The following is a 72,089-nucleotide window of genomic DNA, read 5'->3' as shown; positions in this document are numbered from 1 at the left end:
GTGCTATTTGGCGGCCAATAATTGGTTCAAAATAATGAAATTTTTTTGCTCTATATCTTGGTCAGATTTAGTAGATTAGATATGGAACTTCTTTTTTTAAAAATATTAATATACATAGAATAATTAGGTTAAGAGCAATATCGGATTGTTTAATGGTTTGATTAGGATTTCGAAATTTTTTTAATTGACTCAAACAAAATAAAATATAATTTTTTTCTTTAATTAAGGAACTTGAATATTAATAATTAATAAATTTGCATTAGCTATGAGGCTAATTTTAGAGTGGACAGCCAATATATGCTTTAATTGCAATTTGTATAATAATAAATCTTTAATCCTTCTGTGTTTGCTTACATCATTTTTCCCTAAAGAAGGCACCGATTTGCTTTTCAGATCAAAATTTATACGTAAGGTTAACTAAACTCTTAGAAAAAATAAATGGATTGAAATATTCTATTTTATCGAAAATATTCCAAATGCATATTCATTTTCTGCCTTTGAATTGCAGGTCATAAATATATAGCCTTTTGAATAACGATTACAGTTGGGTTCAAAAACGCATTAATGCAAAACCACATTTACATTTTCAGGAAAGGGTACTAATTAAATATTTCCCATGTTAAGCAACAAAGAGGGGGACTTATTTTAAGAGATAAAAGGGGTCTGATTTAAATTGTAGAAACTCCTTTTATCGCTTTTATTTACTTAATGGAGGAGACGGGAAATCTGAATGTCATTGATACGCCATTTCATCGTGAAATCATGGAAAACATTCAAATTCGTGAATTTATAATCCGGAATGCATATTATAATGGGACGTGAGGGGCTGAAAGCCACATTTCTATTTTTACATTTGAAATAATAGTGATATTCGTAGCAGTTAACAACCAGTTAAAAATCACAGTTCTCATGATAATAAAATGCTCTCAATAGACGGCGACGTGAATACGAATATGCTAAAATAATGGAAGGATGAAAAAGAATTCATGAATATTCTATTCGTCTAGGGCGTTACTGATGAAAAGAACAATTTTCTGACTAATTTAAGAATTTGCAGACGGCAATTAATTTTTTTGCATCAGAAATTAATTTTTTTTTGATGTCATTGGAGGCAAATGCCGAATATTTATAATCTCGACGTCTGTTGGGAAAATATACGAAAGTTTTTGATGAATAATTGACGACAAAGTAAAGTGTTTAACATTAGGAATATGGAAAATCGAAAGAATTAATATCAAAATATAAAACATTGTACATGCATAGTTTCAAATGAGTTTTCTGTACAACTGTTTTTATTGTTATCCATTCTTTTCTTTTTCATTTGAAAAATAAATATTTTAAAAAAATAGTATTGGAAACTGTTTGAGGATTATTATTTTATATACTAGATTCAACACCTTTACTTTAACATTACAGATTAATAGAAGATACATTAACAAAATTTATAAGAAAATATAAGTAGATTATTTTTTTTATCCTTTTCCCCCTATGTTTTAGTAAAAAAGTAAAGAAAGCCAAAGAAAGCACAAGGAAAAAAAAATGCATGTTTAATATTGATCTTGCGCCTTACCATCATTTTGTCAAACGTGTCACGCCACTCAGGATGATGAAGGCCCTGACAAATTGGAATTTCAATAAATTTTTTAATTGTTGTTCATTTAGATACTGGATGCAATTATAAATTTCAACTATTTAATTATGCGTCATATTTTATTTAAATTCATTTCTTTGTACGTAAAATTCAATCAATAATCTTTTTCAATTAAATATTTTGTGTTATTTAGTCTTAATGAAATCCAGAAAATAAAGATTTTTCCATATTGTTCACAAAACGAATGATCAAATCAGGATGATGTTTTAGAATACTCATTATGTAATTATTACCTGTATTACTCATAAATCTATTTTTTTACCACAGCCATTTTTAATAATGTAAACGTTTCTTATGGTTTTAAATTTATTATATTGACTGGGAAAACAAAATCACTGAATTGAGCTATACATACTGTAATATTCTTTATTTATCCTTGGAGAAATCCAGGAGCCTTCTAGTCTCCAAAGACTTTTTGTAATAAAATTGTTTTCCCAAGGATATAAAAAATGGTTTCTGATCTTCTAAAAGTATAGCTCAGTATATGAAACAGTATTAAGGTGTTCTTCTAAGGTCTTCTCAGATTAATTCGTATATTTACGAGCTCTTTTTACATACCTTGAACATACTTGCCGAAAAAAGAAGCAATTTTTTTAATTAATTATTACTGAAAGTTACAGAAATAATAAAAAAAGAGAAGTATAATTATTTTTCTTAGTAAATTTTGATGGTGGAATATATATATATCTTTCCATCACAAAGTTAACCTAAATCAGAAAAAAAAATAATTACAGATATAGTTGATATTAAATGTAATAGAATGAGAATTTTGTTTATCGGTTTTTACATTAAGTGCTCTTAATTTCAAAACTCGTGAACTTTCTTTACAATTTACATATTTTCCAGCTATAATTGAAAAGCTGCATTTAAGATTTCTTTCTTCTGTAAATACCTAAATCTCTGTTATACACACTTGGCCAATAAAATAAACTTATTAGTATTGTCTATTCCTTATTTATAATCTCTTAATGTAGCCATTCAGTGATATCATTTATAATATGAGTGTACTCAGTGTAGCCATTTATCATCTGTGGCCTTTATTTTCATTTTTTAACATTAAAGTTACAGTGGTGCAAAGTTACTTCCTTTGGTGAAAATTAAATCCGGATTACGGAATCTTATTTAATCAATGATTCTCAATAAATAATTTGAATTTTACAAATTCCACTTTCCTATGAAAAAACCCCTGACAGGCCTTAATAAATAAAATTACACTTCAATAGTGTAATTTTTTCTACAATTTTAACTTTAAAAAAGTAGTCAATGCGCTTGAATAATAACTAATATTGCCAGTAAAATAAAAATAAACGAAATAAGAAAAAAAAAAAAAGACGAATTATAATGAAAAGCTTGAATAAAATTCTTAGCAGTTTTTCTCAAACTTTTTATATTGCATTGTAGTGTGTTGAAGATAATTAATTTTAGATAATAATGATTTATTGATTCTTGAAGGTTTGAAATTTTATAAATTCATTACAATGAAATGCACTACAGTTTTTAATTATTTTAATAATTTAATATTTGAATGAACATTGCCATTCCTTGAAACTGACAATTAAAATTCTTTTTTATGTGTTTCTTCTCTATATTTAAAGCAAATTTATATCTTCGTAACTATCATTTCGCATAACTTTTACAAAAATAGACGAAAGAATTCCGATTTTAACATGCTCTTTCGTTCATAAAGAATTCGATAGTTTTCTAGCTAACTTCAAGTACCAAGCCATGTTTCTATCTCCCAAATTTCCTATTGGATATTCCTTTCATTGCTATATTTATTTATTCCAATGCTCTTTCAGAATTCAATCCAGTTTGCATTTGATTTATTGAATTTTAAAGAGCCAGATGGTTACATTCTAATGCAATAATGGAAGGTGAATCGATAATCCTCCATTCTCGTTCTTTATAATAATCAAAAACGAGTAATTGTAAGCGTATCATTGCAAAACATACATTTTGATCATGAATATTCCGATTTCCATATATATTCTCATTTCCATAAGTTAATAATTCAATAAATCTCTCTATAATTTAGAAATTTTTTTTCAAATTTTATTTCTTTAGACAATAAAGACAAACAAAATAGAAGTTCTGTGAATCTGTTACTTTATTTATGCAAATATCCGTGCAAAAACCACAAAAAATAAACTTTATGCATGTGAGATGTTTTGTTAATTTATTTTTGCTAAATATTACTTATAGATATATTATAAATAATTATGAGCTATTTTTTTCTGTTTTTATAATATCGAGTTTAATTTAATAATTCAAAAGTTTCGTTAAAATGCCAATACAGTAATTTTTTTATGTTTGACGACTACTACAGTTTTGAACTTATAGTTTGAAATGAAATACAAATTTAAGAACATCAAATTTGAGGTCAAAATCTAGATATTGTTATACTCAAAGCAAATATTTATTGAAAAGATGGCTTGTTTTCTGTTAATCTTTCTTTTACCTAAAAGTATCTGGAGGACATGAATATATTTCCCCAAAATATTAGTTTAGATACCAACTAAATTTTGTTTTCAATGAAGAAATAGTTTGTTTGAATAGAATAAATATTATTAGTATAATATTTACCTTTAAATATAAATATTACTGTTTTATTTTATAAATATCATTATCCTTATAAATATTATTGGTTTCTGTTTGCTCACGCTGTATAAATATTGTAAAATCCTTTCTTGACATTCGAATTAAGGGAATGTAAAATTTCATTTTTTAGGAAACGAAATTTATTCATCAGCTTTTATTCATTTACAGAGTATTTCTAAATTTTTTCTCAGATTTAAAACAGAGAAACAAGTACATTCTGCAATAGAATGTGGTGTGCATAACACTATAAAGTTTATTGCCATTGAATTAATTGAAAGAATGAAAGAACACGACACATTAATTAAAATGTACATAATTGATTTAATTGGTCTTGATTGATAGATGAATAATTGATTTAATGGATTACAAATTTAAAATCACGCAAAAGTATAGCTGCATGAATAATATTACTAATCTATTAGAACCTATAACATGATTGTAATTAGACTGTAATATCAGCAAGAAACCTCAAGGGATTTAACGAAGTATTCAAATAATTTTTCATCTGAAAAAAAAATACTTCACACGTTAGAATGAATGCATCTGGTGTTATTGCAAATTTGCATGCAACCAAATCTTTGTTATACCATTTAACTGATGCATATTTTTCTATAACATAATTTGCTGAGAAACAACCCATGTTCTACTACAAAAATCAATTGGTTTTTGTATTCCTGGTATACCCTTAAAACTCGTTTCATGATTGTCGATGAACCCTATGTATTTGGTAATCGTTCTTGGAATATTTCTTGGGAACAAAGAATTATACACTGGGATTTTATATAGACCTGCATTCAAATTAGATAAGATTTCAGAAATTAAAGTTCATATTTATGAGGTACAATTGGGTGACAAAATAATACGAGCACGCATGAAAAACTTACTTTGTTCTCAAGTTTTCGACCTAGTGGTTATGAAAGTTAAGGCATCAGTCATAAGTATTGCATGCGATTGCCATACTCTCTGATGATTGTTGGAATGTGGTGCCCAATTATTTGAGGCACGACAGGAGTACTGTATCAGCCGTTATGACAGCGTACACGAAATGCGATAATGTGACACCTGCGAAGCTCAACTGTGGACGAAAAGAAAGTTCACTGAGCGTTGACTTACATAGTGGCCCGAAAGAAAAAGCAATCTTTATCCCAAATAAAGTATGAAAATAAATAATCATCTCAGGAACAAATTTCAACAAAAACTGTCCCAAAAGAAATTTTCTACTTCAAACGTTTATGAAAGAGTTGCAATTCGCAAACCATTGGTAACATTGTTTCATACTTTCCAGCGCTGCTAAGGGCTTAAAACACATAGAAATTGGACTTCACTTCATGGCGATAAGTCACCTGGTTTGATGAATCAATCTTCACCCTATTTTAGATAACTGGCCGCGTTTATGCATGGAGAACGCTCACAGAAGCATTTTATCCTGCTTCGTTCTGACTGTGAAGCATGAAGGTGGTTCCTTGATGTATGGCGTGTGATATCTTGGTTTGATGTTGGGCTTGTTAATCTGTATATGGGAAGGTTGCAACTGCTCCCATGTTGATATTCTGGGAAATCAGATGCATCCTTTTCTACACAATTCAATTTTTTTTACATTCATGCCCTCTTTATCGACAATGAACGCCAATGCTCCCATTCAACTGCCAAAATTGTCCAAAAATGGTTTGAAGAGCAGGAAAAGGAAGTAAAACATCTTGCTTGACCCCCTCAGCCTCCTAGCTTGAATATATCGAACATTTGTGTTGATATTTGGAGTTAAATTTAGTGCTCGATTTTCTCTATCATCTACGTTTTTGGAATTGGGAACTGATCTCCAGTAGTAAAGGCTTCATATTCCGTTAAAAGCTGTTTATGACTTATATGCTTCCATATTATGTCACATGCAATCTGTAAATAAAACAAAGGATATTCCAACCTCCTATTAATAAAGATTTTCTCTTAATCTCATGGGTGTTTGTATCATTGTCGCACATCTGCAGTTGCATATACAGCTATCTTTGTCAAAAAAGTTTTTCCAGGACCAAAGCCACAAATCGAAGACATTTTATTAAAACTTTTCATTTTACTAAAATTCGAAAAAAGTTTAAAGCCTCTAAACGTTCTTTTTCCGTAATGTTTTAAAATTCATCTAAATAATATATAGTTTTGCCTATACAAACTGACAATCTTGTTCCAAAATTCAAAATAATAAGAAGAAATTCGTAGTTAGCATTAACTACCATATTTCTCTTTGAATCAAAATGAGTTCTGAGGCAATATTTAAACATTTAAATCTGAAATGGCGAAAAAAAGGAAAATTGAAAGTGCTTAAAGAAAGGAAACCTCTTTATTCACATTTTTTTTATGTCTTTTAACTGAAACCCCTATTTATATAACAAGTCCGAGCCATTGGAACGGGACAAGCCCACCAGGTAACCGACTGAAGGATTTTACAAAAGAAAAATATATTTATTTTTTATTTAATACGATTATACACGCATTTGAATATTATCACAAAAGTTTTGGACATTTCACCTAAACCAATTCAAGACAAGTTGAATAATTTGAATATTCCACCACGATTGAGAATAATTTTAATTAAAAATTTCTTGGGGGGGGAAATGCAGCATTATTAAGAACGATTTACCTCCTTAAACATTTTATCTAGCAAATTCGTATTAGATAAAAAGTCTAAATTACGATTTTATTAAAGAATTTCTCAAAATGTATATTTAAAAAATTATATATTGCAGCAATTTACAATTTAAACTATATTTATTAAGTTCACGAAGAAATGTTTAAAAAAAATTGCTTAGTTATAGTCCTTTTCTATAACTGAAAAATACACTTAAAAATTCGTTCATTTTTTTACACGTATTAATTACAATTATTTTGTTCATTTCAAAATTTTTGCAATATAGTAAATTGCAAAATCAAAATTTTTTTTTTAATTGCATGGAATTTTTTTATACCCCACACAACAAGTTTGCACCAATTGCCGCTTTTGCTCGGAATTATACTGTTTTATAATAAATATTTCTTAAACTAGAAATTAAAGAAAACGGAAGAAGGGGGGGGGGAGAAATGTTTTTGGTATAAATAATAATTTTTTCAATCGTGCACTTCATAATTTTATATTTCCGAGTTAGTAATTATGGTAATTTTATTTAAAATGCGAATAATTTGTACCCTTCTATATTTACGGTGAAATATACTTACTCAGGATTTCTTTTAATGACTAATAAATGTAATAGCCATTGCATTTATTATGCATTAAAAAAATAGGGGGCATTAAAAAAATGTAACTTTTTTTAATGCCCCCTCTAATACTGTCTGCAAGAATACTTTTGATTTATACCTGCTGTTAATTTAAATCTTTCTTTTAAATAATTTTAATTTATTGATAAATAATATAAATTTATTAACATTGTCCCACTCTCTGAAGCAAGCAATAATGTCCTCCAGATTTTTAATTTTTTAAAACATACATAAATTTCTAAAGTATTCAAATCCATGACCATAAATTGGAGTAATTAAGAAATTTTATTCTTTTACCTTTTGACCGCGAGATAGTTCGGCACTAAAAGAGTTTTAATAATCAAAAATGTATTTTTATTAAACTAGTGGAAGTAAAATAAGGCCTGCGATCAAAAACAAATATTTTTAACAAAACTTTTGCTCAAGATTTGCTTAGCAATCAATATTTCATTTAACGCGGCGTCTCATCCATTGTTTTTGACATTAATTTACCAGATGTTTTTAACGATATAGAAATTCTTCAGAAAACATTTATATATGGCTGTCAGAAAGGGGATAACGATTTCAAGTTATTGTAAAAATTCTCATTAAACTTTAAAGACTTAATAAACTTTTCTGATAGGATGTCAAAATCAAATCCGACGAGCAAAAAGCGAGTCACTCGTTAAGATTTATTATCTTAATAATATATCTAAGCTAACTTAATTTTATGACAAAGGGATTAGCATCTTTTCAGAAAATCTTTTATGAGAAAAGAAGAAAAGGACGTATTGCATTCAAGATAATAAAAAAGAATGAAGGTTAGAAAAAGATAAACACTTATTTAAATGACAAATATATCATTCATAAAAAGTGGGACTTAATTTTGAGTTGAGCATGATCCTTTTAACATTAAACTTGCATTCGTATAGACGTTAAATCTCCACTGATAATAAAGAAAAATGTATGTGTATATATGTGCATTGGCTCTCTACAGATAAGACAGACAGATGGAGTGACAGACAGATATACAGATTTGATTTAGAATTGCCAAATTTGGTATCTATATTGCTTATAAGGTGATAATAAGCAGTTTTTTTCATAATTTTAGCTATTCTTAATTTGAAAAATTGAGTGAAGTTATAACGTTTTTTGCGATAATCTCAAAAATATTGTTGAATATAAATGATTTCGACACTGCTTTAAAATTTTTAAAAAAGTCATTTCAATTTATGTGTAATGCGAATTTTGTTTGGCAATTCTCTAAAATATTTTTTTTCATAATTTTCAACAATAGATTTCCTTACAGCAATGAAATTCAAACTCTTTTTACTGTTTATCAAATATTTAATAGCGCGGTGCTCTTTCACTGTTAAGAATTCTAAGGAATTCTTCTGCTTATTCGTACACTTTGCGTGCCGGCGTACTGGCATAGGAGTAGCGCGTCTTTCCGGTAATCCGAGCGTCCCGGGTTTGAGGCCGGGTTTGGGCAAGGTTGTTCTTTCTTTATTCTATGTGTGAATGTGCCCTACTGTAAAAAGGGGTTGTGCAAGCGAATGAGTGATACGTGAGTAGCGAAGTCGTACTTTTGGCCCTAGTTGGCTCTGCTAGAAAAACAAGAGACGTTCCCCTACCGGCATAAAATCGCTGTCTTCGTAACAGCGGGCTTGTCCATGGCAAGTGCCATAAGAAACAACAACAACAACACTTTACATGAGGAATAAGAAAGTGAAGTTATATTACCGTGAAAGACAATGTGCATTCTAAGATAGATTACTCAGATACTTTAATATTGAAGGGAATTATGATGCCATGCGACTGGGTTCCATTCAGAATGCTCATGTACGCAATGAACAGAATATTTGTAAGGATATTTTAATAATATGACTTTTATGTCTGTGAGAATTTGTTTCGTAAAAATACTTTACTGGATGGGGGAATCATGAACGTTTATGTTCTAAGTTATATTCAGTTTATGTAATGTCCTGATAATTTTATGATTCTATCTCGATTGATTCATCACCCTTAATGCTCAGGAAAATGCTCAGTTATATGGACTGTAAATTTATTAACTCTCATTTAAACTCATGGTCGATACTTTCATTAGCAGTCACCGTACAGATAGATAACCAGCCTCCAGTAAAATATAAAGGATCGGAACAACAAACATACACACACAATAAACAATTACAATATTAAGCAATAAACAATAAATATTACAATATAAACAATTACAATATTAAGCAGTAAACAATAAATATTACAATATAAACAATTACAATATTAAGCAATAAACAATAAATATTACAATATAAACAATTACAATAAACAATCCAAAACCCCATTTTCGTTATTACTAAGAAGGATTAAAGAAAACAGTCATTCTGTGATGGAAAGTCACATAGTATCTTGCAAGATAAACAGATATGGGCAAGATAGATAGATACATAAGTTCAGAAATTTAATAAATACTGCCATTACAAAAAGGCTAAAATAAATGAAGGTTGCTTTTTTTTTTTTTTTTTTTTTACAAAAGCGCAAAAAGATGCAATTAAGTATCAATTTTTGTGGTATTTGTAAGTATTTTGTTCTATAAATGATTCAGAAATATGTTATTTCACTTATTTGTATAAACTCATTATTCATCTAGAAAATTTTATCAGTTTTATTATTCGAATTTATAGCAAAATATTGGTCTAACTATTGATGTTTTTACACAATAAAACGTATTTTTATTGACGTTGTTTCTATGTCTAAATCGAGTTTCCCTTGTCTTTTCCTATTCACCTCTTGAATATTGTTTCAGTATATGAATTGCATAATGCAAAATTATTTTATAATGAACTAAAAATGTACCAAATTTCCATAAATAATAGGCATTTTTTGTATAATTATCATTTCCAGGAATTTAGTGATTTGCAGTTAGTTTCCAATTTATTAAATGTGAAATATATTAAGATAAACTGTAATTATACTTAAATGTTATGATTTAAAATTTTTAATTTTAAAACCAGTTGTTTATTTAATAATCAAAAGTATCATTGAATATTTATAAAAAAATCTTTTGAGGTATACTTCCTATGGAAATTAACGTTACATTACATTTAATTAATAAGCACAGGGTATGATGGTGAGAGTTCAAAGTACAAATGCAAATACACCCGATACCCCCCCCCCCCCAATTTCTGAATGCAAGAAAGAAGTGCTTGTTAATGTTTATAGATAATGAAAAGAAACAACTTATAATTTCCGATTCAAATCGTGAATTGCAGCTGAGTAGTACAGAGAAGAATTCCTAAATGCTTCAAGACCTGCAGTCCAAAAATATGAATATCTGCAGTTCAATTCGCAGTTTTCAAATGCATTTATCTAAAATTCTTATTCACAGTAATCCGCTAAGATACAGTGGATAAAAAAAGTATTGGCAATTGCTTATAAATGATCATATTTGCTAACAAAGTATGTTTACAAATTTTATTTTAACATAGCGATTACAGAAGTAGGAAAGACAAACAAATATAACGAAATTTTCATTTAAATATTTTTTTAGTCAAAATCTACGAGAAAATCCAAAATTTACATGATAAAAAAAGTATTGGCAAAATTATGAAATTGTCAAAATTATGAGCGAAAACAAAATCAGTATATGTTTAGTACTTTGTATGCATACCTTCTGCATCTATAACAGCTTGTAATCTATTTCTCATAGAGGAAACTAAGGTCTTTGTTGTACTGTTGGGAATTTTGTGCCATTTTTGCAAGAGTAAACATTTGAGGTCGTCTTTACTTGAAATTTTATGTTTCCTGATTTCTAGATCCAGCAGGTGCCATAAATTTTCAATTGAATTGATGTCAGGCGATTGAGGTGGGGTTTTTAACTGGCGAGGAGCATTGCAGAGTAGCCATTCACGGGTGAGATTCGCTGCATGCTTGGGGTCATTGTCTTGTTGAAAAACGAATGATGTTCCCAAGCCAAGATTTTGGGCACTGATTTTTAAGTTATGGCGCAAAATGTCAATGCATGTACGTGCTGTCATAATACCATCAATAAAATACAAGTTGCCAACTCCATTAGCTGCCATACAGCCCCAAACTAAGACGCTGCCTCCACCATGTTTTACAGTAGCAGTTAAATGTTGCTCTTCCAATTCAGTATTTGGCCTCCTCCACACATATCGTCGTCCATCACTGCCGAAAATGTTAAACTTTGATTCGTCGGAAAAAATAACTGTGTTCCAAAACTCTTCGGATAAATCAACGTAGGATTTTGCGAAATCTAACCTCTTTCTCCTATTTATTTGCGAGATGAATGGTTTATTTCTAGCTGCCCTTCCATAATAACGTCCCTTGTGTAAAACATTCCGTACAGTCTGTACGCTGAAAGTCTTTTGCGAAGTGAAAGCAACATCTCTAGCTATCCAGGGTGCACTTATTTTAGGGTTATTCTTAACCTTGTTAATAATGGCACGTTTTTCTCTTGTAGAAAATATTCGATGTCGTCCACTTCTAGTCTTTTTTTCCATTGATCCTGTTTCCTTGAACTTTTTTACAACACTTCTGACAGTAAATAAACTTCTATTCAACTGCACTACTATAGCACGATAAGTTAAACCTTCATTTCTGAGCCTAATTATTATGTTTTTAACACTAACGTCGAACTCCTTCGATTTCGAAGTCATTTTGCTGCAGTAATCGCAAAATAATGCATAGACACTTTTGGAGTAGTTTTGCAGACTTTATACCGGTAGAGTTTCTTATCAGGCGAAACACGTGACTTCAATTTAACAAAATTTGCATAGCAGTTAAAACTTTGCCAATATTTTTTTGACATGCAAATTTTCGATTTTGGAAGAAAAAATCGTAGAAAATGCATATTAAAAAAAGTTTTACTATTTTTATATACCTAAGATGTCTTGTATTTAATTACTACAGCTAAAATTGCATAACATTTTATTTATTTGTCAATATGAATAAATTAAGGCAATTGCCAATACTTTTTATACCCACTGTATGTGCTCCTTTTACTAAATATTCGATGACACGCATCTGGCCTCTCAGGCCCGGATAAATCTTTACTTTCACATATATGTAATACAGAGAAAATATAGTAATCGTTAAAAAATTTCGAACTCGAGAACTTGACGAATTCCACGCTTCAAACCTCTTTGAGTTCGAAAAACACATTTTTAGAAAATGTCAGTCTGTCTCTCCAAAAATAATTCAAAAACGCTTTGACCTAAATGGATGAAATTTGGTATACAATCTTTATACAAAATTTGTAGATTTGTATCACATTTTGAGCAAAAATCTATTATCTTTGAAGTTTTTTATTATTATCTTTAATAAATTTTAATACTATTATTTCATTTTATTCCATTTCTGATATTGTAATATTTAAATATTACAAGAAATATTTCTTATAAACATAGAGTAATTCAAGCATTCGAAATATATGGTATATATTCTCTCTTTTTAGACTTTTATATTTTTCTACAAGGAAATATTTTATCACATACCACAAGAAACTAATAAAACGGTCTGGTGGTTCTAACAAGATTGAATTTGTAATAAAATATGTGTTTCTATCAATTTGATGCTGACGGTGTTCGAAAGTTTATGAATGGATCAGAAGCTCGATTTTGAATGGGCGATGGAAAGAAAACCACATTTTATCATAGAAATATTTTCAATTAATATGTGTAGATTAAGCATCTTGGTATTTTTCATAAATGATAAAAGTTATAAATTAATTTTTTTAATCGAAAAAGTAATAAATTCGATTTACTAACAGGATAAGCATTTCATTTTTTAAAGCTAGATTTTCATTTTATATGCAATGATAAATGTGTTACATTTTCATGATAATATTTAGCTGACTGCTGTTGCGACTTATGGTGCTTTACAAGCCCGCTGACAGTAATCTGTCAGCGATTTAAGCCGAGTGAGCGTCCCTTGTTTTTTCAGTAGCTCCAACTGGGGCCACGAGTACGATTAAGCTACTTCATGCGTCACATTCGTTTGCACAACTCCTTTATACAGGTGGGCACACTCACACATCTCGCTGATAGAACACAGAAGAAGAACAAAAAGGAAAGAAACTTCATAGTATTTAGAGAGCGCAGCTGCAGCTACTTCTAAAACACAGATGAACTGATACAAAGGTATTAAAATCAAGTTACTAGGAAATTCAAATAAACCAAATAAAAAAGAATCCGGATTCTTTTTTATTTGGTTTATTTGATTTTCCTATTAACTTGATTTTAATACTTTTGTATATATATATATATATATATATATATATATATATATATATATATATATATATATATATATATATATATATATATATATATATATATATATATATATATATATATATATATATATATATATATATATATATATATATATATATATATATATATATATATATATATATATATATATATATATATAAGAAGCTTCTTGAATATATATTTTTATTTTAGCATGCATAAATTATTTTATAATTTATTTTTTTATACTGTGCAAAATTCTAAGCCAAGATCTTTAAAGTTGAAGATTAATTTATTTCATGAAGATTGACATCCAAAAGAAGATGCTACTTTAAACAAAAATGAATATGCATGCAATATTATTTCAAAAAATATTTTTTTCAAGATATAATTTTGTGAATATAACCAATGTAACAGTTACTTTTTTTAAATATTACATTTAATGTGTCCTTAAAAAAGTTTTTGAAAGAAATTCTTATTTTCTTATTTAAAAAAAAATGCAAACAAAATTTCCTAGTTGAAGAATTTTTATCTGTTTTGATTTTATTGATAGTACTTAAGCAGACATCTATTTTAAATTGGAAATGATTTTATTTATTTTTATATGATTAATTTATTTCAGTTTAGAGCAAATGTTTTTGGTCGGACATTTAGATACTTTAACAAAATTGTACCTTTCAAATTCGTCAAAAGTCCATTAAAATGGAATAAAGGCTCTTTAATATTTTTACGAAAAGAAAATGATCGAACTTTTCACATAACAGCACCCAATAATTCTTTCAATCACCAGAAGTGACCACTGAAAGGAAATAACAATACACCTATACATTGCATAAATTTATTTCAGAAATAAAAATTCAACATAAGTTCCACGATATTACATGGCACAAGAAGAAAAATTACAGCATATGATAGCTGAATGCAATGTGTCAGATTGAACCTACCTGCGGCCTTTCGAATGGCATCTTTTGAATCCTGTCGATGTGGCAATGGAGGAGAGGAAGTTTTAAATTTGAAATATTTTGAAATCGCATCAAATATGATCTTAAGACCCTCGATTCATTGACCAATATTCGCCTTAATACGGGGGAATGAAAGGTTATTTTGCATGGAAGATACTACATGTGGCACATCTTTTTCTTGCGAAATGGCTCAGGCAAAACAGTGTAAAGCCCCGCTCCGACGAAATTTTTGCGACATAATTGCCGATGAAACAGATTAATCAACTTCGTTTGATCTAAAAACTATAACAAGTTTCAGAATCCAATCGAAAATCTACTTGAATCCAGACATTTAACGTATTAATTGTGAAATTCAATATTCATTTCTATTAAATGAGGTTATTTTAAACTATTTAAATTATTCCTAGCCTTATATTCTATAAAAATGATGAGAAATTCATAGATATCTTAAATATTTTGTGGACTCTAATTTGAAACATTACGACAACACACTTCGAAAACAGATGAAAATAATCTTATTACATAGTCACGAAAGCAATACAATGTGGGGGTTAAATGAATCTTCATTTTTTATAAGGATGTAAATTTAAATCAGGTAAAATTTTGCTTCAGAAAATTTTATCGGTGACCTCTTATACTAATTGCATTATTTAATCATCACAATATTTGATGCTTCTAAGTTGACGTTTTTAATGAAGTTTCCAACTACAAGTTTCAGATTATTTCAATATATAAAGTCAGGCTGTTATATGAATTTTTATAATATGAAAACCATTGAAGTCTTCTAATCAGCTAATTAGTAAACAGTAATCTAATCTTAAAAGTATTCCTAAAGATCATTATTATTTTTATTATCGAATACCATAGTTATCATCAATTATGAAAAAGAAATTTTTAAAATATTTTTCTGAAACTTATTTATGTTTCTTCCCCGTTTTTAAGCACATTAAAGTATGGATTCATGAAAGCGAAAGCGATAATTTATATTATTTTGTAGTATAAAAAAAAGCAAAGATTTCATAATTCAAAATAATTAAGCAAATATTTATTGTATAATTTTTCAATCAGTGGAATTATACTTGAAAAGCACATAATAAAACACGTTGAATCTTGTGTATTTATTATGTACCACTCAAATGTGTTACAAACGAGGAATAAAATTTTGTATCAGTTTTGAAAATCGACCTCAATTAAATTTCCGCATCTTTTATAATTCTTGAATTCCTTAATTTCCAAAACTTTTTCTAAAAACTCTTGTTAAAAATAAAAAATCTAGTTTTTATAAATAAAATTTAACGTTGCATCGAGTTTCAAGAATAAAAACGAATCTAGAAAAGAATCTATTTGATAAAATCGTTCCGATAAATGTTAAATAATGTAATAAGCACTTAAGTACAACGTTAAAAAACTATACAATTTTTTTTTTAGTCATAAAAATATAAATACGAATTTTTTGCTGGAAAATCTTTGCCTACTCGAGGGGAATCGAATAACTACGTGCTAAACTTTTTTCTGTTTTGATCAAAGCTAACACTTCTGTCCATTTACTGATGGTTGTTTCTGCTTCGCCGTTTCTGAGAAGTATTCCTAGTTTTCACTCCATTGAAGCTATCCGAGGGGAATCCAGTTTGTTTAAGACATCCGGCAATCGAGTTTCAGGTTTGAAGTGGTCTCCCTGACTGCATACGACAAAGTCTTGACGAAAAAGCGAACAAGTTAAAAAAAAAAATAAACAAGAAGAAAATAAATGTTTATTTCACTTTTCTTTTTGTTTAACTGTGAAGAAATTTTGCGAAACTGAGTGCTGATACATTTGATATATTTTTGTTATTGTTAACATTGATGACTTATAAGAGTTACTTTAACAGATCACTTAATTTTGCTTAAAATTAAATAACGAATTAATTTATAGTTACTTAAAAATGAATTGGTCAAAACAACATTCGTTAAGTTTTTATAGAAGAAAAAAATACAGTTTTTTTTAAAACTAGCATTCAAGATTTAAAATTATTCTTTTTTCTTTTACTTAAATTAAATTATAGAAAAAGAATTATAATTAAAAATACATTTAGATGAAATTGATACAGAAACTTAGATGTCTTGCAAATAGGTATCTCGGTAATTTTTGTTCTTTAATTGAATAATGTTTACATAGATAGCACTATCTAATGTCATATTAAATATTCGCTAAAAAGTTAAAATTAATTGTTTTACAAATTTTCAGGAATAAAAATTTGATTTAAATATTTTTAAATGAATATTTTTTAAAAGCATATAATTTTGAAATTCTTAACAAACAGAAAAAAAAAATTTTTTTGAGAAAATACATTAGTCAATGCGTTCATAATGTTATTCTATTGATTATCTGAAAAATTTAACTTGACAGGCTATTGTACATAATTAATAAATTACTTATACGATAAAAAATAATTTTGAATTTTTTTGAAATGCAATGCTGTCAATTTTGTGAAAAAATTTGCACTATCAGATTTTGCCTACGACAAAAATTAATGAAAACCCCCATAAGCCCAAGAAATAATAATAATAAAAAAAATTAGGAAAATGTGTAATAATGATTTAAATGGTACAAATCATTAACATATGTTTACATAAATCGGGTGCACATTAAATATACAAAAAACTGATTTGAAATAAACTGATTCAAACTAAAAAACGGACTGATTTGTACTTCTCCAAGATTAATAAGAGAATAAAATCTAAGTACAGAAAAAGATTGCGCTAGGGAAGATTGAACATCCTCCAGTTTTAAGGGCAATATTAAAACTAAAGATATGCATTCTTTGAAAATGATTTTGAAGTGCCTGAAATGTTTTTGAAAATAATAACAAAACAATAGATTCAAGCGATAAATTTCCTTGAAAGAATAACAATAACAATATGTGCCGAACAATACACATTACATTTTTACTACCTAATATGATTTGATTTTATTTGCCATGAAGTATCTCACGAGAAAATTTTCAAGCCATTAAATTCTGCCTAAATTTCCTTTAGTGTAAATTGAAGAAGAGCTTCAGTTAGGAAAAGGAAAAAAGCACTATTTAGGAAGCAATTGAGCAAAAAAAGTCCAGTTAAGTGACTTCAGATTATTTCTTCATTTAAATTTATTACACATTTTTTTTGTAAAAGATTTGGAAGAATTTCGGTATTTTTAAAAGCGAACTGAAACAAACATTAAAAAAAGAACCTATTTGGTCCAATGATTGTGCAAAGAATTTAAGAGCAATTTAACTCAGCAATATCCATTGCTTTCCGAAGATACGACTTTTATATTTCTCTTAATAGTTACATTTAAAGCACAAATATGTTCCAAGACCTTCTTCAATGTTTATAAATCGTAGTTTTTATAATCGTAGAATCATGCTAAGAATAACTAGTTTTAAGCTGCAGAATAATTGAAAGATCATCTTCGGAAATAAAATCCAAAATATTATTTTAAAAATTTTGGAATATTTCTATGCACAAAATACCCTATAAGTATAAAAACCTCAAAAATAATAAAAGATTATTGATAAAGCAAGTATGCATCAAAATGCCAAGTTGGAGCACTGAAGGTTTCTTCTAATTGCTCGTTTGGAATATCTTCTGAAATTTTTTATTACCTTAAAAATATTAATTAATTATTTATTCTTATGAGTCTTTTACTGTAGATATTTATGTGATTATTTATGTGAAAGTAAAAGTAAATGTAATGGATTTAATTACAATTATTTTGAAATAAAGTAAAATAACAAATATTTTCTAAAATGTACAAAGTATGAGAATTTGAGCGTGCACGATTGCTTTTTACTACTTCTGATTTACAAAAAATACTGATAGACAAATAATACTGAAATCTACTTGAGTTACAATTTATAATTTCAGAATGTCATTAAAAATAAAATATTTTTATAAACACCATTTCTATTTCACTAAAAAGTGTATAATCTCAATCTTGAAATATATGGCGGTCTTAATTTTTTGTCTTCTTTTAAATTTTCCAATATTAGTCAGGAAACGTGACCAGAAAATTCTTTGACTTAAAATATATTATTAAAACCCATCAAAGAGTTCTTCAACATTAAATTTTCTTTTATTATTATAATTAAACTTACCATCCTTCGCCGCTTTACCATTGAAAACCCAATAATTTATTTTGAAAAAAAAATGGAGCATAATTTTATCCTAAAATAGTTGCGATCTAAGTAAATTTTCAAAACTCTTCTTTAAATTATTTTTTAAACTTATCAATTGCAGTCAATTTTTATTTTTATATGCTTTCTTTTGATTGAATTATTAGTTAAAGTATAAGGATAGTAATTATGATGTAATGTTTTTATATTGAATAAAATATATTTTAATTTTCATAATTTATCTTCTCATAGTCATAACTATCATGAATAATTATTTAAATTTAATTTAGAACTTTGAATGCAATATTATCATTTAATAACTTAAAAAAGAAATATAAAATGCAACAAAATTAAGGAATTTGAACTTATAGGTTGTCGTAAGGATTTTGAAATTTAAAATGGCAACCAAATTCTGGGTGGATAATTTAATTTTAGGCCCCAAATGATTTTATTTATTGTTTTTAATTGACATAAACTATTTTTAGAATCCAGAAAATATAAATTACTATCTGCCACGAAGGTGAGCATGCATTATGATCCTATAAATCAAAGTAAAATGATAGTAAAGACATTTAACCATCAAAGAAGAGGTACCAGAAAAAAAGGAATAAATTTCCCCAATGCAGATTGTGCTTTAGATGCTTCAAAATAGCGATGATCATCAGTAGAAAATATTTTTTTCTGTCGCTTGTAATAATCGTAAAAGAAGACAAGAACTCATTAATATTGTAAAGTTAGAACTTTACTAGAGATCTTTTGTATAGTGAAGATATGAAATAAAAGATCCTCTTGAGTCATTGCAGAATGGATGTTAAATGTTAGGATAATTGAGAAATTATTGGAAAAGCACAAAAATGTCAGAGAATGCATACGAAAAGATTTGGATTTTATATAAAAAGAAATGCTGTTTCTTTCAATTATTTTTGTTTTATGTCAAAACTTAATAAAAAATTCAATGAAAATATCAATTTTGAGCAGTTTTAGGACGATAGTATTAGCGAGAATGATTCAAATATTTTATTTATTGAGGATATCTTTAAAAGCATACTTTGTTCTGCATTTATTGTTTAAAAAAATAAACAAAACTACAACTTTCAAACATTATTTTTAAATTCATATTCTAAAATGATGGGAATATACCATGTTACTAGTTTTGTTTATGTCCGCTTAGGAATACTGTTGGATCAACTCTGGCCATTTTTAAATCCGGTCGATAGAACATTTAACTATTACAATAGACGAAGCATCAAATTTCCGGAAGTTTGAAATAATTTTTCACTAAGGGAAACCTGCAAAACTTTGACAGTGTGGATAGTTTATAAAATTACATCTTTTAGTGCAGATCATAATCTATTCTGATCTTTTAAGGGCTAGAAAAATTGAAAAAAAAAGGATCTTGGAGAAATTTAGGAAACATCAAAAATGTATAACTGAATAACGGCCAAGTACTTTATCACAGAGTTTCCATGATTTTTTCAAGTGTATATATTTTAATGTTCAAACTTTTTATATTCTTCAGAAATTGATGATTTTATTGAAATGCAAAGTTCGCATCTTTAAAATAAAATATTGCAATAATTTAACTTGCTTTTAGTCTGATAGGCTTTTTACATACCATAAAGACATCGTATTGGATGATTTCTGAATAGCAACGTAAGGTTACTTGTTTATGCAATAGCAGACATTAAACATAGCAATATTATTTGCTTATGCAATCTCAGGCATTAAATATCAAGTTCTTCGTGGAGAATAAAAGGATTTATCGATAAGAATAATTTTTCTAAACGCACCCATTGGATGTACTAAACTTGCATGATTCCTTTTGTGTTTGTTTCAACAATCTAATGTGCAATATTATTGCTTATTTAAAAATTTATAACAAAATATGGTATTAACAAAAAGCGATGACTAAAGGAAATAGAGTTTTTCCTATTTGTAAAGGTAATATGGCAGAAAACATCTCGTCGTGATTAAGCTACCTAAATGAAATTCTCTTATACGTTTGAGGAATGCTATTTAGGATACGTATTTTGGTACATGTATATTTTTCATTGCTTTACTTTTTCCCGTCAAAATACAATATTAAGAAATGCATTAAAATGCATTAAAGAAATTCATTTACTCTCGTATGTTTAATTAAATATACGAAAAATAGAATCTGCTATATAATTGCAGAAATGTTATATCTCCAAGGCTTTGTTTTTTACATGTGTGTAAAAGAAACTGAATAAGGTTCTGGTTTATCATTCAAAATGAAAGATATTATTTTATGAATAAATATTTGTAATCCGGGGGTTGGCAAAAAAAAGTTTAAAGCCATTTTTATAAATATTTACCAAAATAGTATTTTCGGGCCACAAGTTGCCAACGTGAATTACAAGTATGAAATATACATTTTTGAAAATTGAGCTTAAAATAGGTTTTCTTTTAAACTATTTTTTTTTACTTTGTGTAAAGGTTCTGTAAAGAAATATACTAATTTAAACCATTTACTATCAATAATTTAATAGCAATAATCATAATTATAAAAAATAACTACTAAAGTATAAAAGAAGTCGCTCTAAACTTTCTTATACAAAAATTAGTAGTTATCATTTGTAAAACAGCATGAAAGAAATTTAAATATTTTATAATAATATATTTATATTGTATAAATAATAAAATTAAAAAAAGTGTACTGCATAGATCAATGAAAACAGTATAGTTTCGTATGATGTAGAGTTATAGTAAAAAAAATCACCAACTTTTGCATTTTATTTGAGTTTTTAAAACATTTCTAAAGAAAAAATGTACTCATTGGAAGAATTATTAATTATTTTTGAAGAATTATTTTATTATAAAGATTTATTATTATTTTTATTATTAAGAATTAGAAGAATATTTATTAAAAATTATCGGAATTATCATCATCATTATTTATTATTATTTAATTTAGTTAATATTTATAGTTAATATTTAGTTAATATTAACCTTCGAATAGCAACTGAGATATTTTCAATAGCAGCTTCAAGAAATGTAAGAACTCAAATACAGTCAGAATCCACGGTTCAATTAATTTTGTTATATATAAATCTTTTTTATTTTTTGTCTTATTGAAAACTGATTTGTGATATCATAATATCATCTGAAAGCATTTCTTTTATTCTACTATACAATAGTAACTAGAACCATAACTAGAAGAAGTTACGAAATAGTAAAAATACATTTTCTGCAAACAAAGAAAAATGGAGGAGCATATACTTACGTAAAAAAAAATCAGTAAACATTTCTTAGGGTTTGCATAGAACCATTGCAAAAACATAGAACTTCTAAAAGTAAATCTATATAGTTTGAGCGAGAGTTTCTTAAAAACAAATTTAAAAGAAATTTGGCATCACATTCTATGCATATTTCTGAATAGCAATTTCTTCTGAGATGGTCGAGCCGATATTTTCCGTCTTCATAAACTTGTCATCTAAATAACTACTTTAAAAACTCGCTTTCAGTGGTAAGTTTTAGATTTCTTTCTAGGTTTCTAAATTTTCTTCAAAGATGAAAGAAAAATAATGAAAATTCTAAATGCAATGCTGACATGACAGCTTTCATATTTATATAAAGTTTAAAAAATAATTTATAAGAGAAAAAATGTGCCTTTAAAGAATGTTTTTTTTTCCACATTTGAGGTATATTTTTCAATTGCCGGCAGAATTCTTTGCTGTTTTCTTTTCCGTTATGCTCAAAAAATTTTAACTTTAATGTTTGTTTGTTTCTTATAGCACTTGCCACTGACAAGCCCGCTGTTACGAAGACTGCGATTTAAGCCTGAGGGGGAACGTCTCTTATTTTTTATAGCAGCGCCAACTAGGGCCAAGAGTACGACTTTGCCACTCAAGCATCACTCATTCGCTTGCACAACCCCTTTTTACAGGAGGGCACATTCACACATCTCACAGATAGAACAACAGAAGAACAACCATGCCCAAACCGGGACTCGAACCCGGGACGCCCAGATCACGGGGAAGACGCGCTACCCCTATGCTAGGACGCCGGCAACTTTAATGTATTTTGTTTATCTAAAACTATGCATTTATTTGAAAACAATTCACAAAGCTTCACAAACTTTTACAGAGCTACCAAGACATTTTTGTGATATTTTTACTACTAAGAAATCTTGGTTTAGGATTATATTGTTTACGTTCATTTTGAATTTCATTTTTATGTTTATTAATCAGTTCAGTGTAAATGCATCGAAATTTTCGTAACTTTAAAATGAGTGCAAGTAAACACAATATTAACAATAGCTTTTAAGTATATATATTTACGATTTACTTTTTTGAATTGGTATTTTTCTTTATTTTTTCTTTCTTAGGCAGATTCTTTTGTCAATAGATTAGACAAATAAATTTTAGTTTAATTAAAAAATGAATTTGAATTAAACAGGTCAACAATGGTCACTTGCTACCCAATATTCTCTTTTCTACAGCTTTCCATTTTCGAGAGGTATTAGAAAATAAATCCTTAAAATCTGGAATGATTTCTCCAATTTCATTTGCAAATTTATTTCTTTTCTTTACAAGTTTATCTAATTAATCAGAATTCTCTATGCTTATTGTAAAATTAAATTAATTTCTTCATTTGTTGTGGTGAGATATTGTTCATCAAAATTGATTGGAAAGACTAAATGAACAGTATTAATATGGTAATCTAATTGACAGGAGATGATGGTATCAAGTATTTTTTAAACGTATGGAAACTTAAAAGATACTTCGTATCTGTTTAACTGATGATTCACTTTGAAATCAGATTCAGGGATATGTTCAGTACTATTGTACTTAGTGTTCTGTATCTGGATACATAAAGGGCATATTTCAATGTCACCCATTTCCCTGTACCATTTTTAGTTAACAATAAGAAAAACTAATATTAAACGAAATAGATTGTGGGATGGGATCCAAAGAGGGAAAATGATATGGCAGTTTACTCATTAGAGATTTTATTGATCGATTTTTGACAACAACTGCATTGCTATTTGTCTTTTTATTTTCACTTACAAAATTTAGTAATTCATTTTTAAATTTTGGCGAAGCCCTCCTACCTTGAGCTCTAAAACACTTGCTTGGTTTTGTGTATGTCTGTCAGACAGCTGAACTAGACTGAGGATAATTAGTATGCCATATTTGGATCAAATTTTTAGATTTCCATCAAATTTTAGATAAACTCTAAGAAAAGAAAGTCTGTTTGTTTGTGTGTATGTCAAAGCAACTGCTAAAACACGTGACAAACTAGATGGATAAAATTTTCTTGAACAGTTTTATAATAAGATTAATAGATCTGTGTTAGATTTTAGATCAAAACCGTCAAGACATTAATTGTGTAATTCTTTATATTTGCATGTATATGAATGTTATAACTCAAAAGTATTAATGACTTAGATAAACGAAATTTGTTATCTGGTCTTTTAATCTCAATTAAAAATTTGCAATGAATTTTGATTTTTGTTCTGATATAAGGGATGCAATATGAGTATTCTGTTTTTTATTTTTTTATTCCATATATTGCGAAGAATAAAATGCGAAATATTGCGTTGAGGAAAGGACCGGTGGAAAGGTAAAAAGAGTGAGGAGCATTTCCGGTAACGTGTTTCACTGCCTACTTCTCGCATTATGTTCAGGTATGCAGCTTCCTATTAGGAGAATGACATGATGGTGCTATATTACCTATACTACGTCTGACATGTGGTAATTATTATATCCTAACAGCAAATTCAAGAGTTTCCGAAATGTTTATTTTAATGTATGCTGTTATTTACCATACAAATATCTTATGTACTGCTTAGTTTTAATCAATCGTGTACATTGCATTTGTTTATTCTTGCTATATCATTGAAAAAAAATGAGAACGCCCATAACCAAATTTAAATTTATGGGAATTACGATCAACCTATATTTTTTAGTTAGTGAAAATCTCTATTAATGACTTGAAAAATTTTAGGCCAGTATGGTTCATGATATTTAAATTAAAATATTTTACTTTTTAATATCCTGTTTTGTGATGTATAAGAAATAGAGATTGTATATTTCACCACTTATCATTTTTAATAGTTTTGTTAAGTAACTAAATTTACACCAGTCTAACTATAGTAAACAACTTTTTTAAAAGTTGTTTACTATTAATTTGGTTATGGACGTTCTCATTTTTTTCAATGATATAGCAAGAATAAACAAATGCAATGTACACGATTGATTAAAACTAAGCAGTACATAAGATATTTGTATGGTAAATAACAGCATACATTAAAATAAACATTTCGGAAACTCTTGAATTTGCTGTTAGGATATAATAATTACCACATGTCAGACGTAGTATAGGTAATATAGCACCATCATGTCATTCTCCTAATAGGAAGCTGCATACCTGAACATAATGCGAGAAGTAGGCAGTGAGACACGTTACCGGAAATGCTCCTCACTCTTTTCTGAAATAGTAGATATAAGGGAGATTAGAAATCACATATTGAATAACCAACCACTATCCGATCCTCCCTAAGGAGCATGGAGAAATCTAAATGACTGGACTACCACGACAGCAGCACTAGTGGGAACTATAGTCGAGTCCTATGGATTATCACCGGCCAAGGTACAACCCTTCCCTTGGGAAGTACGTCCCGTCATTGAACGGAGATAGCAAATCCTTCGCTTTTTCTGTTCCCCATCAGGGTAGCGAGAATCAACCACTATACCGGAGCTTCGCATCCTCATTTTTGAGGTGCCCCAAGTGGGAAAAGAGAGAGATAAAAAAAACTAGTTAACAAGTAAGGAGTTCTTTTTTAATCACGTTTTGAAGTAAAAATTTCTTCTAAAAACAAGAGTCACTTTCTTCTTGGAAAATATAGGAGCAATTTTAAATTTTCTTCTCCCAATTAATTTAAATATTCTAAATCACGCAATATATATGAGCATTTAATTCATATTTTTCCGTATTGACCTTTATATAAAATGGAATTGAGATTCAACCAAAGGTAATTTAAAATGATACAAAGCACTTAAATGGTTTCCAGATTTATTCTCACTGACTTTAAATTAAAAAAAATTCCATAACAGTCTTTTCCAATAAGACTGAAAGTTTCTATTAAATAATTATTTTAATTCTATTAAAGGCGATCATTGTGATGAAAGCTATTGTCACTAAATACTTTTGCAAGAGAATTCATTGAATATACATAAGTTAATTGAAAACTAATTCTTGTTCACGGGAAGATTCATAAATTGAAATTGTTTTCTTTAAATGATGTCTGACTTCTTACAATACTGTCAATAGAGTAATGAAGTTAAATAATAAATATTTTGACTTTTGGGAATACCTAATTCCTGAGTCTCTATAAACTTATTACCATAATGAACCTATTCGATTACCAAGCTTCTTTTAGTGAATAGTTTAATGAGAAAAACATACGATTCTTAAGATAGTATAATCTGGCTTAAATGCTCAAAAAATATGTTTACATTACCGTCTAGTGTTAATTTCAAGAAAGAAAAGAATAATGTTTACACTAGCTTATCTAAATTGATTCTCCCGCTGGATCGATTATTTATATCTTAACTGATAGAATAACTTACTTTTTAAACTTGTTTTAAAATAATTACTTCTGTAATTAGTAAGCAAACATTACATATTTGGGCCAAAAAGATTATCAATTAGCAAAGATTTAAAAAATGTCTATGAATGGGTCACTTAATAAATAAATTATTGAAAATTTCAATTCTATTTCTCTTGATTGAAACTAAAAATTATTTTCTGTGAAAAGTGAAGAAAAATTTTAAATAAATTATAAATTTTATTATTTTAGTATTATTAATATTATTTTATCACAACTTAGATATCTCTTTTCTTTAAAATGAAACTGAATTTCCATTCATATATAATAACATGCAATTAAAACTAGATTTTTGAAAAATGAATATGCCTATTCTGGTTACTTAATAACTAAATTAATGAAAATTTCAATTCTATTTCTCCTGATTGAAATTAAAAATTATTTTCTGTGAAAAGTGATGGAAAATTTTAAATAAATTATAAATTTTGTTATTTTAGTATTATTAATATTATTTTATCACAACTTAGATATCTCTTTTCTTTAAAATAAAACTGAATTTCAATTCATATTTAATAACATTCAAGGAAAACTAGATTTTTGAAAAATGAATATGCCTATTTTGGTCATTGGCTCAATTTTTTTATTTGTTTGGGGACATTCTTGCAATTTTAGTGAATCCCCATCTTCAGAAAAACGTTTTGATTTCGGAAACGACATTTCTTTATTACGAATTTAATGCTATAACTTATCATTGTTTTCTAAGCTAATATAATATGTTATTGATTATTGTCATATTTAAAACATTCAGAAATGTACACACATGTTCATCTATGACATTCAGTGTTATTTCAATTACTTACCTAATCTACATTTTGCTCATATTAAATTTCTAAATAATCAACTCTCATGTCAAAAGCACATAAAAAACGCTACAAATCGCACTGTCCATATTATATAATATCTAATTGTACGCTGCGTTATGCGGTGCGGTCACGTGTGTTATGCAGCAATGTTAATTTTAGTGTATTTGGGTCGTTAAAAATATGTTTTAATCTCTCTGAAAACATATTTCTTTATTGTGTGTTAAATGTTATACTGCATCATTGGAAACAGGTTGTTATTGATCGGAGTTATATCTATACCATTCAAAATTATCCCTCACTGTTATTTTTCTTATACCGCTTCAATTTTTCGTTGGAAATTGCGGCATTCAACATTATCTGCGAGCATGCAATATTTTTATTGGATTGAAATTCCTAACAAATCTTCACCTTTAAATGATTCAAATACTATTCAGAAATTTTTGTTTTCTTCCACATATTTATTTAGGATTTTATGTTTAGAGAATAAGGAAAACTATTGATATGATTTCTTTTGAATATAAGAAAATAGTTTCTTACGTTGGAAATTGAAACAGAAAAAAAAAACAACAACAACAACATTTTTATCTTTTTTGAGTAAAGAATATTTTAGGCACATTTCTTTATTTTGGGTGTGACATTGCCAAATCATTAGAGCCGAGAAGGCATAAGAGCATATTTATTTGATTTTCGTGAAAAACTTCTTTCAAGGAATACTATCTTGTGGAAGAGAATTTATTAATGCTCAGAGGACAATTGTTTGGCACGTACTATCTCTATATTTTAGCATATTTTGTTATTTCTCTGTCGCATAACTTATTGATAAAATAAACGCTACTTAATTATTTTTTCTAAATAAGGTTTGGGAATCGGAAATGAATATTTGACCGAAATAAATTAAATAATTTAAAGAATTAAAAAAAATGAATACAATATTTAAGTCATTAGATTTTTTAAAAATACAACTGTTAATCAATTTCTTATTTTTAATTTTTGGAAACTTGTTTTGGAGATATAGCTGATTACTTACTACAAAGTATTCATTTATCTTTATAACATTTTATTTTGAAAAAAAATGATTAATATAGGAAAAATAATTTATTAATATATTTGATTATAATTAGTTAATTATTTTTTTCGTTACTAGTAGAACAATTAAAAACAATTTGTCCATTAAATAGATTATTTATTCACAGCAATTGAAAATTGCCTAATGAATAGATTTATTTAGTACATTTAAAATCGATTGATAATATATTGAACAGCATAATTAGTTATTGCATTTATAAACTAATTGAACCTTAATTACTACTTTTGTTTCTATATTTTTATGAGAGGTGAAATTGCGTCTCAAGGAACATGAGTTATTTTAATATTACTCAAAATACAAAATTTAGCATACAATAAGAGTTAACAGTATACGAAGGAATTAAATTGAAATTTTACTTTTCATAAATTTGTACTTATAAAAGGAAGTGTTTCTTAAGTGTGTGCGTCTGTGTTCTACAAGCCAAGCCATAAGACTAAGAAATTTCAAATTCTGCTAATATATATTTTAGAAAGTTAGAATGCAAGCCATTAAAATATTTTTTAAACTTTCAATACCATTTTAAGGATTGAAAAATAAAGCGAATTTTCGATGTTTTCCTCGGAAAAATCCGAAAATATTTTATCATAAAGTTGAAATTAAAAATAATCCTTTTAATAATATTAATTTATTTGCTGTGCCATTTTTCGGAACTTTGACAATTTTTCCAAAAAAAAAAAAAAAAAAAAATATTTTCATTGTTTAATGAAATTCGAACTGTTTTAATCGATTTATCAAATATTTTTCTTCTGAAAATTAAGGAAGAAAAAGTTTGCTAATTAAGTCAAGATGAATGACAATTCATATTGATGAAAATTCAGAAGTGAATGGGAATTCAAAAGGTGAATGAATGAGAATTAACTTCTCATTCATTAATAAGAATTCAGAAAGGGAAATTACATTTCTGGTAAATACAATGTGCATTCTGATAAAGATTAGCCAGACAAATTTTTAATATCAGAGTGTGTTATGACATCATAGGACTTGACATCATTACGGAAATTCTTTCTTTGTTGAGTAAATCATGACCATTGTGTTATACACAAAAGGTTTAATTTAAATTGAACACACCCAATATTTCCATGATCTTGCTAGTTGACAAACGTGCCTAGTTATTTTAATATATAATTGTCTACAAAATTTCTTTGAAGCCTTTCAGTAATAATTCAAAGAGACTCCTAAGAAAAAAAGAAACAAGAACCAATGCACATAAATGGACAATAAAAGTTTAAAGAAGTGCTAATAGCATACTCTAGATTCAGCTCCAAGCTTTTAAAATGATTATTTCTTGATTGTTTTGGCCTGAAAAGTAGAATAAAATTCTTTGTGGGATGTAAAAGGTGTGTAATCTATCTTTTACGAGCATTGTTTTTTACTTTTATTATCTTGGGTGATGTGAAGAAATCAAGTTTCTTTTCAATCTCAGCGAGTGCCAAAAGCTGTAAACTATAGAAGAACACAAGAATGGTGTTAAAATACATTTTTAATGCTTTTCTCCTGTCGTGATGTTTTTCCGTTTGATTTTACCCTAGAAAATTTTAGTTCATTTGCCAGCAAGATTCAATCAAATAACAAAAAATTTATAATAAAGAAAATATATAAAAAATTAGAAGTTTAAAATATTTTTCTGAAAAAATAATTAAAACAAAGATGTAAATTTATTTATTTAGCATTTTTATTAACCATTAATTTGAGCGAATCAACTAATTGTTGAAGGCGGCAAGTGATAGATGGGAAATTGGAATGATATTTCCAAAGTAAGATTAAATAAATTTGTTTAAAATAAGCCAAATTAAAATTACTATATAGATTTATTAAGTAATTTTTTTATGCTTAATAAGATATCTTATCTATAAATAATAATATAAGTATGAGAAAACCTTATACTTTTTCTTTCGATAAAAAGATGTATCCTTTAGTTAATATACTATTCTTCACAAAAGATATGCAATGTATTTATGTATAAATATATGTAATTATTCTGTCATCAAACTAGTAAATTAATGCAATTATTTCCATTTGAAATTTAAAAATAAAAGTTGGATAATAATAACAAAGCGCGTGTATAGTATATTATCACATTTAACCTTTGAAATGTCTTATAACACAACTATTGTAATGCTAGATGGTTATTATGAAAGTAATGACGGAAATCTATTTGATCAATAAAAAAAATTAGAAAGATATTTAGTAAGGGATTGAATTGCATAAATTAGCTTCTCTGAATGCAGAATTCAGAGGTAATCTTTCAAAATGGCTTAAAAAACTTTGAAAACTACTACTTAATTTTATTTTTCAAGATTTACAGGGGATCTAAATTATAAATAAAAGTTTTACATCTAATTATTCGTTTTAAAAAAATTGTACGTTTTACTTTTTTGATTTGCAACTTTAAGGGAAGAGAACTAAATCTCAAATGATGCATTCTTTGAAAGCGAATTTCATGTGCAATTTAATTTCCTTAAAAGAATGAAAACAACAACAACAACAAAGAATGCACATGAAGTTTGTAACTGGTCTTACTTGATTTCAATTGCTTAGAAGTATCGTATAGAAACGGTCTTAAATTATTAGATTCAGTCTAATTTAGCGATATTGTAAAATAAGAAATAACCAGAAACAATGTAAAAAGATAGAAACTAATTAAAATGTAATTGAGTAAAAGAAATCCAATTGAAAATGACTCAAATGAGCACAGATTATTTCTTTTTATTTAAGACTACTCTGTATCACATTTTCTTTTCATTTCAATGCGACTTCAGAAAATTTTAATTGTTTTGAAAAAAATCGAAAAAAAAGAAAGCAAGCATTCCTAAAAATTCTCTAGTCTTAAATAATTTAACATTGGTTTAACCTTACAATGCAGAAATTGGAAAGAAAAATTCACAATTCTTTCCTTTCTTTTTAAATACTGACCTTTAATTGACCTTTCTAATACTTATTAAGTTTTCCTTAACATTATTTTTACATGAAATTAATCACAAAATGCTGCTAATGGTAACTAATTTGAACCCACTCTCTTTGAAGTCTCAATTTACACATTTTCTCCTAGGTAACTGTCAAGTATCAGTTTGAGATGCAGTGTGGTGGCGCCGATTAATCAATTGCGACCTGTTCGGGTGTGAATGCCTTTATCATTCTAAATTACATGAAAAGTAAATCGTACCTTCCGAGGTAAACTTTAACGGCAACGTACTTTACTATTGTATTATTTTACTATTGTGTATTATCTCCACACTTTTTGATGATATTGTACATGTTAAAAAATATTAAACTCTAAAATATAACGATCAATATTTTATATTATCCTTTATTGCTTCCTGATCTTAAATTCTATTTTCTTTTGTGAATCTCAATTTGAGGCTGTTAAGTTCATGCCTTACTGGAGGGATTTTTGTTTCGATTGCACGTTCCAAAAAGTTAATTGTTGCTTTGAAAGAATTCAATCATTGTCATCATCAAAGTAAATTTTCCACTTTAAAAAACTAATCTTAGAAATAACTTGTGAATCTAAAAATACTTTTATGCACAAACAAACTTATTTTAAGCATGATGACATAGAAAAACTGTATTTTAAGCATGATGACATAGAAATATGTAGATATTACGATGGATGCAGTGAAAGTGCAGTGCAATGCGAAGAGAAAAATAGAAGTTTTTTTATAGTTGTATAAAATTTCTTCGGATGTATGTATTATTATTTTTTTTATTTTGTGCATCTGATGAAACTGCACTGATTTGTTTGAAATAGATGAAACAGTAAAATGTTAATATTTTTCTAAAAAGTTAAGCTTTGAGGACTTTTATATGCACAGAAAAACGCATAAAAAAGGATTTGCCTATATGGCAAGCCATATTGAAGTAAATATCGATAAATAACGGTGATTTGGTATTCTTTGTCTATTCAAAATCTATAACAGGAATTTGATTTTGAAATGGGATTCGATTTAATAGTTTTGTGAGTTACTAGCGTCAATAATTTAAAATAGCTACAGTCAGAGGTAAAATGTATCATTATGCAAAAAAAAAAAAAAAAAAAAAAAGGGTATATAATAAAAATATTTTCAAATTGTGTCTGAAGTCATTATACGCCAATAAGAATTATTCACTGAAACTTAGCACTCATCTTTTATGTTATTATAATAAAAAGGAATTAATGCAGTTTTGAGAGGAATAATTGAAACATTCTTTATAGGGAAATTAACAGAATACAATTGGTATTCATAACTCTCCTTGAAGGTTACAATGCTGATATCACGTATACTGTATGCTCAGTTACAGGTATAGCGAAATTAGACAAATATATAGCATTTCCTTTATGTGCCATTGTGATAAGTTATTCATGTTATTATGAATAATTTATCACAATGGCAATAAATTATTAATGATGAAGTATTAAATATATTTTACATCAGCGCATTATCTGAAAAATATAATGTTTATTAAATTGTTTATATTTAATATAAAAAAGGAAGTTAACTTTTCTGTATCATCATATTCATGTATTTAAAGAACAGATAATTATTCTATTTTAAACAAGAAAAATTATTAAAGTATCCACGCAATAAATGTAATACGAAGCATAGTGAATGCGGTAGAGAATGTGTACAATGTTTAAATAAAAATGCTTTCTTCCGTGCATAAAATTCATGCTTATTCAGAAATTTTGAATTTTGAATAAACAAGAAGTCGTGTCACAGAATCTGTAGCTTCCCAAAGGTCGGACAATAGAGCCAATTCATGGACCATAGGTAGATTGTGGAGTTCCTCTAGGATGTTACATTATATATAGATAAGAAGCTATAATAACATCGTTCAATGAGGTGAGATTTATTTCCTGTATTCTCGACCTAAAGGAAAAACTTTGGCAGAAAAAATAAGATTCGACAGTTTCGATTACCGTTGCCTAACCTCAAAGTTCTATTTCCTCCGTTCTCTTGTTTTTCAAAGTTTGAAATAACAACCCCTCCCCATATGATACCTGCAATAACCAAGTAGAGACTATTCACTTTATTGTTGGTTTCCATAAAATGCAATATATATATATATATATATATATATATATATATATATATATATATATATATATAGAGAGAGAGAGAGAGAGAGAGAGAGAGAGAGAGAGGGAGGATAAATTTACTGAAAATAAAGCTATAGAAACATATCCATGTTAATTTTGTTTCTCTTGAATTTGAATTTGATTGCGTAATAAGTATGAATTTTATCGAAGAATAAATATTGTATGAATGCCTTTCTTATATTAAACATTTTAATTGTTTACATTTTTAACTTTCAACAGCGAATAAATGTTGTATCTGCTCCTTTTTCATATTAAGATTTCTATTTGTTTACATTTTCTTCTATTTAATAGCATCCTCGCTCTTTAGCTATGTTCATATCATTGAAATTCAAAATGTGAAATGGCAAGGTATGATTAGGTTGCAGAAAACCGTGCAGCAAGAGTTTCGGATTAATACTTCATCTTTCACATATGTTAAAATATGAATAAGAATAGTCCAAAATATACGATTATACAATAAAATTGTTAAATGGTAATAAATCATTAAATCTGTATATTTAACAGAGATAAATTTCTTTATTTGATGGTTGATTAATGCTTTTTTGGTATATTTGAAAGCAAAATATTGAATTTGGATTCATTACAGAATTTTTTTAAATTGAAAAAAATTATTATTTTCTTTAATATAGAATTCTAAATATTGCGATAATTTAGAGATATAGTTAATATATAGTATTTTGAAACAAACAAGATTAACATTTTGATAATGTTTTTTTCAATCATATTATTGTTAGGAACCAATATCTTTTTCTAGACATAAATATATTGTTTAATAAATGCTTTTTATGCTTTACAATTCGTAGCACATAACATTTTATAAAATTTCTTAGAACCCTCATTTAAAAAAGAATTTGGTGTTAACTGGTTGTTTGGATATGGAGATTAATATAAATTTTATTGCTCTATCAACAAATATTTTTAATAGATAGTAATATTGCATTTAATTAAAAAGTATGTTTCTAAAACAATGAATTCATATTTTTTCGAGAATTAAATCATTGTTTCAGAAAAGCAATCTATAAAAAACCCATAGGAGATTCAGATATAACAACTTATTCAAGACTTTAATTTATCCTTTCTATCTATTCCAAGGTAGAAACTGATTGATACCAGAAAAAATCCTTCCCTTCTGCTTTCCTCAAATCGCTTTTATTTAATAGAAAAAAAGTTTTCAAATTACACGAACTTCGTCAAACCTCTATCCGAATCACATGAATAGAATTTTCAATGTTGTTTCCAAAATCTGAGTTTGAATTGAAAATTTTATTATGAAAATACTCGTTTTCTATTTTTATTTAATTTATTTGTTTTGCTGATGAGATGACGTTTTTGTGAAATGAAAATCTTAATAAATGCGAAAAGAAGAATTCCATTTTATTATTTTAATTATATTAAGATTTCTTTTTAATTTTCTTACACGACTTAAAGTTTTAGGTAAATTTAAATCTTATTTTAAGTCACAGAATTTTAGCTCTAATTAAATAAAGCAATTTTTCATTTTCTTGGATTTAACATTTTTTTCTTACAAGCACATCTTAGTTGTTTAAAAAAGGGCTTTATGCTTAATTTTTTTATGATTTGAATAAATAATGAGTTAAGTAAACGGCGAGTAAAGTTTGCTCAGAAATTAAAAAGAAAACTGATGTTTCTGAAACAGGAAGTAATATTCAGACTTAGGATCTAATGAATTCATAATTTAAGAAATATTTATTCGTCCACGCCTGAATTCCACAGAAAAGTTTTAATCTTTTATTTCTTTCTACGAATTAAGTGTACATTCTTTTATTTATTTTCTTTCCAAATTCCACTAAGTATACATAGATAAAAAAATAAATGACAGCATAAAAAATCTTAACTGCTAAATTTTGAAGAAGTTTTCCTTATTTAACGGAAAAAATTCCGTTTAGGAATTATAGTTAACTCTTAGCACCTTAAAAATGAAAGAACCTTAAAAATGAAAGTGATTAGATGGATAAAATTTAATGTTTAATTATTTAAGTGCAAATGAAAAAGATTATTGAAATGCATCAAGTTAGATGATTAGATTTTAAAAAATTCTTTCGATTATAATCTCAATCATAAAATATCATCTCGATTATAAAATAATATCAAAATTAAAGCTCTGTATTTAATTTTTTCTAGATTACGCTATTCAGTAAAAACTATGCAGCTATTTGCTATATTCCAGTAGTCAGTCTTTATATTTATCTGTCTTTGTCTAAACAAATACATTAATTTTAAAAATGTGAAAAGCAAGGTAGATGAACATTAGTTTATAATTTAAGTACATAAAATACCAAAATTATCCGATTTGTATTTGGATCAAAACGGAGAATAGTATGATATTTAAATATGCATTCGATTCTCTTCATAGTATTTCAAAGCAGTATTATGAATATTCATGAAAGAGTATTTCAGGAAAACAATTCCAGTCCACCACCCCCTTCTTGAATTGGACAGCGCTGCTTAAGCACATTCTAGCAAAAACGCAACAAGCTCATTATAGCCCACTTTATTGGGAGAAAGTTAGTATGTTTAGGAAGAAGAAAAGTATTCGTGAATTTCATCATCATTCTAATCGGAATTTTTTATTTCCCAAGGAATAAATGCTATGCTTGTAAAAAATGCATATTGTGTTTTGAAACAAGAAATAGAATAACCTATCCATTAGAGATTGCAATATCGGACCAAACGTTCAATACCGGTATTCGGTATTTTTTAATTCTTAATACCGGGATACCGGTTTTAATACCAGTAGTAGAAATTTTAGAAAAAGAAAGAAAACACAGGTGTTTCTTTGTTTATTTACCAGTTTTATTAGAGAGTGAAAATATCACAAAAAATAATTTGTAACTTATAAATTATAACAGTATGTAAAAAAAATCACAAAAATGTAAAGGAACATCTTATTTTATTTAAGTCCAAAAATCCCAAAATAGCCCTAGTGTTGCTTCAAACGGGACGTTAATATAACTAAACTAAACTAAACTTAAGTCCAAAAAAGTGTAAATATTACTATTCAGTCTGTGGTACTATTACAAATTTTTGAAATGTGATCTTAAAAAAACATAATGCATCAATGATGATGATGTCGTGTCCGCTATACCATGGAAAGGGGGTGCAATAGCTTTTGAGGGTAAAGACCCCTGAGCACTCGAGGGTAGAAGTCTGACTTCTAGTTCATATGAAGATGACACTCACACATTCGCTTACACAACCCCTTTTTACATGGAGACACATTCAGACACCTCACAGATAGAACACAGATGAAGAACAGCCATGCCCGATCCGGGATTCAAACCCGGGACACCCAGATCACGGGTAGATAATGCGTCAATTGTATTGTCATTAAGCCTGGAACGTAATTTTGCATAAAAATTACCAGCTGTCTAAAACGCTCTTTCGGCATCTACGCTAGTTGGTGTTTTAGTTTGGTGTACTAGTTTGTCTTCTGTGCGATTTTTCAATGTAATATATAAATCTTTAGATAGTGATGTGTGCTGTTCTTTCAGTGACTGCAACATGAAATTTATTGTTGTATTAGCTGTTAATAAATTATAATCTGTCCGACATAATGCCTCAACAGCCAGTTTTATTGGAAGTAGAGCTGATACAGTTCTGGATATTAGTCGAATTTTCTATCTGAAAATTAATTTGCAGGTTTAAGTCGATTATTGCTTTTTGGATTGGATTTCTCAGTTTCAAAAATCATTCCATTATTAAGAATAAACTGTTAGGAGTAAAAAGAATTTCTAGTAAATACCGAAAAAACGGCATTTAAACTTGTGGATACCGGTATTACAAAATCATACAAATGGCTCAAAACACCGGTATTGCAATCCACACTATCCATTTACCAACATTTTTATTTAATTTTTTTTATTTATAATAATTAAATGCCATTTTAAAGATAACGAAAACTTTCTTAGGACAAACCTTATTATTTTAGTTATGTTAAAATTATGAGTGTTATCGCCATAAAAAATGTTTAATTATTTTTGGAACCAATTAACTTTATCGATTTCAAATAATGATTTTTCTTTTTATTAAGTAATGTTTAGAAAATTTAAGAGAAAAATGAAGAATTTACATTACACACACACACACACACACACACACACACACACACACACACACACACACACACACACACACACACACACACACACACACACACACACACACACACACACACACACACACAATTGATCGAGTCGAGGGACTTTGTCTCTCGACTCGATCCACTCGACCATTAGCTCTGATTGATTTGATTTTCGACTGTATATTTCTACTTTTTATAATTTCCATGGTAAGATATAGAGTGTTCTAGAACTATTGCGGAACTCGAGCCCTCTTGGAATGATCGTCATATTTTTTAATGTTCGGGATCCTTCATTTTTATTGCAGCAGACGCTGAGTTCTCTTTAGGGCCAGATATCATCGACGTTATATCCTCTCATCATGTATAAACATATTTCCTCATTAGGAGACTAACTGGGCAATGAAACAATAGACGTATTGTTTACATAGCCATACAACAGATTTTCTTGATTGATTCAAATCTGAATGCCATACCATTTTCATTCTGTGAGAGCATTTTATTATAAGTTTTATTATTATTCGATAACCTTCTAGTTAGTTAACAAGAAGGATACCAAACTAATTTTCCGTCACTATCTTCCACATCAAAATCGAAATAATATTTGACTTTCACCATGTTCTTCTATACATTCCTTTATATTAAATTTTTTGTAGAATGAAAATGAATCCAACAGGAGATCCTCCGATTTGAAAACTGAAATCCTACCATTAAACGACCAACACTGCATGGTTTAGCAGGTCTACATAAGCTTTACAGAATTTCTTAGTTAAAATTCTTTCCAAGACCAAGAACAAAACACTGAAATCGTTATCTTCTCAACTTTCTCATATATTTATGTGAAATTCATCACAGCAACGCATTTCATTTTGTGATTTCCAAAAGATGGTTTCAAGAGACGCAACCCCTGAAACGTGGAAATTCTTCAAATTTTTTAACAATTACAAAAATTATATTGTATATTTCTTTCATTGGTATGTAAAATATCCATAGATGCTTTGATCCATTATCAAATTGTTCATAATTTCCCTTTATTTTTCACATATTTATTTTCTGTATTTCCTGCTTTGCTTGAAAATTTTTATTTTTAATAATATTTGATTAAATTTGATGTACCAGAACAAGATAAAGAGCAGGCGATTTTTTTAAATAAATAGTTTTCTAAGATTAAAAGATTCTTAAATATTCTACTCAGCTACCTAAATTTCTACATCACTTTTAAAATAAACTGACACTTCTTATCAATAATCTTTTTTTTTTTTTTACTAGAATAACCATTAAATCTTTTTTTCCTTTCAAGATGTATTAATTTGCAGTTAAATTTCGGATTCAATTTTCCCGCTAGAAAAATAATTTATGGAAGAATGTTTCAAAATAATTAATGAATTGCTTATAAAAAGTCAATAATCGTCGAAAAGAGTAATTAATCATAATTTGGAATGATTGTATCCGACAACGACAATTAATTATTGTGATTAATTTCTTTTTCGAACATGACAGTAGTATTTATCCAACATATAGTGAAGCCCTATAAGCTTTAAGACTAACATTGCAAGCTGTCATTTTAAATTACGCCTGCAAGTAATTATGTAACAAATACCGAAATTCTTGTTTGGTTAAATTTTTATGCTTTGATTTGTAGGTCATCGGTGCTCATAAAAATTCATTGTTTAAGTTGTTAAATTTTTACTGGAACATTTTTTTTAAGTTGAGAGTTTTTTGCTTTGCAAGGATATAAAAGTGATTAATCAATCAAATTGATATATTATCATCCTACAGATAATTTTAGAAAATTAAGTTCTGACAATTCTACACTTTTTTCTATATAATTTAAAAAAAAATAAATATGCTAGATTTTTTTGCTAATAAACTGATTTAAAACTAAACATAAGTTTTAATAAATACTAAATTAGAACAAAACTCACTTCAGCTTTTTATTTTGAGATTATTTAAACAAAATTTTCAAAAGAATAAATAAGAAAAGAAGTATTGGCATTAAAATATATTTTTTCATTTATTCTAAATATATTTTAAAATTATTTCATAAATTGGAAATTCAATCGAAGTTCTAGTTAAATGTATGTTAATGCATACCTTTCTTACTGAAAATGAAAAAAAAAAATCTTTACAACCGTTTCAGGATTTTTTAATTGGAAATCAAAGTATTTAACTGTCGATTATCTACATTTCTTTATTCCGAAATGTTATTATAAAAAAATTCCATCTCAAGTATAAAGGAGCTTTATTAACATTAAAAATAAAATTAATGATTGATTTTTTTGTGAAACTGCAAACCAAAATGATGACTTTATCAATGATATAATGTTGTTAATATACATATATATTTACTGACAATACAGATGATTGCATGTGTTTGTGAATTGGCTTCTTACAGGATAGATCCTTAGAGAGATCTCGGCAAAGATGTTCTTTTAGATACTGAAATAATACATCTGGGAGTAATTTTTAATATTTTTCATTTAAGTAAAATTTTGGTATTTTTTGGAATAATTTTCTAATATATTACAACATAAAATAAATATTGCATAGCCTTAAAAATTTCTTTTTTCATATAATTTATTTTCTACTCTTAAATAAATTTTAAAAATAATTGTTAGTATATTTTGTAACAATATATTACGTTGCAACGCATATTTTGTAACAATAACGTATTAAACATATTTTGTAACAATAACGTATTAAACATATTTTGTAACAATAACGTATTAAATATATTTTGTAACAATAACATGATAAACATATTTTGTAACAATATATTACGTTACATAATTTTCTAAAATAATATTGCAGAATAAAATAAATTTTACATAGTCTTAAAAATTTAAAAAAAAATTTTTTTTTGCCATATAATTTATTTTCTACTCTCAAATATTTTTTTAGAATAATTTTAAGCATATTTTGTAACTATATATTACTTTGCTGTTTACGTTTACCTAGTTGCTATTAACATTTCATCCTGGCATTTTTTCCATTATTAATGAAATCGATATTACAGAAGATCGATCAATCGCAAGCGAATATACGAGTACATTATCAAGAAATGAAGATTCATCTTATTTTTCATATTGAATAGATTTCAGTATACCTTCAATAAAATTTTTGAAATTTTATTACACTTACAATTCAGCGTTAATTTCATAGCTTAGCAATACAGAAATTTTTTAAAAAAGTGTTTCCCTTTATAAATACTGCTGATCTTTGCAGTGATATATTAATACGTATGAAGATGCAGCTAAAAAATTAGAGAAATACATAGCATAATGAAGTAAGATATAATATTAATATTTTATGATTCATTATTTGTCTCTCGAGGTTTGACGCTAAAAGAATTTGCTGAGGAACTCAATATTTAATTATAAATTTTAGCAGTCAAGCATTTCGGCGAATCAAATGGTTTCAAAATGCGGCTAGTTGATAATATCTGTACTTTACAGCAATTATTTTAAAATTTTAATTAATAAAAAAAAATAACAAATTTTGGGCGCATTATCACAGTAATACTCAAATTTTGCAAATATTTTGTAATACTTATTAAAAATTCCAAAAATTATCATTTCAAGGATATTAGTTTGATAGTTATGAAAATTTTTTCTGGATTTTGACAATTTTCCGGAAATATTTTTTGTGCTAGTTTTTGAACAAGGTATTACATTATTACACTGAAAAACAAACTCTTTTCGAAGTTTCATCTGATATTTAATTACGCCATATTCTTTGATTGTTGAAAGCAAATGAAGAATGATCCTATTTAACATCTATGTGATTTACATGACGAATTAGCTAGTGAATTTATAATACCGGGAAAATAAGAAGATAGATGAAAATGAAATTTATGTTTTTAAGATCAGTAATATCATGGAATTTGATTTATTAAGATCGTTCGTTATTCATATTTATTATGATGAGTTAAAATGCACCGTAAGCTTATAATACATATTTGAAAAACTTCGAAATTAGTTGAAAAGAATAATTAACACGATTTATACTTCAATAGAATTAACGAGTTACTCTAGATCATTATCACGTTTCATACCACCTGAGACTTCGTGCAGAATCCATCTATGAGTTAATTAAAAGGTTACATGTATGCTGCTGAACTATATTGTTACAAATCCGTAATTTTGCTACCCGGCACGAATAATGTCATCGTGGGACAAACCGTTAAAACTGTTGTAAGATCTGTCCTGTGCGTGCTGAGCTTGGCGACCATTTGGCGCCGAATTTGGGGAGTTTGGCGACTAAATGGATAATACTGGAAAGTTCGAGAACTTTCACGATCCATCCACTAAGACCCGAGATACACCCGATTGGTCTAGAAGATTCTAGCCCCGCCTCCCAGAACTATAAAAGACACGCACTCTGAAGCTGCAGGGAAGTCGTGTGTGAGAGTAGTCGGAGGTCGTCGACAAGTAACAGACTGGAGAGGATTAGACAGCAAGCAAGCAAGCTGCTGCACTAGCGATTAAATGCGCTGCATTATTACGATTGATTGGCGGTATTTGTAGAAATTTTTTTTTGTAACAATATAGTATTTACTTCAACAGTGCATATTCTATGTTTAAAATACAAATAAAAATTTAAATAGTTGAATAATTAATATTTCGAATGATATATTATTATTTTATAACCAAAAATAAAAATAATTCCTTCGATTAATCGAATATTAAAAAAATTATGATTTTGCACGTTTTTATGAAATAAGAAAAACTACATAGCATATTAATATTTATAAATTTTAAAAGAAACAGCCTTTGTTCTCATATTATTTCGCTAATATATATTAAGATAGGAAATACATAGAATGCTCATTAAAATTTGAGCTAGAAGAATGAATTACTATGAACGCCACTAGATATCATATAACTTTCAACACGGGTCTTTAATTCAAAATATCAATCCATAATATTCACATTTAGATGGATGATTCTGAATATTTTCCAGCTAATGCATTAGTCCGAAGTGATACCAGATATAAAATATGAATTTCCTGATTTGTCTGTAGCATTTAATGGAATGCCAAGTTAATTTTTAATTCTCGATGGCTACTTCGGATGCTTGTTTACTGAAGACGAATGCTAATGAGAGCATATAGTTAATGGATTAGCTGATAGGTAAAGAGGAGAACAGTTCAATTTATAGAACTCTGGTTGACTTAAAACGAAACTCTTGTTCATGGTAACGCTTGGTTGAAGCATAGTTTTCACCTAAAGTTCATTTGGAACTCATGGATAAGGAATAAAATTACTATTAATCTATGTGAAATGAAATATATTTATTAATTAATCGAAGTCGGCGACAAACTGATTTGACGGAGATATTGGTTATATTGAATTTCATTTAAATATATTTTCCTGCCCATGATTCTGCCAAAATATCAGGCATTAAATCTGTGGTATTTGAATTGCCTTACATATGCTCTCTTTATTGTGTGCATGAACATTTCCAATAGAGACAAATTCCATGATATTATAAAGTATTAAATCGAAAAGGTAGGATTCATCTGCCTTTTAAATTTCTCAAATATTGTAGCAATATTTTCTTTTTATCTGTTTAGTAAACTGCATAGGTATTTAACAAAATTCTTCTTTTTTAGTCTTCAACAATGGAAGAAAATCACTCTTTTAATTCGTTGATGAAACAATGAAAGTGGTTTGAATTTCAGGGTAACAATGTGACCTATTGTTGGTAATTCGGCAAAAAATTTTTAAAAAATTCCTGAAATTCAGAAAAAATGTCCGCTCTTATTAAATTGGTATGATTGAAAAAATACTTTTGAAAAGAATTTTGAAGTGAAGTAAAATTAATTTTTGCACAGAAATATTTTCTGAAGTTTCCGATGAAAAACACCAAATTTCAGCTCAATTTTTAATTAATTTTTTTAAAAAAATTTCTCCGAGGTACAGATATTTTCCCTCCGAATTTGATAGTTGTAGGTCAAACGGTCTTGCCTGCAACACACACACACACACACACACACGCACACACACACACACACACACACACACACACACACATACACACACACACACACACACACACACACACACACACACACACACACACACACACACACACACACACACGTACACATACACACACGCACTATATTAATATCTTTGATTAATTATCATTAATTTTAAAGCCTGGTGCTTGGCAAAAATGGACATTTTTTTTTTGTAAAAAAAAAAGAAAAAATCATTTATAACGTTTACTCCTTTATTACCCTCCTCCCATTTTCTATAGAAGTTCTTAATTCTCCCAGTTACTCCAGCTTATAACTAGAGTCAACTCTACAGATGATTTGAGTGTACTTCGGTTTTAATATCCTCAGTATATAAAAGCTCTAAACTTTACGACTGCGGAAAACTCGTTTCTTCTTTCACGACCATTACGGGCTATTGAAGAAAATTTTTCTCAAAGAAAAATTTACTGTAATGGCACCATCCTACTATTTCCAGGCTTCTAGGATAAACCTTCGCTATGGAAACTAACTCCATCCTCCCCATCCCGCCACCCTTTCTTCGATGGCTAAATCACTCCGCCATCACTTAATGTTGATTTACGGGGCCATAAAGCGTGAACATCTTTTCCGAGCGTATCAGTTTATCTCTTTTGGATCCTAAAAAGAATAAGAACCATGTTGGTAGCACAAATTAATTTAAAACTGTTTACTGAAATTAAATTCCCTCCAGAGAGATTAGAAGTCGCTTTAATTTTAATAGCATTACGGTATCAGTGGCGTTAAACAACTTATTTTCAATGCATTTTCAATCAATCTTGTTAGACAGAATCATTAAAGGATAAATATTCTTTTAGAGAATAAAATTAAATTTTCATTCAGAACTGGCCTCCTTTGGCTACCAATTTGTTCATCCAGATTACTGACTTTTTAGATTGTCAAATAATTTATGGAAAAGAGTTTTTAAAATAATATTTCACATGATTATTGGAAAACATGAATTCTAAGGAATTAGCTTACTGCAAATTAAAAAAATGAATTCCAAAATAAAAATACAAGGGAATATCTTACTATGGAATTAATGATCGACAAAAGCATGCTATTGAATGTTTTTATAAATGAATTAACATCAATATTAACTATCATCTATCAATGTATCATTGTTAACTGTTTGTTCCATATTTTTCTTATAGTTTATTAATAAAGAATGCAAGTCCCTTTTACTTATTAAAGCATCATGAGAAAGAGTCAGCTTAATTACTAAATCGTCTTGAAAATACAGAGCTTTTAATTATAAAGAAGTTCTTCATATTATTTAATTTCCCTTATACCTTAGTTCATGCCATAGCCTTGATCGCGTGCGCTCTCATTGGCCACTTAAGCATATTTTGCCTTTCTTCTTCAAATAAATCGGAAATGGTTTCGTGCCTTTTCAGCTATCTTCATGAATCTAAGAGGCGTAAGGATTAGCGAAGTTTCGGCTGTAATCACGCATCGTCCAGACCACATTTCCAGACTCTTAGATTATTTAGCTTTGCAGTAGAAAGTCTTTCATTCACGTTATTAATTTTATTTGTTATTTGTAGATTTTGTTATATATTATTGGAATAATTTAATGCAGATTGGATAGTAAAAGGTGAAAAGTTCCTTTTGGAAATTGTGGGCAATAATGTAAATACTTCCTTTTAATGAGATAATTTTTAGAAATGAAGAGAAAAATTTACAAAACAACCGAGAATTCTTTTGCAATAATATTGCATTTAAAAATAAATATTGAAATACTGTGATAAACATTGTGTAAAAATATTGTATAAAATAAATATGTTTTATGTAAATGATAGCAAAAATTAAAGATTAAGACATTATCGATAAAAAATAAACACATACTCTAGCAGATAGTAGTAGTTTACTAGAGGTATGTAATAGCCACTCGTAATATGGAGTCATAGAATCTACAACAAATAAATTGAATTAAAATGGATCTGATTAAGATTTTAATTATCATCTTCTCCGCAGTCTATTTTCTAAAATTATATACTGGCATCAATTTTTATTTGAATATAATTGCATAAGATTTGTTGAATTAATTATTGTTTTGGACATTCATACGTATATGTACAAGTGTATACATTATTATTTCTTAACAACTAGCAATTTGTAATATAATTTAGCAATATTATCAATAAAATCATTTCACTAAAAATTTTCGTTTACATTTTTAATGATGTTTTTCATACCATTTTTAATGAAGTTTTTCATACCATTTTTAATGAAGTTTTTCATATAATGAAATGATTACTTTGGAATCTTTCTCATTTTGATTTATGTAGATTTATTTTAGTAAAAGTATGAATTTTACTCTAATTCAAATTTAAATATAATCTATAGCCATATTACATATGGAGGCAGATTTTTTTTTATAAATTTGAACATAAATATTCTTGGAAACATTCAGGGAAAAGGCATAATTTTGCATGTACATATGTAATGTATTCACAATTCAATTTTGCACATTTGCTTTAAATATTTTATAGGAAATGTGAAAATCCTTCTAAAAGTAATACATGGCAAGCAAAAAAAATTTCAGCTATTCATGAGTCACGGCCATTTTAGAAATTTCACAAAGATATCATTGATGACTTAACTAACTGTATGAAAACGATTCATCGTGGTTTTAACTTAAGAAAGCATATGAAAAAAATAAATTCAAAAATATGAAATCATTTGTATTTTTCTCGGAAAAGGACTATTTAGTTAGAAAGCTTACAGAATAAAGATTATCTAACTATGGATTTTAACAAAAAGAAAGGGTAAAAAATGAAATATGATAAAATTCAAATGGAAAAGAAATTTTGGATTTTTTTTTCTTTGGAACATCAATTTTCAGAAATAAACAAATAAAAAAGGCATTCCGAAACATTATATGTTTTTAGAGCATGAGCTTTTAGATGTCATAGGTTCTTTAATTGAAAACCAATTTTACAAGAGGAAATAGATTTTTTTCTCGCTTTTTCACTTTTCGATTCGCACATAATTATCTTCGTCATATACATGTTAAAAGTATATTAATGCGCTCAAATGTGTCAGGTTGCTATCCATTTGTTATTTTGAAGGAAATATCTTTTACTAATATTATTCAGACACGTATCGTTATGGAAATCGATTTGCTGCAAAAGTAACGGTGATGTTCATTTTAACTTTTTTTGGAGAAAACTTTTATCACGTAGAGAAATTTGAGGAAAATTTACTGTATTATTTCAAAAGGTTTCGCCACATGAAAAAATGATCTTTCCTTATTGGATGTAATTTTTATGCAAATCATTTTCGTTTATTTAACAATGAAAAAGATTCCCGTATTTATCACGTGTTAATAAATTGTGGGAAGTGTGTAAAAAACGTGTAAATATTGTAATAATAATTAAATAAATTTAGAAGAACTAATAACAGTTATATAGATTAGTAGAACGGCTTTAAAATGAAATATATTTGCAGTTTTCTTTTTCTTTCCTCAAGTGAAAGAAAATTCTATCACGTGTTAGAGGAAAGCTAATTTTATCATCCATAGTCCCACTTATTCTCCATTTAACTTATTTTTAAACAGTTAAATAAAATAAAGTAACAATTTATGCTTTAATACTTATTTATAAAAATAATCTTCATATTTTATAACATATTTTGAATATAAAGGGAATTCCAAAATTAACGCAAGATTTGAATATGCCATCATTTATGTAGTAAAGTGTTGGCAGCCGTATTAAAAAAACCCATTTGACCGCTGATAATTTAGGGTCAGTAAAAATTGAGTTTTACCAGATAGAACAATGTGATTTGAATTAAATAAAAACGCAGTTTTTTTTCTTTAAATTGTTATATTTTTATCGAATTGCAACGTAAAAAGGGCTATATATAGAAAAACACATAGGCTTTTATGACATATACGCACTCTTTTGTCGAAATTTTCCATGATCGTTTTGCATAAATGTGGCTGAATTTCATTGATGTAGTGTTGAATTTCTCCTTCAATACACATGTGATTAGGAGTTTTTTTTGGCAAAGTCTTTAAATAACACCATAAAAAGAAATCAAGTGGTATTAAATCACATGATCTAAGGGGTCAATTCGCAAATGTTTGAACTATGGCAGGCAGACTTTCATTATTTTTGAAATGTTGTTCAACAATAAAAACAAAGAATAAAATCGTGTAAAGTTCCATTTTTACTAACCGTAGACTATCAGTTGCCAACTGGGTTTTGAAATCGGTTGTCAACACTTTACTTCACGAATGGTGGCAAATTCAAATCTTGTGTTTTGGGACACTATTTAAGACACCCTACTCTAGCCCTTCCTTAATAATTGAATAGGATATTAGTTTGAGAGCTTTCTCTAAATCAAATGTTACTGTTTTACATCCAATTGATAATTTAAAAAAGTGATTAAGGTGATTTAAAAATTTCACTTGTAATGCATTTTTCTAAGCATATCTGAAATAATAAATGCTAGCAACGTGAATTGTTATTTTTTTATTCATCTCAATGAATTTATTTTCTTTAGGATTAAGAACAAACATCCGAAACTTGAAATAAAAAAACGAAATCATCAGTTGGGATTATTTGATAGAATGAAATTCAAAGACATTTATTTCTGAGCATTCCAGATAAAATGCTTTGTTGTACAAAAATCAAAAATTCTATTTTAGATATTGTTTTCAGTGGCATTCTTCATTGACTACTTTATATAGCTGTTGCATTTAGACTAAGTGCATTTCAAATTAAATTAGACCCAGAAAATAAAAACGACACAGCAATTTCAGGATTAACAACTTTTTTCTGAAATACTGGACATGACAGCCAAGGATATAAATTCTAATTTTGTATACATTTGCCAGGCAGTCATTCTTTGTGCAATTACTTTGTTGAAATCAAATACTTTATTTATCTTTCAGAAAATTAAAGAAAAACATTAATAATTTACCAAGAATATTGTTTCGTTGCCTGACACTTGAACTGGGAATAAAGTATCTTTGTCTAAAAGAAACATAAATGAATACATATTGGAAATATATATCTAATAATTTATTGTACAATGAAATTTATATCTCCATCGGCTTTGCTTTCTGGAATTCTACATTTAAAGGATTCTCACTGTTTTGTCATATACTCGTGGAAGATAAAATAATATCAAAAGAAAATATTAAGGAGCAATGTTAGCAATTTCATTAAGAAAAGATAATCAAATTACCTAGGGAATAATTATGAAAGTGTAGAAAAGAATATATTTGCCTCACAACACTATACAAGGAATGTAATTGCTATTTAAAAAAATTACCAAACACCATGAAATGTTCATGCCAACTTTTTCTATTATTAAATCTTAAAACTGCTTTGTGCAGAAATATTTTTTAATGAATCAGTGACTTTGTATCAAGATAACATTAATTTTACGCAATTTTTCAATGAACTGAGGTTTTTATTATTCTATTACGAGTACTTTTGATGAAAATTTGCATTCATTCAAAGAAGAAAAGAAAATGAAGAATGTTTTGTGATAGAAACAATTATTCAATATTCTTTTTTTGTTTCAGAAGTTTAAATGATTTTCAGGATCAAGAGATTACACTTCTATATTTGTTCAACACTTTTTTATTTTAAGATATCGAATTATTTTGAAATTAAAAAAAAATCTTTATTTTTCAATTATTAAATTTTTAAAAATTTTTTGTACTGAAATATTTTAAAATTAATTAGCGACTTTTGCTATATATCAAAATATCAAGATTAATGAAGCCTTCAGGGATATATAGGATATGCTCTTAAGATTAATCAGCGTTAAATTTAGAATTCATACTTCAATGTATACTTTGATTTTTATTGATGATATAAATAAGGTTGTAGTAATATTTAAATGTGCTGAAATTTTTGCGATGCAACATCATTTCGAAATAAGTTTTTTCTGTTCATATTCTTTATAAGAATTTAGATTATTACTAATGAAATAATTAACTTGGTCCTTTGAATATTTTTTTTATTTGTTTCAAAGCTTCTTTTCTAAGACATCAGTAATAAGTTTCATAAGAAAAAATGAGCAACATTTAATAAAATACATTTTTTAATGTTTTTTTTTTATCCGTTTCAGATTTAAGATATAGGGTCTTACGAACAATCTACTACAAGTACTGCAGTAATTTTTTTAATTTGTTTTAATTTTTAGTGTGCACTTTTTAGATGAAGAAAATAAAATTGGAATATTTTTTAGTGCTATATAAGATTTATTTCCTTATCATGAGACTAATATTCAGCAGATTATAAAAATATTTATTTTTTAAAAATTTTTACTAAACATTAAACAATTTTTAATTGAATTGTGCAATGTTATTTTAATAATTTTCTTTTAAATTAAATTTCAAAGCTGACAAGGAATCCTAAACTAAAATAAAATCCTTGGAGGTAAATAAAATAAAACTAAACTAATGCTACTGTTTGTTGAAATATCAGCTGGAATTTTATTTATCCTTATTCAAAACGTGAACTAAATCTTTTGAATGTTTTCAAAGGTTTGGTTTACTGTTTTTGTTTAAATGTACAATTTCCGCTCTAGGAGATACTTAACTGAGGGGACGTAAAACTGAGATAAATTTGGTTTAATAAGACCATTAAATTTCACTGACTATTGATTTCGTTACCCTAGCTCGATTTTCAAAATAACACTTTGTCGGAAATGCCAATAGAAAGATAAATGGACAACATGGGGACCAATTTAGAAACAAATACAAAGTACTAGTTTCGATATCTGTTTTTATAGAAGAAGGACGGTTTCTGAATAAAATGTGTTTAGATGGTAAATATTTTATTTGAAGTAGGTTTAGCATAAATAGCAGATGCATCTATTTTTTTTTTAAATCAAAATTATTTAGAATCATAACAAGAATACGAATGTTCGGAAAGCTTTTTTTCTTCTTTAAGTAAAGATAACCGTTTGTTTCTTTTTGAAAAAATATTTCTTCGTCATTTTTCCTGAATTTTATGTGTGCTATTTATTTGTATTTATGCTTTTTTTTAAAATAAAATTGTCTCTTTTGTATGAAATTTGTTTATATTTTAAAAGTTTTAATTTATTAATATAAAAATGATATTAAATAACGAATTTTCACTTAAATTTCTGTATCGATTCTGAGCGAGCGCTCATACACACATTATATAAGGCAGAAAACACAAAAACACACACATCTTTTTTTTTGTCTGCATTGTTTTGTTTGCCATCCATTGATCAGTTGTAAAATTTTAAAATTAATTAAAACTTAAGATATTGAATTATGATATTAATTAACAAAATTCAAGTAAAACGTTCTCAGAACTACTTATAATTTCTGATTTTTTTTTATATATATAGTTATGTATATAAGGAATATATATTTATATAGATAGATAGATGGACAGTTAAATGTAGTTATATTAGCGTCCCGCTTTAGAACAATACTAGGGGTATTTCGGGATGGACCTGGTAATTTTGAATCGCGGTCAGATGACGAGGACGACACATCCGCTTGTACCCCTTTTCCAAACTTCCACACCATACCGGTGGGAGGACGTACGCCTGATCCACTTATACGACGATTCTGAAACCCTCCAGTTCCGAAGTCCAGACCTTATCACCAGGCCACCGCTGCCCAGATAGATGGACAGAGAAGCGCCAAAGTGAGAACAGAAAAGTGCCGCCACAATAGTATACTTTAGCTCTCTTCAGTCCATATGGGGTTATGTAATACCTACCAATAAAATAGTAACTTAAATACTTAAATCATTTTATGCACTATTTCCCTGAGCTCTCATGATCTTAATAAAAACAAAGCTCGATAAAATTGTATATTTGTGCAATAAGGAATTATTGCTTTGTGCATATAAGCATCTCGGTAAATATCTTTTAATTGCTTGGAAGTTACTCGCCTAATTTATACTTAATTAAATGGCTCCTAACATATTCAATTCTAAGGAAGATTTTTGTCTTTTCCCTGTTAGCCATAATAATGATTAAAATGTGAAATGTAGAGAATATTCATAATAGTTTGAATGAGGAGTTTTCTAAATGGACTAAATGTTGAATTTCTGAAAGCCAATATGGATCATATAAATATTTAGATAAAACTTTAAGCTTGGTGGAGGATCTCAGCCTATTTTCAAACTAATGGATTTGTTTGAAATTATGCAATATCTGAAATATGAGTTATCTGCTCTGCTCATGTCTTTTAGTGGAAAGTTATCTTCAATTCCAGGAACGATGGCAACCTGCTACAGATAATTGCTAATGAAAGCGTTTGCCTAATGGACCAGTGGAAAAGTTACCGAAAGAGTTGCTCAATTTACGCTTTAGTTAGAGAGCTTTGAATCACTTGAAAGGAAATTCTAGTTTCGTTTCTCTAATGGTAACTTTCGGACGAAGAATAGTTTTCATGGAAACGGTGATCTGATAATCATGGGTAAAGAATAAGAATTGCTCTTTCTTTTCGTATATATTCCTAGAGTTGAGTATAAGATTTGATTTAATTGTTACGTTTAGTTATTACACTGTTTACTATATATATTCTCTAAAATCACATATGATAAACATGCATTTCTTTTTGTCACATATGATAAACATGCAACAAGACTTAAGGTTTAGAAACTAAGAAATTTAAATAAAAAAAATTTAGAGTTAAATTGTTGCTGTAAAATATATACAGATAAGATATATAAAATGAAAATTTAAAAATCTATTTGTAAAGACTGTTCAGTTCGAGTGTGGTAATCTAGCAGCAATTTTGTAAGAGGAAACAAATAATAATAATAATTTTTTTTCTTATACCATTTTGAGTTGTGATTCATTTTTCTACACAAGTTATATTTTGACAGAATATTACTATATTCAGAACGCTTTCGATTGGATAATTGAGATTTTTCTGGTTCCAAGAGTCATTCTTTTAATAATGATGCGCTAAGCAATTGGTAAAATCATATAAATGCAAAACAGTAAAAAAAGCAATACGTAAAAAAGACATTCTAATGTATTAGTAAGATTTCAATGAGTGATTAAAATTTATGGACTTAAAAAATGCAAATGAAGTATCTTATCACGTTAGGAAGAAAAAAAATTTACAAACCTTGAGCACTGAAATTTGGACATTCTGACCGAACAGACATTTGATTGTCACATTACGAGCACAATAGTGACTGCTAACTCAGTAACAAGTAAAGATTCCTGAATCTAATATGCCCAACGTAATGCTTTGTATCTCATTTTCTGTTCGCTCATGAAAGCTAAGGTTGAGAAGAGGTTTGATAGCATGGAATTTATTGCTAGTGTCAAGGTCTCACTATGTATGCCTTATGGAATAAAGAATAATTTTAATGTGCTTCTCTAAGTTGCTCAAGTGGGTAGTGGTAGTACATGAAATAGTTGCCAATTTGAACCTGAATGCAATCTGAAACATTTCCCCTTTGGTATTTTACTGTAAACTAAACTAACGTTTACTAAAAGTTCTCAAATATAAAATTGAAGGATTTATGTGTTATAATATTTAATTTTAAAAATTACTAATGTTTCATGAGATTTCGAGGGAAATTATTACTTTAAAATGATTTTTGAACAAAAATATCTACTATTCCAGCATTAATTTGTAATTATTTTTCATTTGCAATTTTTTCAAAAAAATACGAATAACAGCATTGTTTTTTATACCTTTCATATCTAAATGCATTTAAGAATATATGATAACCAACTGTACGGTGATAAAAGAATAAATAAGATAAGAAAAATTGATAACGGTCCTAGTAATAAGTAAAATTGCTCCAAATGAAATATATCCACTATGCAACTTAGATAAATATAATATTTAATTGAAAATGTTTTAATTAAAACATATTCAAACTTTGTCTTCTTTTCCAAGTTAAACATTCTGATGGAAAAATACGATAGTGTAGAGGAACGAGACTCTTTATTTCTAATGAGGTAGATGAAAATAACAAACGAATTTCAGGAACAGTTATTTAATTATTTTCTAAGTTCCCCTTTTCACAAAACAAAACAAATACGAACACGAAAATACATGACATTCAGAAAATACATGCTAGAATACAATCTAATAATGACCCCCAAGACGGACCATGGAAATATACCATGATGTTAATAAGGTATCGCCATCTGTTGTGTCAAAAGAGAAGTTATTAGAATTTATGTAACCGCTACAATAGGAAAATTCATTTCTTATCGATAGCCTGCTTATTTACTAAATGCCAGTCACTATGTTTTAAAGCAGTCATATAAAACTCTATAGGATTTACAATATCTTATATTAGGATATTAGGATATCTTATATTAGGATATATCTTAGTCTTATGAGATGTTTTGTTAGTTTTTCCATAGTGAATAAAATCTTAATTTAAATACATAATTATAATTTAAATAAAAATAATTTTTTAAATAACAAATAAATTATTTTTTTTTTAAATGAGAAAGACAATCATTCCAATTACACTTCAAGTTTAATTGGAATGATAGTATTATTGTTCCTGAAATATATTTTTAGGATCATTTTTGAAAGATTTAATGCAAACAGATTTCATTGTCATTTCTTAATACGTTTTTAGCGATTTTATATATATTTATAATGATACAGACTAAACACTGAAAGCATTAAAATAAAAAAATGAAAACATAATTGAAATTGTTTGCGAGTTTAAGATAAAAGTGTTTTGTTGAATAAAATTAAACATTAAACTTCGGAAATTGTTTCATACAACGTTTTAATGCAGCTGTTGCATTTAGGTAATGTTCATATCAAAATAAATAGGACCAAAAGAGAGAAAAAGCCTCAGAAGTTTGACGATTAATAACTTATTTCTGAAACGCTGGACATGACAGGGAAAGATGTTAATTCTAGAAATGTGTGCATTCGCCTGACAGCAATTCATTGCGAAATTACTTTGTTCGAATCAAATGTTTTATTTATGTTCCAGAAAACAAAAGGACGAAATATTAATAATTCACCACGACTGCTGCTTGACATTTGCTATTAACATGTAGTTTATTATCTTTCGTGAAATGAAATGGAAGTGAATTCGTAGTGAATTGGAAGTGACTTCGCATTGCTAAGACATATGTAATGAATTATTTAACATCTATTCTTGAGATGGTATCACAATTACTTGGATAAAGGTTTGTTTTTAACGAAATGTCTTGGCCTTAAGCCAAATGATACCAAACACACATTAATTACAAAAGTGTAAATCTTTTAATTCAAGAATCGAATTTTTAGAGAATAAGTTTGAAATTGCAGCGATAAATTGCGTTTGGTATTCGTTGGATCTTCCAAATTATTTCTATTTAGCTTCAAATATTAAATGCTAAATTGTTTTGTGTTGAAAGAAAGTGACTCAAAAAATTATCCAATTATTGATGCTTTATCTTGAGTTGCCACTTTTTCATCATTTCCTGAAATAAGTTTTTAGCATCTTATTTATTATGAGTAGTATCGATTATAGTCAAATAAAAATAAAAATATGAATGTTATGAATAATATAAATAATTAAAATGAATGACATATAAAATATTTTATATAATTCGAATTCTAAAAGCAATTGATCATCGAAATTTTATGCTTTTCATCTTGTTCATTTGATTTCTTTCGGCTTGATATGCTCGATTCATTCCAAAATATAATGAAAAATGCTTATTTATTATGAAGAATATAGCGTTGAAAAAGATGGAATTCCTTAGTATATATGTTTTTAGAGAACATGAATACAGATTTTATAAATGGAAATAAATCCACAGGCGTTTTGAGGTGAATATGGGTGCTATAAAGTTTTAAAATGAACGGGATTTAAAAAAAAAATAAAACTGCATAAAGATTGATTTTTTCCAAATAAATTTTGCCATCTATTTATCTTAGAAATCTTTAGATAAAGGAATTAGCAACTGCCTTTATAGAAAAGACAAAAAAGGCATTTGATTACTAGTTCTTCTGTCTTTAAATTCAATGTTATGAGAATTAATGGACATTTGAAAGCGGAAATGCATGTGATTGAAATACTTTGAATGAATTTAACAGAAGCTATGAATGCATAAAACAATTGCTATTAAGTGAATTTTTCGCTTTTTCTCTTTTCAAAATTGAATAAAAATGTTAATAGAATCTTTTGTAATAAATCATTTGTTAAAAATGCCCTTATGATAGGAAATATGAACTTTGACTGTTTCTATTCTTTAATTGAAGTTCACTTATTTTTTTTGTGAAACAGACTTTCTAACTCGAAATTAAAATAGTGATAATTTTCATTCGGGTATACCATTGTAAGTGCAATAATAGTTGATATTTGAGAAAATACTATTTTTTTAACTGAAGTGCTATATTTGTTCATCAAACTGAAATTCTAACCAAATCTAAAGACGAAGAAAATAAATAAAAGCTGCTAGATGTATTGTTATTAAACTATCAACAAATAAAAAAAAATATTCACGTCCGGACAAGATAGTGAAAAGGGAGTCCCCAGGGCAATAAAGATAATGGGACCTCTGTTTCGAATTAGGGTGTCTAAAGAGTAGATGGACTATGTGTATTCACTTTCATCTGTATATATTACATACCCTTTCTTGTAACTCCAGCTTCTCCAGCGCAATAAACATGTTGTTTAAAAGCTCTGGAGTTTTATATTAACAAGGAGTAACAAGACATGCAGGCTAGATACAAAAGAGTTAGTTCCATATAACCTTCCTTAATAGTTTTCCTCAATCAATCTTTTTTTTAAAAAATTTTAGTTGATCATGTTTTAAAAGTAGCCTTATGCACGTAAAAAGATGAAATCTTTTTGGTAAAAGTTTCGTTGATATTTCCTATTATTTTATTTTTGAACTGTTTAATCGTTTTATATCAAAAAAAGAATATGATATCCAAACATCACACAAAACTTAATACTAAGATATACTACAAAATAAAGATAAAATGTTTATTAGTAAATTATTCAGTATGCTTCTTTTACATTTAGATACTGCCAAAATGCTCTCCTTAAGGAGAGCATTTTCCCATCGTATATTTTGATAACTATTAACTTCTCCACAAGCTTTTCATAAAAATTGACCAAAACAGATGTACCATTTGGTAACAACATAGTTAAATTCTGAGTAGTCGCCGATGCAAATCATTGTTATATAATTAGAAATAATCTTTAATTTAAAAAACAGTTTGTCGGCTTGAAAAATGAAAATATAAATAACGATAGCTAAATTTAGTTTTTCCATTTTTTTAAACTCAAACTTTCTAGGATAAAAAAGCAAGTTTTTTTCCCTCGTCTCTTGATAGCTTCGGGTACTGCATCTGTTGCACCATTGACATTTACGGCCCTGATTTGTGCTGGTTCAACGATTCTGAAAATAAAAGCCTTTCAGATATCTTCTAAGTTTTACTTAAGATGTTTCTGTAAAATAACGAATTCGCCATTCCAGACTTCTTAAGATGAAATAAAAATATTCTAGGTTGACTACTGAATCCCGCCATATCTTGGTTATCCATCTCGATTTTCGATATTACACTTCTTTTCAACGCAGGCTAAGTCAAACAATCGAAACAGCAATTGACAACCCGGGGACCAATTTAAGAAGAAACACAAAACTTTCTTCACGAATTTCGATTCTTGGTGTGATGGCGATTCGTGGATAAACTATTGATAGAGAAGGATTCTAGATAAAATATATCTAAGTGAACTTGATATAGAGAAAAAGCAAATGCAGTTCTCATTTTTCATCACGGAGTATCTTATCAGAAATTCGATTGTTTCGAAAACCCTTTTTTATTCTTTATGATTAAAAAAATATCTATTTCCTTCTAAAAGAAAAATTCTTTGGAAGATTTCTAAATTTTATATATTGTTCTGTGTTGGTGTTAGTTTATAGTTTTAAAAAGGTTATGTTTACATGAAATCTATTCAAAACTGTTGTATTTGTATAAAGCATGTTATAGAAGCATGATACTCTAAATTTTGAAAGTTTAAGTCCGTTACTTGGTGACCAAAAAAAGTTGAAATGTGGAAACGTATCTACGTTAAACATTTTATTTAAAATTACTTAATGGAAAAACATATATTTGAATTTTAAATATCATATAAATTTTAGTTTTTTTTGTATAGAAACGCAAGTGATTATTAGGGTACAAAAAAGAGTGAATATTTGTAAAAATGAACTTTTTCTTGTATCTGTTTTGATGAACTGCAAACTAATTAACGATAATGCAAAAAATTTATAAAAAAAATGGAAATAATATTTTACAGTGTTTTTTTTTACATGTGAATATCTAGATGGAGTATTAGTGAATTTTGTTGAAAACGATGACAATCTGTTGAAAAAAAAAAAAGCCACTAAGAAAAAAATATGTTTAGGCCAGTAAAAAGGAAATTTTTAAAAATGAGTTACAAAATTGGAACAACAGTAGAAATGTTGTTGCAAAAGACTGGAAACGGAAATGAGTACTAAACTAACACTAAACTAAACATGTAATATTTTTGCAAACAAAATATTCCATATTAACTTTAGATATGGTGACCTAAAATAATAAATAATTTCGTTCAGTGATTCCTAAATGAAAAAACACAATTTATATTCTGAAAGTGCCAATGAATTTTGAATCAAAGAGGATATTAGAGTACTGAAAAGTAATAGCCTGAAATGAGAATGAATCGTCATTTAAGAAAAGCGTTCAGTAAATAGGTACTGGATTTTATCTGTACATAACATGTCATGCAGTTTTTCCAAATGAGAAAAATAATTTTGTATTAAATTTTTGACTTTTATAAAAACATTTATTTTAATTATTTGAAATATTTATTAAATATTTATTTTGATGAAACTCTAAATAAATCAATATTTTGATTGTGATTGGAGAAAATACTGGATGTAAATATCTAAATAAGATTCCGAGGAATTGAAATGCTCAGATTGCTGTTTAAAGTTCTAAATATTTTTATATTAAACATTTTAAAAAGAGATGAATTTTTCTGAATTTGAAATTATTTATATTTATTATTTTATTATTTAAAATTTATTTTTGTTTCTATAAAAAATTAATACTAAATTATATATCATATTTTAAAGCTATTTTTTGAATTTCTGAAGTTATTTTTTTACTTAATTATTTTTTTGAATTATTAAAAAAATGTAACTCCGCTTGATAAAAAAAATGTGGATAAAAAAGAAGAAACAATTTCAGAAATCATAAAAATCAATACTCTCATAAAATAAATCCAACAGCTAAACCTTTTCGATAGATTTTCAAGAATAGTAAATAATGGAATGAACAAATTAAATGCGAGAGTATCAAACCAGAATAAAATGAACATGATTAAAATATCGTACGTGAAAAAGTACTCGCCCAAGTTCTGCACTTAATCGCCCGACTGATTAAGATTTAATGCAATTCATCTGAGGACTGAATTCGAATCGAATAAAAGCGATTCTTTTCTGAAAAAGAGCAATTTATAAAGAAATTTGGGAAAAAAATTCCCCATCTAATGAAATTATAATCTCGTTGAATGAAGTGTAATTAGATTTACTCAATTATTTCAACTACTTTCTATTTTTGTCTTTGTTTAATCGATATACTTCTTCGAATATAGTGTAATTATAGTATATCAGGGGAATTGATATCGTTTTAAATAAGAAACGTCTTTAAGAACGCACTGATTAATGGTTCATGAATTGAATAATTTATTATATAATGGGTTGTATTTTAAATGATTTCCCGAAAATATTGTACTTCTAACAAAGAATTAATCTTAAGCGTAAATTGAATTTTCTTAAATGGCCTCCTAATATCAGAAAGCATTATTTGTATTCGAAATATATAGTAAATTTCTTTTTCTGATTCATTTTTGGATGGAAATATGAGACCTTTCTTATTTAATTCATTATTTAATGTTGAAAATATCAGAGCAAAATATTTAATTTATGCCACACATAGTTTGACTGTTGTTCATTTTAGACAATTAAAAGAATATTATATTTTCAAACTTAGGATTTGGGATTAGGATTTTATTTCAAGTACCGATTTGTTAGTTTCGTATGCCTTTTTTTGCAGGCAATAATTACTTTCTCTCTACTTATGAGACAGAGAAATTTAACAAACAGAATATGTAAAATGCTTTATAATAAAAAATATAATTTGTAGATTGTCATATAAGGTACCTGAGGATAGTATCTGCACTCCAATGTTAAATAAAAATTGTGAAAATAGAATCAGTTTTATAACTGAAAAACATGTGCGTATTAATATTAATTACCAATTTTAAATTTTTAAAAGAACATTTACATTCATTTTTTGATTTTTCGAAGTCAAATTTGAGTTTTCGCAGAACGCCTGTTATTGTAGGCATTATGACCTATGATGGTAATTTGACCATTTTCATTTTTTTAAAAATAAAACGTTTCCCTTAAGTTTTACCTCAATTGAACAAAAAAAGAAAAAAAAGTAAAAGTTAAAGAGCGTTGACAAAAAGTCATTCTTTCACTATTTTTACGAAGGTTATTTATTACTATTTGAATTTGTATTTAAATTAAAAGAATTCTTTAAAAAATAAAATTTTTTTAGATGCCGTTTCAAATTTAATGAGTCGCCTTTAATAAAGAGACAGAAAAATAAATATAAAAATTAAATGCTCTTGAACTTTAAAAGAATATTTATATGCAGATATTATAGCTAATAGTAGTCTTATTTCTCTACAACAAATGAGTAACCTTATGAAGTTTCTGCAGTATATAGATAACGCAGATTTATGAAATCGTTCTTGACTCATGTATGGACCATTATTTGTTAGAGACAAATCATCTTAAATTTTTGAAGAACATTGAATAATAATAAACACATTGAACAATAACACGTCACATTTTTTTTCAATTCAATAAAAAAAATATGATATCAAAATCAGAACGCTGGATCTGGAAGGTAAACAATAACAGATTTTACTTTTCACTGAACTAATTTTCTACAGCAATATCTTCTTAGCTGATTTTCAAATTCACCCATCAGAGTTCTTCTAAAAAGCTCTATTTTGGAAAAAAAATTCATCTACTGCTGAAATTACCAAGTAGCTATATTAGCAGTATTGGTCATATTATCTTAAGATATCTTTATGAAAGGCGATATAAAACATCGTTCCATATTTCTAAGCTATCGAACATTTTTATTATAATTCACTCATGATAGTTATGAGGTAGAGATAAATAATTGATTTAAATTGTCAAATCAAGCATGATGGAAGCAGATTTTCAGTAGAATAATCACTTTTAATATTATTTAATATTTCAAGACAATTTAGTTTTAGTTATATGAACGTCCTGTTTTTGAAAGCAACACTAGGGCTACTTTCAAACGGATTAAGTAACTTTGACAGATGACGAGAGCGACACCTGAGTTGGAGTCCCCACTCCAAGCTTCTACAACACACACCAGCAGGACGTTTGGACCTGATGGATTTAATGTCCACCAGACCCACTTACATTATGATTCTTCACTACAATCGGGTCTCGAACCTGAAGTCCTCTAGTACCGACGCCGAGACCTTACCACTAGGCCAGCGTAGCCCTTAGCATTTAATAATAAATGCTGGTGAAAATGTGCGTGAGAAAGCAATTAATGCTTTATTATTAGAACTAATCAATATTAAATATAATAATAATTGTATTGCAAAAATCATATTTGATGTTTTAAAACATTATATGAAAATTGAGTCATGTGTATATTATCAAAACTGCTATTTAGTTTCAATACTCTAGTTAAGATCGAGAAATATTATTATAGCTCGTTCATGATTTTTATAACTTATGAACTTTTTTCTGTAACTTATGTAATTCCCCTATTAATTTGGTCTAATCTATTTTATTTCTTATGATAAACTCTTTAACATGAAATGAAATGAAATGAAGAGTTTTTAAATACACACTAAAGAAATTATCTTTAAATTATCAATCCCTTCTTTGAAGTTTTCCCTTTTTATTCAGATGAAAATTCTTGATTTATTTCTTCCAGATACATAAGGCTTACTTGCAAAATCTTTTTCTTTGCCGATTATTCAGAAATAGAATCAAACATAGAAATATTTCCTGAAAAAATAATGCTTTTTTTTTCTTTACTTAATAAGAGAAATATACCCAAAATCAAGATAGATACATTTTGTTATATATCAAAACTTTGAAGGGATACATACATATCTTCATCTAAAAACAAAATTCAGTGTGAAAATTTTTCATGCGATGCTTACATTCTGTAATAAACTAAAGAGGATAAAATGCGAAAAAGCTTTCAAATCGAGTTACTTTGTAGATTTATCATGGGCATTTGGATTGTTTTCTTTTCAGAGAAATGTATAAAATATGAAACAAGACGAAAACAGTCATCATACATTGAAGAATTCCCCCCCCCCCTCCTAGTGTTGTGTTATTGTTATGTTTTCAGCTAGGAACAATGGATGAATGAAATAATTTTTAAAAATATCATGGAATACATTATTTTTTAATATTAGTGGTGTGTGCTGATATTTTTAAGAAAGCTTGACTAACTTTTATTAACAAAGTTAGCAAAAGGCAAACAAAGCAATCAATAATTTTCTGTATTAAAATTTGAGAATATTTAAGTTCCAGCATTTCGTCGAACAAATGATGCTAAAATTAAAATTATAAACAATCGGTTATTTTTGCTAAACTTATTTGCTTATACAGGGTGTTTATAAAGTCCCGGACCCATTTTGATGTTTAATAACTCATAAAATAATAAAGATAGATTTAAATTAATAACATAAATGGTTAAATAGACTCAAAAAGTTTCATGACCCTTGTCAATGAACTTCCACGTGTGCCCCCTTCGTCGCACGGAGAATATCAAGTCGATAGTCAATTTCACGCCAGGTAGCGACAAGCATGTCGGCATCCACAGAGCCATTTGCGCCCTTTATGGCGATTAACAATGCCAGAAACATGAAAGGATGCTTCATCGGAGAACATTATGCTCTTCAGAAAATCAGCAGCATCTTCTATCCTCCTTAGCATATCTGTTGCAAAGGCCATCCTCCTAGGCCTATCGTTCGGTTCCAAAACTTGAACAATTTGAACTTTGTATGCATGCAGTCTTAATTTTTTCTTAATAACCTTGTACACCGTCGAAATTGGCATATCCAATTCTGTTGCCGCTGATCTCACAGATATTCTAGGATTGTGTAAAAATGTCTCTCTGACACGCTCAACATCAAAATCACTTGTGCAAGGACGTCTGGAACGTTTCTTATCTTCGATACTTCCAATTTCTAGAAAATTCTTTTTCCACCGCAAGATGCTGTTTTTGGATGGAGGATCTTTTTGGTAAATTCTTCTGAAATTTCTCTGTGCTTGCACTATCGATTTCACTTCCATGAACCACCACAAAATCTGTGCTTTCTCTTGTGGTGTATGCATTCTCCTTAATATCCGCTCGAATAAAACATCACATATAAAAGTACTACATAGAACAAACACATCAAAAGTAAACATAACATTGCAATAGTTGCCAAAAACAAAAGAGAGAAAAATGCAATTAATAAGCAGACAATATTTAGAAAAGTACAGATATTTAGACTGGAAAATGAAATTATCTGAAATTAACCACACGCGCAGACGATATTTACAAAAGTAAAAATATTCAAACCTGAAAAGGAAAATATATGAGTTATTCCATCAATAAATGCCATAAGTGTGTTTATATCTTTATTATTTTATGAGTTATTAAACATCAAAATGGGTCCGGGACTTTATAAACACCCTGTATATTGTATAGGGTGTTCATTAATTATTGTCGGGGTTTCCGTACCTCATAACTTTCGAATAAAAAATATTACGTAAAAACCGAGTTGGAGTTGTAAATTACAACTTAAAGAATTTTATTAATGATATTAAAGTGTAAAGCTTGCACAATTTGCACTTTGTAGGCATTCAGCTGAAGGCGATTATGTATTCGTAAATTCGCTGAACAAATTTTGACTCGAATTGAGGATGATGAAAATTACCTTCGGAAATGGTTCTTTAGTGACGAATCCACTTTTCATTTGTCAGAAAAAGTGAATTAACATAACTGTAGAATATGGGGCTCGGAGAACCCGCACGATTATCAAAAGTCAAAATTTGTTTTGAAATAAGAACCATGTTGGTAGCACAAATTAATTTAAAACTGTTTACTGAAATTAAATTCCCTTCAGAGAGATTAGAAGTCGCTTTAATTTTAATAGCATTACGGTATCAGTGGCGTCAACTTATTTTCAATGCATTTTAGATCAATCTTGTTAGACAGAATCATTAAAGGATAAATATTTTTTTAGGAAATAAAATTAAGTAGAACTGGCAACCTTTGGCGACCAATTTGTTCATCCAGATTACTGACTTTTTAGATTGTCAAATAATTTATGGAAAATAGATTTAAAAAAAAATATTTCACATGATTATTGAAAAACATGAATTCTAAGGAATTAGCTTACTGCAAATTAAAAAAGTGAACGCCGAAATAAAAGCAGGTGGGAATATCCTGCTATGGAATTAATGATTGACAAAAACACGCTATTGAATGTTTTTATAAATGAATTAACATCAGTGTTAACTATCATCTATCAACGTATCATTGTTAACTGTTTGTTCAGTATTTTTCTTATAGTTTATTAATAAAGAGTGCAAGTCCCTTTTACTTATTACAGCATCATGAGACAGAATGAGCTTAAATACTAAAGCTTCTTGAAAATACCGAGCTTTTAATTATAAAGAAGTTCTTCATATTATTTAATTTCCCTTATACCTTAGTTCATGCCATAGCCTTGATCGCGTGCGCTCTCATTGGCCACTTAAGCATATTTTGCCTTTCTTCTTCAAATAAATCGGAAATGGTTTCGTGCCTTTTCAGCTATCTTCATGAATCTAAGAGGCGTAAGGATTAGCGAAGTTTCGGCTGTAATCACGCATCGTCCAGACCACATTTCCAGTCTCTTAGATTATTTAGCTTTGCAGTAGAAAGTCTTTCATTCACGTTATTAATTTTATTTGTTATTTGTAGATTTTGTTATATATTATTGGAATAATTTAATGCAGATTGGATAGTAAAAAGTGAAAGTTCCTTTTGGAAGCTGTGAGCAATAATGTAAATACTTCCTTTTAATGAGATAATTTTTAGAAATGAAGAGAAAAATTTACAAAACAACCGTGAATTCTTTTGCAATAATATTGCATATAAAATAAATATTGAAATACTGTGATAAACATTGTGTAAAAATATTGTATAAAATAAATATGTTTTATGTAAATGATAGCAAAAATTAAAGATTAAGACATTATTGATAAAAAATAAACACATACTCTAGCAGATAGTAGTAGTTTACTAGAGGTATGTAATAGCCACTCGTAATATGGAGTCATAGAATCTACAACAAATAAATTGAATTAAAATGGATCTGATTAAGATTTTAATTATCATCTTCTCCGCAGTCTATTTTCTAAAATTATATACTGGCATCAATTTTTATTTGAATATAATTGCATAAGATTTGTTGAATTAATTATTGTTTTGGACATTCATACGTATATGTACAAGTGTATACATTATTATTTCTTAACAACTAGCAATTTGTAATATTATTTAGCAATATTATCAATAAAATCATTTCACTAAAAATTTTCGTTTACATTTTTAATGATGTTTTTCATGCCATTTTTAATGAAGTTTTTCATGCCATTTTTAATGAAGTTTTTCATACAATGAAATGATTATTTTGGAATCTTTCTCATTTTGATTTATGTAGATTTATTTTAGTAAAAGTATGAATTTTACTCTAATTCAAATTTAAATATAATCTATAGCCATATTACATATGGAGGCAGATTTTTTTTTTTTTATAAATTTGAACATAAATATTCTTGGGAAACATTCAGGGAAAATGCATAATTTTGCATGCACATATGTAATGTATTCACAATTCAATTTTGCACATTTGCTTTAAATATTTTATAGGAAATGTGAAAATCCTTCTAAAAGTAATACATGGCAAGCAAAAAAAATTTCAGTTATTCATCAGTCATGGCCATTTTAGAAATTTCACAAAGATATCATTGATGACTTAACTAACTGTATGAAAACGATTCATCGTGGTTTTAACTTAAGAAAGCATACGAAAAAAAAATATTCAAAAATATGAAATCATTTGTATTTTTCTCGGAAAAGGACTGTTTAGTTAGAAAGCTTACAGAATAAAGATTATCTAACTATGAATTTTAACAAAAAGAAAGGGTAAAAAATGAAATATGATAAAATTCAAATGGAAAAGAAATTTTGGATTTTTTTTTCTCTGGAACATCAATTTTTAGAAATAAACAAATAAAAAAGGCATTCCGAAACATTATATGTTTTTAGAGCATGAGCTTTTAGATGTCATAGATTCTTTAATTGAAAACCAATTTTACAAGAGGAAATAGATTTTTTCCTCGCTTTTTCACTTTTCGATTCGCACATAATTATCTTCGTCATATACATGTTAAAAGTATATTAATGCGCTCAAATGTGTCAGGTTGCTATCCATTTGTTATTTTGAAGGAAATATCTTTTACATATATTATTCAGACAAATATCGTTATGGAAATCGATTTGCTGCAAAAGTAACGGTGATGTTCATTTTAACTTTTTTTGGAGAAAAGTTTTATCACGTAGAGAAATTTGAGGAAAATTTACTGTATTATTTCAAAAGGTTTCGCCACATGAAAAAATGATCTTTCCTTATTGGATGTAATTTTTATGCAAATCATTTTCGTTTATTTAACAATGAAAAAGATTGCCGTATTTATCACGTGTTAATAAATTGTGGGAGTCAAATGTGTAAAAAACGAATAAATATTGTAATAATAATTAAATAAATTTAGAACTAATGACAGTTATATAGATGAGTAGATCGGCTTTAAAATGAAATATATTTGCAGTTTTCTTTTTCTTTCCACAAGTGAAAGAAAATTCTGTCATGTGTAAGAGGAAAGCTAATTTTATCATCCATAATCCTACTTATTCTCCATTTAAGAGATTTTTAAACAGTTAAACAAGATAAAATAACAATTTATGCTTTAATACTTATTTATAAAAGTAATCTTAATATATTATAACATATTTTGAATATAAAGGGAGTTCCAAAATTAACGCAAGATTTGAATATGCCATCATTTATGTAGTAAAGTGTTGGCAGTCGCATTAAAAAAATACATTTGACCGCTGATAATTTAGGGTCAGTAAAAATTGTTTTACCCGATAGAACAATGTGATTTGAATTAAATAAAAACGCAGTTTTTTTTCTTTAAATTGTTATATTTTTATCGAATTGTAACGTAAAGAGGGTTATATATAGAAAAACACATAGGCTTTTATGACATATACTCACTCTTTTGTCGAAATTTCCCATGATCATTTTGCATAAATGTGGCTGAATTTCATTGATGCAGTGTTGAATTTCTCCTTCAATACACATGTGATTACGAGTTTTTTTGGCAAAGTCTTTAAATAACATCATAAAAAGAAATCAAGTGGTATTAAATCACATGATCTAAGGGGTCAATTCTCAAATGTTCGAACTGTGGCAGGCAGACTTTCATTGTTTTTGAAATGTTGTTCAACAACAAAAACACTTAGTTCTATCGTGTAACGTTCCATTTTTACTAACCCTAAACTATTAGTTGCCAAATGGGTTTTGTAATAGGTTGTCAACACTTTACTTCAAGAATGGTAGTAAATTCAAATCTTGTGTTTTGGGACACTATTTAAGACACCTTGCTCTAGCCCTTCCTTAATAATTGAATAGGATATTAGTTTGAGAGCTTTCTCTAAATCAAATGTTACTGTTTTACATCCAATTGATAATTTAAAAAAGTGATTAAGGTGATTTAAAAATTTCACTTGTAATGCATTTTTCTAAGCATATCTGAAATAATAAATGCTAGCAACGTGAATTGTTATTTTTTTATTCATCTCAATGAATTTATTTTCTTTAGGATTCAGAACAAACATCCGAAACTTGAAATATAAAAACGAAATCATCAGTTGGGATTATTTGATAGAATGAAATTCAAAGACATTTATTTCTGAGCATTCTAGATAAAGTGCTTTGTTGTACAAAAATCAAAAATTCTATTTTAGATATTGTTTTCAGTGGCATTCTTCATTGACTACTTTATATAGCTGTTGCATTTAGACTAAGTGCATTTCAAATTAAATTAGACCCAGAAAATAAAAACGACACAGCAATTTCAGGATTAACAACTTTTTTCTGAAATACTGGACATGACAGCCAAGGATATAAAATCTAATTTTGTATACATTTGCCAGGCAGTCATTCTTTGTGCAATTACTTTGTTCAAATCAAATACTTTATTTATCTTTCAGAAAATGAAAGAAAAACATTAATAATTTACCAAGAATATTTGTTTCGTTGCCTGACACTTGAACTGGGAATAAAGTATCTTTGTCTAAAAGAAACATAAATGAATACATATTGGAAATATATATCAAATAATTTATTGTACAATGAAATTTATATCTCCATCGGCTTTGCTTTCTGGAATTCTACATTTAAAGGATTCTCACTGTTTTGTCATATACTCTTGGAAGATAAAATAATATCAAAAGAAAATATTAAGGAACAATGTTAGCAATTTCATTAAGAAAAGAGAATCAAATTACCTAGGGAATAATTCTGAAGGTGTAGAAAAGAATATATTTGCCTCATAACACTATACAAGGAATGCAATTGCTATTTAAAAAGAATTACCAAACACCATGAAATGTTCATGCTAACTTTTTCTATTATTAAATCTTAAAACTGCTTTGTGCAGAAATATTTTTAAATGAATCAGTGACTTTGTATCAAGATAACATTAACTTTACTCAATTTTTTAATGAACTGAGGTTTTTATTATTCTATTACGAGTACTTTTGATGAAAATTTGCATTCATTCAAAGAAGAAAATAAAATAAAGAATGTTTTGTGATAGAAACAATTATTCAATATTCTTTTTTTGTTTCAGAAGTTTAAATGATTTTCAGGATCAAGAGATTACACTTCTATATTTGTTCAACACTTTTTTATTTTGAGATATCGAATTATTTTGAAATTAAAAAAATCTTTATTTGTCAATTATTAAATTTTGAAAAATTTTTTGTACTGAAATATCTTAAAATTAATTAGCGACTTTTGCTATATATCAAAATATCAAGATTAATGAAGCCTTCAGGGATATATAGGATATGCTCTTAAAGTTAATCAGCGTTAAATTTAGAATTCATACTTCAATGTATACTTTGATTTTTATTGATGATATAAATAAGGTTGTAGTAATATTTAAAAGTGTTGAAATATTTGCGATGCAACATCATTTCGAAATAAGTTTTTTCAGTTCATATGCTTTATAAGAATTTAGATTATTACTAATAAAATAATTAACTTGGTACTTTGAATATTTTTTTTTATTTGTTTCAAAGCTTCTTTTCCAAGACTTCAGTAATAAGTTTCATAGGAAACAATGAGCAACATTTAATAAAATACATTTTTTTAATGTTTTTTTTTATACGTTTCAGATTTAAGATATAGGGTCTTACGAACAATCTAATACAAGTACTGCAGTAATTTTTTTTTTTTAATTTTTAGTGTGCACTTTTCAGATGAAGAAAATAAAATTGGAATATTTTTTAGTGCTATATAAGATTTATTTCCTTGTCGAGAAATTAATATTCTGCAGATTATAAAAATATTTATTTTTTAAAACTTTTTACTAAACATTAAACAATTTTTAATTGAATTCTGCAATGTTATTTTAATAATTTTCTTTTAAATTAAATTTCAAAGCTGACAAGGAATCCTAAACTAAAATAAAATCCTGGGAGATAAATAAAATAAAACGAAACTAATGCTACTCTTTGTTGAGATATCAGATGGAATTTTATTTATCCTCATTCAAAACGTGAACTAAATCTTTTGAATGTTTTCAAAGGTTTGGTTTACTGTTTTTGTTTAAATGTACAATTTCCGCTCTAGGAGATACTTAACTGAGGGACGTAAAACTGAGATAAATTTGGTTTAATAAGACCATTAAATTTCACTGACTATTGATTTCGTTACCCTAGCTCAATTTTCAAAATAACACTTTGTTGGAAATGCCAATAGAAAGAGAAATGGACAACATGGGGACCAATTTAGAAACAAATAGAAAGTGCTAGTTTCGATATCTGTTTTTATAGAAGAAGGACGGTTTCTGAATAAAATGTGTTTAGATGGTAAATATTTTATTTGAAGTAGGTTTAGCATAAATAGCAGATGCATCTATTTTTTTTTAAATCAAAATTATTTAGAATTGTAACAAGAATACGATTGTTCGGAAAGCTTTTTTTCTTCTTTAGGTAAAGATAACCGTTTGTTTCTTTTTGAAAAAATATTTCTTCGTCATTTTTCCTGAATTTTATGTGTGCTATTTATTTGTATTTAGGCATTTTTTAAATAAAATTGTCACTTTTGTATGAAATTTGTTTATATTTTAAAAGTTTTAATTTATTAATATAAACTTGATATTAAATAACGATTTTTCACTTAAATTTCTGTATCGATTCTGAGCGAGCGCTCATACACAAATTATACAATGCAGAAAACACAAAAACACACACATCTTTTTTTTTTGTCCTCATTGTTCTGTTTGCCCTCCATTGATCAGTTGTAAAATTTTAAAATTAATAAAACTTAAGATATTGAATTATGATATTAATTAACAAAACTCAAGTAAAACATTCTCAGAACTACTTATGATTTCTGATTTCTTTGTATATATAAGGAATATATATTTATATAGACAGATAGATGGATAGTTAGGTTTAGTTATATTAGCGTCAAGTTTTAGAAAAATACTAGGGCTGTTTTGGGACGGACCTCGTAAATTTGAATCACGGTCAGATCGACACCACCGCTTGTACCCCCCTTTACAAACTTCCACACCATATTGGTGGGAGGACGTGCACCAGATCCACTTATACGCGGTTCTTCGGTGGAATCGGCTACTGAACCTGAAACCCTCCAGTTCCGAAGTCCAGACCTTACCACCAGGCCACCGCTGCCCAGATAGATGAATAGAGAAGCGCCAAAGTGAGAACCGAAAAGTGCCGCCACAATAGTGTAACTTAACCCTCTTCAGTCCATATGGGGTTATGTAATACCTACCAATAAAATAGTAACTTAAATACTTGAATCATTTTATGCACTATTTCCCTGAGCTCTCATGATCTTAATAAAAATGAAGGTCGATAAAATTGTATATTTGTGCATATAAGCATCTAGGTAAATATCTTTTAATTGCTTGGAAGATACTCGCCTAATTTATACTTATTTAAATGATTCCTAACATATTCAATTCTAAGGAAGATTTTTTGTCTTTTTCCTGTTAGCCATAATAAGGATTAAAATGTGAAATGTAGAGAATATTCATAACAGTTTGAATGAGGAGTTTTCTAAATGGACTAAATGTTGAATTTCTGAAAGCCAATATGGATCATATAAATATTTAGATAAAACTTTAAACTTAGTCCATGATCTCAGCCTATTTTAAAACTAATGGATTTGTTTGAAATTATGCGATAGCTGAAATATGAGTTATCTGCTCGGCTCATGTCTTTTAGTGGAAAGTTATCTTCAATTCCAGGAACGATGGTAACCTGCTACAGATAATTGCTAATGAAAGCGTTTGCCTAATGGACCAGTGGAAAAGTTACCGAAAGAGTTGCTCAATTTACGCTTTAGTTAGAGAGCTTTGAATCACTTGAAAGGAAATTCTAGTTTCGTTACTCTAATGGTAACTTTCGGACGAAGAATAGTTTTCACCGAAACAGTGATCTGATAATCACAGATAAAGAATAAGAATTGCTCTTTCTTTTCGTATATATTCCTAGAGTTGAGTTATCAGATTTGATTTAATTGTTACGTTTCGTTATTACACTGTTTACTATATATATTCTCTAAAATCACATATGATAAACATGCATTTCTTTTATTTGATCCAAGACTTAAGGTTTAGAAATTAAGTAATTTAAATAAAAAAAATTAAAGTTAAATTGTTGTTGTAAAATGTATATACACATAAGATATATAAAATGGAAATTTAAAAATCTATTTGTAAAGACTGTTTAATTCGAGTGTGGTAATCTAGCAGCAATTTTGTAAGAGGAAACAAATAATTTTTATTACTTTTTCTCTTGTACCATTTTGAGTTGTGATTCATTTTCCTACTAAAGTTATATTTTTAGAAGAATATTTCTATATTCAGAACGCATTCGACTGGATTATTGAGATTTTTCTAGTTGTAAGAGTCATTTTTTAATAATGATGCGCTAAGCAATAGGTAAAATCATATACATGCAAAACAGTGAAAAAAAGGAGTACGTAAAAAAGGCACTCTAATGTATTAATAAAATTTCAATGAGTGATTAAAATTTATGGACTTAAAAACTGCAAATGACGTATCTTATCACGTAAGGAAGAAAAAAAA

Source organism: Argiope bruennichi, chromosome 1 (genome assembly GCF_947563725.1).
Source record: "Argiope bruennichi chromosome 1, qqArgBrue1.1, whole genome shotgun sequence".
Classification (NCBI taxonomy): Eukaryota; Metazoa; Arthropoda; class Arachnida; order Araneae; family Araneidae; genus Argiope; species Argiope bruennichi.
Note: the sequence above shows the minus strand (reverse complement) of the source record.